Source organism: Netta rufina (genome assembly GCF_964035555.1).
Source record: "Netta rufina genome assembly, chromosome: 18".
Classification (NCBI taxonomy): Eukaryota; Metazoa; Chordata; class Aves; order Anseriformes; family Anatidae; genus Netta; species Netta rufina.
Genome location: NC_140142.1, coordinates 9,482,653 through 9,553,651, shown reverse-complemented (window position 1 = coordinate 9,553,651; position 70,999 = coordinate 9,482,653). Strand labels below are relative to the sequence as shown.

The window sequence follows — 70,999 nt, the reverse complement described above, 5'->3', positions numbered from 1 at the left end:
CATCCTTGGCATAGACAGCCTCAGAAGAAGAAACTTCAAAGACTCAAAAAGGTACCAGTGGGTTTTGGCATAGCTGCCTTAGAGACAGAACAGTAAACAGTTGTCTGCCTTGCCTGGTCTCTCACAGGACACTTCTGTTGTGGGGTTGATGAAGGTTGACAAACAACTGGTGCCCATCACTACCACAATAGTGCACCTGAGACACTGTTACACTAACTGAGATTCCCTGATTCCATCCATAAAGTAAATCATCAACCGGAGAGCCAAGGAGTGACAAGCAAGACTCGCTCACACTTTAATAGTCCCATATGGCCAGGATGAAAGTATAATGCTGAGTTGAGACTAATGGTAGACTACTGTGGCCTGAATGAAGTCTCTCCACCACTGAGTGCTGATATGCTGGACATGCCAGAACAGCAATACGAGCTGGAGTCAAAGGCAGCCAAGTGGTATGCCACAATGTATATCACTAATGCATTTTTAGCCAGCCCTTTGACAGCAGTGTGAAGAACACAGTTCACTTTCACATCAGGGGTGTCCAATACACCTGGAATCACTGTCCCAGGGGTGGATACACAGCTCTGCCATTTGCCATGGACTGATCCAGACTGCTCTGGAACAAGGGGAAGCTTATAAACACCTCCAGTACCTTGATGCCTAACACTGATACATCCAATGTCTAACAACCTATTCAGTAAAGAAGTTTGTCCTAATATCCAAGCTAAACGTCCTCTGGCACAACTTTAGCCCATTCCCCTTTGTCCTATCACCAGGCACGTGGGAGAACAGACCAATGCCCACCTCGCTGCAGCCTCCTTTAAGGTACCTCTAGAGAGAGATAAGGTTGCCCCTGAGCCTCCTTTTCTCCAGACTGAACAAGCCCAGCTCCCTCAGCCACTCCTCGTAAGACTTCTTCTCCTGACCCCTCACCAGCTTCATTGCCCTTCTCTGGATTCTCTTGAGCACCTCAATGTCCTTCTTGTAGCGAGGGGCCCAAAACTGAATACAGTACTTGAGGTGCGGCCTCACCAGAGCTGAGTACAGGGGTTCAATCATTTCCCTAGCCCTGCTGGCCACACTGCTTCTTATACAAGCCAGGATGTTGATGGCTTTCTTGGCCACCCGAGCACACTGCTGGCTCATATTCAGCCCACTCTCCACCAATACTCCCAGGTCCTTCTCTACCAGGCAGCTTTCTAACCACTCATCTCCCAGCCTGTAGCTCTGCTTGGGGTTGTTGTGCTCCAGGTGCAGGACCCAGCACTTGGCCTTGTTGAACTTCATACAGCTGGCCTCAGCCCATCGGTGCAGCCTATCCAGATCCTCCTGCAGAGCCTTCCTACCCTCGAGCAGATCAGGACATGTACCTAACATGGTGTCACCTTCAAACTTAATGAGGGTGCACTTGATCCCTTCATCCAGATCTTCAGTAAAGATACTGAAGAGAACTGGCAGTAATACTCAGCCCTGGGGAACTCCACTAGTGACCGGCCTCCAACTAGATTTAACTCCATTCACCATGACTCCTTGGGCCTGACTATCCAGACAGTTTTTAATCCAGAGAAGCATACACCAGTCCAAGCCATGAGTAGCTTGTTCCTTCATAAGAATGCTGTGGGAAACAGTGTCGAAAGCCTTATTGAAATCAAGGTAGACCACATCCACAGCCTTTCCCTAATTTACTAAGCATGTCACTTTGCCATAGAAAGTGGCCTTTCTATTAGTGACCTAAAGAACCTTGCCATTCTCAAACCTTTAACTAAGTCACTGTTTCTATTTTTGCAGAATCTCTTGGAATCTTCTGTTACATTGGTTGATGATTAAAACACAGGATTGTCACACATTCTGACAGTAGAGTCCAACACCTTCTTCCCCGAGTCAGAAGGGACCTCTGGAGATGTTCATTACCATCATTTTCTCTGAGTAGTGATAGCTCTACAGGTAGATTGTGTTAGTCAGTGCTTTCTGCAACTGGATTTTGAAAATCTGTGTGCCCATGACCCAGTGATGATCTACTGTCTTGATGGCTGTTCCCCTAGTATAGACACTGATGCCAGCAGAAGGATGGAGCTGGTCAAATTTCAAAGATCATCTCCCTTTGGGCAGTGGGGAATGGCCATTCCCGTGCCCCCCACAAGTGTTTGCCAAGCTGTTGGTGCTGCTGTGCAGAGCAAATGGGTTGTGGTGCTGTGGAATGAGTTTGCGTGGCCATGCTGGTCAGGGTGGGAAGCAGACTCAGCCAGGTCCGGATCACTGGGCTGGACCAGACAGAGGTACTTCACAAAGGGGGAAATGAATCACTGACCAGCTTCCCTCCTCTCTGCCTGCTGGGTGCCCACTCTCTTCTCTGAGATTGCAGAGTCACAGGTTCCCAGTGAATACCAGGCTTTAGTTCTTTCCCTGTGGCTAAGTCCACAGTGGGAGATCTCTCACTTTCTGAAGGGCTGCAGTCACAGGATCCATTTTCCCTGGAGGTACCCTGGTCTCTGCAGGCAGCTCCAGATTCCCCTCCTGAAGTTCATCACCTACGAGTCACATGTGGGAACAGCCCTGGCTATGTAATGCAGTGACTATTCACTGCCTCTGCTGTCAGTAGAGACCCATGGATGAGTGTTAAATCTAGCCCTTGGTCTCTGGCAGGTCACAATGTGACAATGAGCCATTATCTCCAGAACTGAAACAGCAACAGATGTTTTTGTGGAGCAATCCTTTGGGCCTATTCTTGGCAGTGGTTTGGGAAGGAAAGCCCAGCCTTCAGGAATTGCACTGGGGTAATTCTGTTTTATTACAGAGATGTCATGAGAGAGTCTTCACTGACTCACAGTGTTAGATGCACATTTATACAGCCTCCATATGAGACAGAATAGGTTCATTCATTTATAGCGGGGGGTGGAGTGGAAGGAGGGATGGGAGAAATGCAAACACATGTAGGAATGCAAGGCGCACAGGAACTCATAGTCATGATGATGATGATGACGATGATGATAACAATAAGAAGAATAAGAATAAGAGCAACCAAAACACAGTCCTGGAAAGGGATGTACTGGGGTTCATTACTGGAGAGTGAAGGGATCTTTATGAGTACTGAAAAAAATCCACATCATCATTTTCCAAACTGCATCCTTCATTTCCTGGTTCCTCATGCTGTAGATGAGGGGGTTCACTGCTGGAGGCACCACCGAGTACAGAACTGCCAACAAAAGACTTAGGGATGCGGAAAAGATGGAAGTAGGCTTCAGGTAGGCAAATGTGACAGTAGTAAGAAACAGGGAGATGACAGCCAGGTGAGGGAGGCACGTGGAAAAGGTTTTGTGCCTGCCCTGCTCCGAGGGGATCCTCAGCACTGACCTGAAGATCTGCACATAGAACAGCACAAGGAAAACAAAACACACAAAAAATAAACAGGCACATACCACAAGAAGCTGAACTTCTCTTACGTAGGTGTCTGAGCAGGAGAGCTTGAGGATCTGGGGAATTTCACAGAAGAACTGGTCCAGGGCATTGCCTTGGCAGAGGGGGAGGGAAAAGGTATTGGCAGTTTGCAGGACAGCATAGAGAAAGCCACTGCCGCAGACAGCTGCTATCATGTTGACACAAGTTCTGCTGTCCATTACTGTCCTGTAGTGCAGGGGTTTGCAGATGGCAATGTAGTGGTCATAGGCCATGATGATGAGAAGAGAAAACTCTGTTGTGACAAAGGAAACGAAGAAAAAGACCTATGTGGCACAACCTGCATAGGAAATGATCCTGATGTCCCAGAAGTAGTTGGCCATGGCTTTGGGGACAGTGGTGGAGATGGAGCCCAGGTCGAGGAGGGCGAGGTTGAGGAGGAAGAAGTACATGGGAGTGAGGAGGTGGCGGTTGCAGGCTATGGCTGTGAGGATGAGGCCGTTGCCCAGGAGGGCAGCCAGGTAGATGCCCAGGAAGAGCGCGAAGTGCAGGAGCTGCAGCTCGCGTGTGTCTGCAAATGGCAGGAGGAGGAATTTGATGGGGAAGCTGCTGTTGGACATTTGCTGTCTCTGGGACAAAAAAAAAAAAAAAAAAACAAACAAAAAACAAAACACAGAGATGAGTTACTGAAACTTTTCTGAACAAACTCCCCTGCTTCTCTCACAGAAATCATCGTTCTCTGACCTTGCATTTCAGCTATGGAAGTGACACTGCAGGGCAGGTACTCTTAGCCTCATTGTTGTGTATCACCTCTCGAGACACAGGCTTCTCTCTTATTCTGGAGGTCCAGCTGAGGAAGAGCTGGCTCATGCCCTAAAGCCCCTGAGGGCAGAGGCTGTGCTGGGTGGCAGAGGAGAGCAGGGGGTTGCTGCAGAGAAGGCGCCTGCACTGCAGGCCTGGCAGGGAGTACCTGAATCCCCCCTCCCTTGGTGTTTCAGGCAGCAGCTGCCTCTTGCTCCCTGCCCAGGTCTCTGCTGCCTGGAGCTGTCCCTGTTGTCAGCTAATTCCATGTTCCCACATCTCCTCCCTGCCATTGCTCACAGACCCTATCCCACCTGATGTGTGCTCAGCTTTGTTCTGCACACACCTCCTGTCCCAGAGAACTGTCCAGGGATGTCTCTTCATGTTCAGCAGACATACAGCAGCTCTGACCTGTCCTGCAAGTCCTTCAGGGCAGGAAATTGAAAGTAGAGACCCAGGAGAGTGTCTTCCCTACTTCTAGTGCAGGCATTTCTCTTCCGTTTCAAGAATCTCCCTGAAAGATTCCCTGGGGATGTTGTGGAGCTGTAACCAGCCTGCCCAGGCAGCCTCTGAGCACCAGAAGGATGCTGCCCTGCCCTTCCCTGCTGCGGGAGCTCCTTCCACCCACAGCTTCTCCCCGCAGTATCCTGGGCAGCTCCCCGGGCAGGCTGAGTGCTGAGCCTGGCAGGCGGCAAAGGCCCTGCCCCGGCACACAGCCCCTGGGGCACAGCAGGGACCCTGCTCTGCACCACAGCCCTGGACACCCCTGCCTGTACCCCGGCTGCACAGCCTGCATCCAGCCCTGTGAGAAGGAACCCTCAAGTCCTGTCCCTCTGACAGCTGTGGCAGGGAATCACTGCTTTGGACCTTGTTATTCTCATCTAATCCAAAGAAGCTCTGAGAGTCGCCCTGAAAGCTCCACAGGCTGTAGGATTTGTCTGCAAATCTGGAGATGGCACCAGGAACAACAGCTGTGCTGCTCTGCAGCCAGAGACTTACCCTGTTCAGGGCTCTGAAGATTTCTCCTGCAGTGAGCTCTCAGCATCCCCCCTCCACACTGCCTTTAACATCTCCCTCCCTTCTCTCAGCCGCCCTTGTCCCCTGCAGGCAGTGTCCCCAGCCCTGCTGCACTGTGCAGAGGAGCTGCTCCTGGGCAGAGCTGTCTCTCTACAGCACTGCCCACTTGGCAGGATCTCCCCTTGGCCTCAGGAGGCTGGCCCAGCTTAACAGCACAGGGAGCTCTTGACAAGTCCCTGGGCCTCCAGGGGAATCCAGCCTGAAGCAGACTGAAACGATCACTAATATTATTTCCCTCCACTGAGGAAAGAAACTCTTTTCCAGCACTATTGTACCTCATATCTGAAAAAGTATTTGTTCCATGAGTGACCTTTTTCTGCAGAGCTGCTCTCAAGGATTTCTTCTCCTAGTCTGTACTCATGGCTGAGATTGCCCTGGTCCAGGTGCAGAATCTTGCATTTGGACTTGTTGAACATCATTATGTTAACATTGGGCCCACTTCTCAAGCTTGTCCAGGTCCCTTTGAGTGGCTTCTCTTCCTTCTGTTCAATCAACTGCACTCTCAGCTTGATGTCACCTGCAAACTTGATGATGGTGCACTCAATCCCACTGTCTATTTCATTGATAAAGATTTTCAATAGTCCCAGTCCCTGGAGAGACCCCCTAGGTAAACCAATCTTCACCTGCCTCCAACTTGGAGATGGAGCCATTGACCACCACTCTCTTGGTGTGACCTTCAAGCCAATTCCTTACCCACTGATTGGTTCAACATTCAAGCAATTCAAGAGACTCCTAGAGCATGTTGAGGGGAAGTTTCTGGTCCAGACATTTGGACCAGGATGGATTCTCCAATTTGGAGACCAGGATGTCATGTGGGACCATGTCAAATGCCTTACAGAAGTCCATGTAGATGGCATCGGTCAGTCTTCTTTTGTCAACTGATGCAGTCAGTTCATTGTAGAAAACCAGCAGATTGGTCAGGCATGATTTGCCTTTAGTGAAGCCATTCTGGCTGTCTTGGATCACGTCTTTCTTTCTCTTTTTCTTGCACCTGCCTTGATATTGCTTCCAGGAGGATCTTTCCCAAGATCTTGTCAGGCACAGAGGTGGGGCTCATCAGTTTGTAGTTCCCCGTGTCCTTTTTCTACCCTTTTTAAAAATGGGAATGATGTTTCCCTTTTCCCAGTCACCTGACTGCCAGACCTTTTTCAATATGATGGAGAGAATCTTGGCCACTGCATCAGCCAGTTCCTTCAGGACCCTGGGATGCAAGTCATCAGGCCCCATAGACTTGTATGTCTTTACTTTCATCAGGTGGTCTCAAACTCGCTCTTCACTTACAGCGGGTGAGACTTGACTCCCTCAGCCTCCATTTACAGGTTCAATGAAAAGAAAGACTTGGGAAGCCTGACTGGCAGTGAAGACCAAGGCAAAGATATTGTTGAGTGCCTTAACCTTCTCCATATCTGCTATTACCAGTTCACCCTTCTCATCCGTCAGAAGGGACACACTCTCCTTCACCTTTCTTTTCTGGCCAAGGTACCTCTAGAATCCCTTCCTGTCATTCTTTGCATCCCTTGCCAAGCTCAGTTCTGTCTGTGTCTTGGCTTTCCTGATCCCATCCCTGTATATCCAGACTGCATCCCTGTACTCTTCCCTGGCCACATGTCTCCATTTCCACTGCCTGTGCATTTCCTTCTTGTGCCTCAGTTTGGCCATCAGGTCCTTGCTGAGCTGCCCCAGTTGTCTGCCCTTCCTGCCCACTTTCTTATGCAGGAGGATGGAGAGTTTCTAAGCTCTAAGGAGAACATTCTTAAAGAGTTGCCAGCTCTGTTCAGCTTCTTTGTCCCGAGGGACAGTATTCCAGGGGATCTCGTCCACAAGGTCTTTAAGTAGCTTGAGGTTGGCTCTTCAGAAGTTCAGGGTCCTGACTTTGTTCTTCGCCAGGCCCACATTCCTTGAGATCACAAACTCAACGAGGACATTGTCACTGCAGCCCAGACTGCCTCCAATCTTAACCTCTTTAATGAGTTTGTCAGCACTAGTGAGCACCAGTGCCAGTAACACTTCGCTAGTTGCTCTGTATACCTGGACTGGGAACTTATCCTCAATGCTCTCTAAGTGTCTCCTGAATTGCTTACAACATGTTTTGTAGCTTTTCCGTCAGACACCCGAGTAGTTGAATTCCCCCATCAGGATGAGAGCATGAGAGCATGGCACTTCTTGTAGTTGAAGCATGAAGGCCTCATCCACAAGCTCTTCTTGATCAGGTAACCTGGAGAAGACCCCAATCACAAGGTGTCTTTTACTGGTGCGGTCTTTAACTTTTGCCTACAAGCTCTCAACCTGTCCGTGGCTGTTTCTCAGAGGCATCTCTTTGCGATCAATCCTTTCCCTAACATACAGGGCAACACTTTCTCCCATTCTTCGCTGTCTCTCTCTTCTGAAGAGCTTGTAACCCTCAGTGCTTCCAGTTGTGTGAACCATCCCACCACGTTTCCATGAGAGCAGTTAGGTCATATTTGTCTAATTGCATCATGGTTTCCTTCAGCGACCATGAGATGGTGGAGCTGATTCAGAGGGGAGGGTAGTGTAGCTCACAAATAGCAAGCTCAAAATCTTGACCATCGGGAGAGCCGTCTTTGGCCTCCTCACCTATCTGCATGGAAGAATCCTGTGAGTTTAGGAAAGCTATAACCTACCTGTAATTGAACTTGGCCAAGGATTTCAAAGGCAGTAAGAAGGGCTTCTGAAAGTATATAGGTGGCAAAAGGAAGGCTCCAGAAAATGTGGACCCACTGCTGAATGAGGCCCAATACCAGTTGAAATGAGACATGGAAAAAGTTGAGGTACTGAATTCCTTCTTCACCTCAGTTATTACTGGCAAGACTGACCTTCAGGAATCCCAGGTCACAGAGAACGTAGGAAGGTCTGGGGCATGGGCACTTGGAGGGAGTGGATCAGGTCAGGGCATACTTGACAAAATGGGATATATACAAGTCTATGGATTGCCTGACAAATCTGTGATATCTGACAAATCGTCTGGACTTCTACAAAAGGGTTACAGAACTGGCGAATAGAGGAAGGACTAACATCATCTACCTGGAACTGTGGAAATCATTTGATGCTGTCCCCCATGATATCCTTGTCTCTAAATTGGACAATGATTTGACGAGTGGACCACTCAGTGGGTAAGGCATTCGCTGGATAGTTGCATTCAAAGAGTTGCAGTCAATGACTCAATGTCCAAGTGGAGATCAGTAACGAGTGGTGTTCCTCACAGGTCAGTATTGGACTGGCACTGTTTAACATCTTTGTTGGTGACATGGCCAGTGGGATCAAATGCACCTTCAGCAAGTTTGTTTATGACAGCAAGCTATGTGGAGAAGTCAACATGCTGGAGGGTAGGGAAGCCATCCAGAAGGACTTTGACAGACTTGAGAGGTGGACCTGTGTGAACCTCATGAAGTTCAGCCAGGCCAAGTGTAAGGTCCTGAATCTGGACTGGGGCAATCCCAAACATATTTACAGGCTGGGTAGAGAATGGATCGAAAGTAGCCCTGAGGAGAAGGACATGGGGGTGCTGGTGGATGAGAAGCTCAACATGAGCCAGCAATGTGTGCCTGCAGCACAGAAAAACAACATTATCCTGGGCTACATCAAAGAAAGCATGGCCAGCAGGTGAAGGAAGGTGATTCTCCCCCTCTGCTCTGCTTTTGTGAGAACTCACTTGGGGTCCTGCATTCATCTCTGGGGTCCCCAGCACAAGAAGGACATGGAAGTATTAGAATGAGTGCAGAGGAGGGACACAAAGATGATTAAGGGTCTCAAGCACCTCTCCTATTGGAGAGGAGAGCTGGGAGGGAGTTGGGGTTGTTCAGCCTGGAGGAGAGAGGGCTCCAGGGTGACTGTATAGCAGCCCTCCAATACCTAAAGGAAGCCTACAAAAAGCTGGGAAGGGACTCCTTGTCAGGGAGTATAGTGATAGGACAACGAGTAATGGTTTAAACCTAAAGAAGGGTAGGATTCAATTAGATTTAAGGAGGAAATGTTTTGCTCTGAGGAGGGTGAAGCACTAGAACAGATTGCCCAGAGAAGTTGTGGATGCCTCATCCCTGGAATTGGTCAAGACCAGATTGGATGGGGCTTTGAGCAACCTGATCTAGTGGAAGGTGTCCCTGCCCATGGCAGGGGAGTTGTAATTGGATGATGTATAAAATCCCTTCCAAGCCAAACCATTCTAAGATTCTGTGATTCTATTGGACCTGATGGGATTCACCCATGAGAGTGGAAGGAGCTGGCTGATGTCATTTCAAGGCCACCCTTGGTCATCTTGGATCAATCCTGGTGACTAGCAGAAGTGCCCCAAAACTGGAGGAAAGCAAATGTCCATCTTTGCTGCAAGAATGGCAAGAAGGAGGGCCCAGGGAAGTGCAGGCTGCTTAGGCTCCACTCCATCCCAGGAAAGGTGATGGAGCAGCTCATCCTGGAACCCTATTCCAGGCACAGGAGCAACAATAATATCATCAGGAGCAGTTGGGATATCTTCATGTAGGGGAAGTCACTCTTGACCAACTGGGACATGAAATGCCCCTGATGAAATAACAGGCCTGGCAGAAGAGGGCAGAGCAGTGGATATCAATACACTTTGACTTCAGTAAAGTTGCGAGGTAGATTAAACCTGGTAGGCAGCTAAGCACCACAGGGCTACGAGCTCATTCCTCCTACCTAGTGGGGTGCTTTGAAAAGAACTGAAGGTAAAAGTGAAAAAAAAAAAAAAAGTGGGCTGGAATAAAGACAGTTTAACAGCTAGATGTGCACACAAGCAACGACAACAACAAAACAACCAACCAACAAACAAACAAAAACCAGAACTTATTATTTTATTATTCACCATTTGCCATTGACAGGCAGATGTTTAGCCATTTGCAATGTTCCTCATACCACCAATAAAAGACAAAAACGGATTTTGCTAGTGTTGCTTAAATAGTTAAATAAATGCCTATCTTTTTATCCATGTCTCAGCTCACCTCAGTAGACACATGGACTTAGTAGAGCAGGACCAGAGGAGGACCACAAAAATGATCTAGAGCACGTCTGCTAAGAGAGGAGACTGGGAGAACTATGATGATGATGATGATGACGACTATCATTATCATTATCATTACCATTATCATTATTATTTACTGGAAAAGAGAAGGCTCTGGGGAGACCTTACAGCAACCTTCCTGTACATAAAGGGAGCCTACAGGAAACTTGGGGAAGGACTCATTGCCAGGGAATGTAGTGATAGGACAAGGGGCAAAGGCTTTCAAGTAAAAAAGGGTAGATTTAGATTAAATATTAGATACTCACATATCGATGAACCATGTCTGCACAGCTGACCTCCGCAGAGCATCCCCACCCATCTCTTCATTGATTCCTGTGACCTGACCAGACCTATGTCACCTCCCCTGCCTCCTCCAAGACCAAGTGATTGCTGCAGAACCTCTCAAGCCCTGCCCAGCCTCGTGGGGCCAAATCCCTTCATTTACATCATAAGAGTGCAGGAATGAGGGATTTGAGGTTTGGTTGTTCAGTTTAGAGTTTAGGGATTGTATTTTACCTTCCAAGTTTAGGAACTGGGCAAGGTCTTAAAGGGAGGCTTGTGAGTTCTGCTTTGGGTAGACAGTCAGTGTTTAGGGTATAAGCTAGATTTTTGGTTAGGGTTTTATTATGTACCTTGTTACGGGATGATATCTGGCAATATAATTCAAGGAATTAAGAACTAGGGATTAGCAAGAGCAATATGTTAAGACTAAAGGTAAAAAGTAATTTGTTTGGGGTTTGACTTCAAGTTAGGAAATGAGGTTGGGGTTTAGAGTAATGGATTCCTTTCAGGGTGAGGGAGAGCATTTAGTACTAGGTTAGCACTAGGTTTTCAGGTTGCTGGTTAGAAATTTTGCCAAGGCCCAACATGAATGCTTTCCCAGTGAGTGTTGCAGAAGCATCAGCCTTACCTGAACCCCTATCACCTCTTTGAAATCTTTCCTTTCTCTTAGCCAAGTCCCTCTTCTCTCACCAAGGTCTTGCACCTTTACTCTCCTGGATTTCCCTTGGCCTCAAATACGTGTCACCCTGTTGGGGACAGCTTTCTGATGGCCTTTGTGACCTCAGAGGCTCTGCCTCCCTGCTGCTGGCCAGCCAGGTGCTGGGACAGACGTGACCTCACAGCCAGCATCCACAGGGCTACAAGGAGCTGTTGTGGTCAGGAGGCCTCTTCTCAGCCCACCAAGGAGCACGGGTAGCAGGGAGTGCCCTGCACAATCCCTCAGGTACTCTGTCTGCCAACCAGCTCATGCTTCAGAAGACCTCGCACAAATCCAGACTCACATTTCCCCATGTAACCTTTGCAAGTCCAGAGCATCCTGAAGGAAATGGCCACCTCTCTGTAGGAAAGTGATTCAGGAACTGACTATATATTTTAGAAAAATGTTGAGAACTCTTCAGAGGAGTTGCTGTGAAAGTCACGATGACTAGCATTGGTCATATCCATATGCAGTGAACAAAGGCCCAGCCCAGACTGCTCTGTGGTTCCCCTAACTCTGCCAGGAGGCCAGCCCAGCCCAGACCCTCCCCAGCTCTCCACACCTGCCTCTCCTCTCCCCAGCCCAGCCCAGCAGAGAAGTCCAGACTGGGCTGGCCCCAAAGCTGCAAATGAAGCAGGGGAGGTCACTGGCAGTGTCTCTGCTGCTGCAATCTGCAGGAGAAAAACCCTACCGGTCCACCTTCCCAGACAGCCTGCACTCTCCCCTGGGCCAGTGCCACTTCCCAGCACAGCACAGCACCACACTGCTGGCCCTGGGATTCCTCAGGCAGCACCACTGTACACACACAGCACCCTACTCTGCTCCTGGGACACCCCATATCCCACATAGACTTGCCCCAGCCCAGCATGATTGGGCTGGCCTGAGCAGCCATTCCTGCAGCCCCTGCCCATGCTGCCCACAGCCCCTCAGCTGGCGGTGCTGCCCTGCAGAGCGAGGGGACTGTGGTGCATGGGGCTGTGAGGCACTCTGCAGGGCCGTGCTGGTCAGGCTGGGAAGGCAGAGCTAACTGGTGTGGGGGGCACTGCCACTGACTGCCTCCCACACAAGTGGTTCTTTGGCCATGGAGGGTGCGCACAGATAGCCCGCCTTCTTCAGAGTCAGAGACTCGAATAAATTCATTGAAGGGACCCACAAGCATTATCAAGTCCAACTCATTTCCAATGTGAGGAGAAGTTTTGGGGTGATTCACTCGATCCAGACTATGAAATTTCACTGGTTGAATAAGTAATAATTTTCCCAGTCCCTTTCCCATTGCCTTGTGTTGCAGAGCTCTCCTTTGTCTGTGGAACACAAATAATGATCATATTTCTCTCTGGACATCTGTATCATCTTATCATCATTAGTAGATATCTTATCATCAGTAAAACAAAGTAAGAGTAAAAATAAAAGGAAAACAAAATGAAAACTGTATCTCGGTCTGTAACGAGTCACATTATCAGTGATATGCAGAGGACAGTAACTATATTGCTTCTGAAAAACACCCAGACATCACTTTCCACACAGCATCCTTCAGCACCTGATTCCTCATGCTGTAGATGAGGGGGTTCACTGCTGGAGTCAACACTGAGTACAGAACTGCCAGTAAAATATTCAGGGATGATGAGGACATGGATGGGGGTCTCAAGTAGGCAAATGTGCCAGTGCTGATGTACAGGGACACTATGGCAAGGTGAGGAAGGCAAGTGGAAAAGGCTTTGTGCCGTCCAGGCTCAGAGGATATCCTCAGCACAGCCCTGAAGATCTGCATGTAGGAGTAAAGAATGAAGAGAAAACACATTAAAAGTGAACATGCAGTAACAACAATAAGCCCAACTTCTCTGAGGTAGGCATCTGAGCACGAGAGCTTGAGGATCTGGGGAATTTCACAGAAGAACTGGTTCACAGCGTTGCCTTGGCAGAATGGTAGCGAAAATGTATTGGCAGTGTGCAGCACAGCATTGAGAAACCCACTACCCCAGGCAGCTGCTGCCATGTTGACACAGGTTTTACCACATATGATGGTCCTGTAGTGCAGGGGTTTGCAGATGGCAACATAGCGGTCATAGGCCATGATGGTGAGAAGATAAAACTCTGTTGGAATAAAGACAGCAAACATAAAGACCTGGGCAGCACATCCCAGTAAGGAGATGGTATTGGTGTCCCAGAGGGAGTTGGCCATGGCTTTGGGGACAGTGGTGGAGATGGAGCCCAGGTCAAGGAGGGCAAGGTTGAGGAGGAGGAAGTACATGGGGGTGTGGAGGCGGTGGTCGCAGGCTACGGCTGTGAGGATGAGGCCGTTGCCCAGGAGGGCAGCCAGGTAGATGGCCAGGAAGAGTGCGAAGTGCAGGAGCTGCAGCTGGCGTGTGTCTGCAAATGGCAGGAGGAGGAATTCTGTGGGGAAGGTGCTGTTGGACATTTGTTGCATCTGGGCATGGTTGCCTGGCCATGGAGGAAAAGAAAGAGACATGTTAGAGAGACTTTTCCGAGCAAAAACTAAACCTTATTTCATAGAAATCCTCCTCACCAAGACTGCATTCTCACTGCATCTTCATCTGAAGAAGACTTGCTCCTGCCTGGAGCTCTGCATCTCTCTGCCTAAGGGTGCCACAGATACCATGCAGATCCTCTTTAGACTGAGCAAGAGTTAGTACTGCCGAACAGTATGTAGTAAAGAGCACCAGGAATGGATCTCAGACATCTGCTGGCCAGAGGCATCTCCCTCTTTACAAGTGCTGAGAAGGAGTTCCAACAATCCCACAAAAAACAAGGAAGGTTGTGTTGGTGCTCTCTGTAAGCTAAAGAGTGTGAAGTGAAATTGTGAGGCTCCTCAGACCTAGAGGTCCCTTTCAGTATAATGCTCTATTAGTTTCAGTCCCTTGTATAATCCTGACAACAGCATTATCATCCCCCTGACTGCCCTCCAAAGCAGGAAGTTGAAAGCAGAGATCTCAGAGAGTGCCTTTCCTTCAGGTATGGCAGGTATTGTTCTTCCCTTTCAAGAATCTCCCCTGAAGATGTCCTGTGGGTGCTGTGGAGCTCTGAGCAGGCTGCCCCAGGAAGCAGCCTCTTAGCACCTGCAGGAATCACCTGCCCTGTCCTGCCCTGCTAGGGGGGTTTCCTTCCACCAAAATCTTCTCCCCGCAGTGCCTCAGGCAGCTCCCCGGGCAGGCTGAGTACTGAGCCTGGCAGGTGGCAGAAGCTCTGCCCCAGCACACAGCCCCTGGGGCACAGCAGGGACCCTGCTATGCACCACAGCCCTGGACACCGCTGCCCGTACCCCAGCTGCACAGCCTGTAGCCAGCCTTGTGGGAAGGAACCCTCATGTCCTGTCCCTTTGACAGCTTTGGTAGGTAATCCCTGCTCTGGAGCTTTTCACTCTCCTCTTATACAAAGAAACTGTGAGTGTTCTTGTGAAAAATCCTATAGGCTGTGGGATGTGCCAGCAAATCTGGAGATGGCACCAGGAACAACAGCTGTGCTGCCCTGCAGCCACAGACTTACCCTGTTCAGGGCTGTGAAGACTTCAACAGTGAGCTCTCAGCATCCCTCCTCCACACTGCCTTTAACATCTCCCTCCCTTTTCTCACTGCCCTTGTCCCCTTCAGGCAGTGCCCCCAGCCCTGCTGCGCTGTGCAGAGGAGCTGCTCCTGGGCAGAGCTGTCTCTCTTCAGTGTCTTGCCACTTGCCAGGAGTTCCCGTTGGGCCCAGGAGGCTGGCCCAGCTCAGCAGCACAGGGAGCTCTTGACAAGTCCCTGGGCCTCTAGGGGAAATCAACTTTGAATCAGACTGATGCAATCCCTGATGTTTCCTCCCTTAGTTGAGGAGTGACACTTAGTGTCAGCAGTGTCATTTTTCCTATCATGAGAAGTTTCATCAAAGAATCAGCTTGTCCTCTTTCACTTTTAGGCAGGACACCCAGTCTATGACTGGCATGAATCACATTTTCCCAAGCTGAGGGAAGTGATCACAGGGAGTCAATTGATGCATCTCATACTGAGTTTGATGTCCTAGGCCTGTAATGGAGCCCAGGACCTTCCATACCAGTCACAAACCCACACAACTTCCGATTTCTCTAAACTCTGTTCAGATATGTAAAAAATGCTCTAGATTAAGCTCCCATGGTAATTACAGGAGATAGAGAAGAGTGGTGAGTAGTTCAAATCATAGAATCATAGAATATCTCAAGTTGGAAGGGACCCACAAGGATCACATCCAACTCCTGGCACCACACGGGTCTACCTAAAATTTTAGACCATGTTACTGAGTGCACAGTCCAAATGCTTTTTAAACTCTGACAGGCTTGGTGCACTGACTACTCCCCTGGGGAACTAGTGAGGTGTCCAACCACTGTTCTGTATTTGTATGCTGCTCACCTGGGATCCTCACTAAAAGTCTTTTATTCTTCTTCCTCACACCCCTTGGGATGTGAGACCCCACAATTTCAGGATAGTGACTGCCAGGGCTGACACAGAATCACAGAATCACAGAATCACAGAATTTCTAGTTTGGAAGAGACCTCAAGATCATCACACGGATCATCACATCCCTGACCAGCTCTTTCTGGCATGCAGGTATCAGATCCAGGTTTGTGTTTACTCTGGTGGTCCACCTGGCAGCTGGACCTAGAAGCTATTTCAAGACGCTCTAGAAAGTACCTGTACTGTTTCCACAGAGCTCTGTTCCCCTTCTGGAAAATGGCAGGAATGATAAAAAGCCCTCAGGGAGACCCACTCATACATCCAGAGACTTCTTTGGGGTGCTTAACAATGACTATGTCCACTTGGTCGTCCTGGCTGCAGGTTCTTTTTCTCCCACCATGCTATCCCTTCTCTGCCCCCTTCTCTGATTGGCACCTACAAGAGCTCACAGAACTTTTCACAATGTCACATAAAGGAGCTCCATATATCCAAACAGCTTCAATGAGGAAATCTAACTCTGGATCATTCCAGTCTGTCTGTCCTGAAGTCTGCATCCACCCACTGAAGGATCCCATAGCTGCATGTCCTGTCCCACCATGCCTTGGCAGTGACTCCATGGATGTCAGAAATCACAGGCTGCAGCTTGTTCTTATCTGTGCTCCTGGTTGAGGGTGTCGGTACATCTTTGGGCTGTCACATCTCAGCTGTTGGACCATGCCAAACTCTGCCTGCTGTCTGCAATGACAACGAGAAACAGAGCTGGGATGAGCAGCTCTAGCAAGAAATGGGTTTGCTTTCGGTCTATCTCTGCATCCCCTGTGGGCCATTGGTGGAGGTTATGCAGCTCTCCAAGAATCTCAAGGTACTGCTGAGAGGCACACTCTGAAAATGGTTGGTTTGTTCCTTGACAGATACATAAAGGGGTAAGTAAAGGATGGAGGAGAGAGAAAGGAGTTTGAGAGCACAGGCACATGAGTGCAGTGTCCTACGTCTACTAAATTAACAGGTTCCAACAATTCCCTTGTAGGGAGAGGGGCCTTACTGAGACATCTTGATAGATTGGAATGGAGGTCGGTCACCTACCATTTAAAATTTAACAAGAACTAATGCCAGATGCTGCACATCAGACAGTGTATTCCTGGACATACATGTAGATTGGGGGATGAGTGGATGGAACATAACCCTGCAGAAAGAGATCTGGGGGCTGCGGTTCATGGTAAGCTCAGGATGAGTTAACAATGTTCCCTGCAGTGACCATGGTTGAGTTGATCCTGCAGGAGGGCAGCATAGCTGACAAATAGCAAGCTCACAACTCTGGTCTTTGGGAGAGCAGTCTTTGGCCTCTTCAATATCTGCTCAGAAGAACACTGTGGGATAAGATCCTGGAGAAAAGAGCAGTCCAACAAAGATTGTTAATATTCCAGGATAACCTCCTACAACATCAATAACAGCACATCCCAGGAAAGATAAAATCAGGCAAAAATGGCAAGAGGCCTGCATGGATGAACCAGGAGATCCTGGCCAAACTCCAACCCAGAAAAGAAGCAGAGCAACACTGGAACAGATAACATGAGAGGAATACAGAGGCCTTGTGTGGGCATGTAGGGATGAATATCGGAAAGCTAAAACCTGACTCTAATGGGATTTGTCCACGGATGTCTAAGGCAGTAAGAAGGGCTTCTGGAAGTACATAGGTGACAAAAGAAAGTTTCTGGAATATGTGGATCCACTGCTGAATGAGGCCCAGGATCTGTTGACACAGGACAGGGAAAAGACAAGAGGTGCTGAGTTCCTTCTTCACCTCAATCAGTACAGGCAAGGCTGCCCTTTGAGAATCCCAGGTCACAAAGAAAGGGGAAAGTCATGTACACTTGGAGGGAGTGGGTCAGGTCAGGGCATACTAGACCAAATGGGATGCACAAGTCTATGGGACCTGATGGGATTCACCCATGAGAGCAGAGGGAGCTGGCTGATGTCCTTGCAAGGTCACTCTCTTGGTCATCTGGGATCAGTCCTGCTGACCAGGAGAAGCACCCCAAGACTGGAGGAAGGCATATGTACTTCCTAGCTGCAAGAAGGGCAAGGATGAGAGCCCAGGGAAGTACAGGGTGTTCAGGCTCCACTCCATCCCTGTGAAGACGATGGAGCAGTTCATCCTGGAACCCATTTCCAGGCTCAGGAAAGACAAGAAAATCATCTGGAGCAGCTGGGACATCTTCATATAGGGGAGGCCACGCTTGACCAATTTGGACATGAAATGTCCATGCTGAAATGACTGGCCTGGCAGAAGAAGGCCGAGCAGTAGTTATAGATCTCCTCTGACTTCGGTAAGGTTTTGTAGTGGACTAACCTGAAAGTAGCTAAGCACCACACAGCAGCTAGTTTGGTCCCCCCACCCAGTGGGTCTAAAAGTGAGAAAGCTTGTGGGCTGAGATAAAGAGAGTTTAATAAGTAAAGCAAGAGCTCTGAACACATTCAAAGTAAAATGAAAATAAAATAAAATAATGAAATGAAATGAAATGAATTGAAATAAAATAATAAAAATAATAAAATAAAATAAAATAAAATAAAATAAAATAAAATAAAATAAATAAAATAAAATAAAATAAATGTAATAAAAAGAACTCGTTATTCTCCACTTGTCATTGACGAGCAGAAGTTCAGCCATTTGCAGGAAAACCATGTTTCATCAAGTGTAACCATTAGTTGCAAAGGAGGATGTAATATCTTTCAATATTCCTCACACCATGAATAAAAGAAAAATACAGACTTTTTTAGTGTTTCTTCAATAGCTCAATAAATGCCTATCTTTTTATTTCTGTCTCAGCTCAGCATAATAGACACATCAACTTAGTAGAGCAGGTCCAGAGCAAGGCTACAAAATCTTTCAGAGGGCTGGATCAGGTCTGTTATGTAGAGAGGCTGGGAGAATTGGGGTTTGTCAAGATGGAAAAGAGAAGGCTCCAGGGAGACCTTACAGCAACCTTCCATTACCTAATACGGGCCTACAGAAAAGCTGGGGAGGGACATTTTATCAGGGAATGTAGTGACAGGACAAGAGGTAATGGCTATAAAACTAAAAGAGAAAAGTTTTAGATTAGATATTAGACATTCACTTACTGATGAACCACGTAAGCACAGCATCAAGGGTTTCTGTTTCTCATACTGCCCCCCATGACATGTGGGTTGAGAGCATGCAAGATATTGTGATGGGACACAGTCAGAAAAGCTAATGCAAAGAGATCAAATTGCTGTTCCCCACCATTCAGCCCCCCCCTGCAGCCCACTACCCCACTACCAAAAGCATGCCATGGACAGCAAACACACCTTCTGTAAAGAGAGGCTGAGAGAGTTAGGATTGTTTAGTATCGAGAAGACAAGACTCCATGAGAAATTATTGTAGGTTTCTAGTACATAAAGAGGACCTGCCCATGTGTGTAGTGATGAAGTGAAGGGAAGCAGAATGAGGAGAGGAGAGGAGAGGAGAGGAGAGGAGAGGAGAGGAGAGGAGAGGAGAGGAGAGGAGAGGAGAGGAGAGGAGAGGAGAGGAGAGGAGAGGAGAGGAGAGGAGAGGAGAGGAGAGGAGAGGAGAGGAGAGGAGAGGAGAGGAGAGGAGAGGAGAGGAGAGGAGAGGAGAGGAGAGGAGAGGAGAGGAGAGGAGAGGAGAGGAGAGGAGAGGAGAGGAGAGGAGAGGAGAGGAGAGGAGAGGAGAGGAGAGGAGAGGAGAGGAGAGGAGAGGAGAGGAGAGGAGAGGAGAGGAGAGGAGAGGAGAGGAGAGAAGAGAAGAGAAGAGAAGAGAAGAGAAGAGAAGAGAAGAGAAGAGAAGAGAAGAGAAGAGAAGAGAAGAGAAGAGAAGAGAAGAGAAGAGAAGAGAAGAGAAGAGAAGAGAAGAGAAGAGAAGAGAAGAGAAGAGAAGAGAAGAGAAGAGAAGAGAAGAGAAGAGAAGAGAAGAGAAGAGAAGAGAAGAGAAGAGAAGAGAAGAGAAGAGAAGAGAAGAGAAGAGAAGAGAAGAGAAGAGAAGAGAAGAGAAGAGAAGAGAAGAGAAGAGAAGAGAAGAGAAGAGAAGAGAAGAGAAGAGAAGAGCTAGGGATCAGGTAGGTATAAACTTCTATTCTGAACTGGACTGCTGGTGAACAAGGTGCCCAAACTCCGTTTTACACTGTCAGGCACACTGTCATTCAGGTGAGAGGGCTGTTAAATGAGGTGCCTCATTCTTCATTCAGCACATGGAATAGTAATTTCTGTGCAGGAGAAGTGGGTTTTCCTCAGAGATGTCTACCTTACTTGTCACTTTTATCTTCTCCTAGTGTAGACCTGCATGCCCTGAGGCAGCAAATGTCCAACAGCACCTTCCCCAATGAGTTCCTCCTGCTGGCATTCGCAGACACACGTGAGCTGCAGCTCCTGCATTTTAGGCTCTTCCTGGGCATCTACCTGGCTGCCCTCCTGGGCAACGGCCTCATCCTCACCGCTGTAGCCTGCAACCACCACCTCCACACCCCCATGTACTTCTTGCTCCTCAACCTCGCCCTCCTCGACCTGGGCTCGATCTCTACCACTGTCCCCTAAGCCATGGCCAATTCCCTCTTGTGGTGGTTTTACCGTGCTGGGCAGCTAAACCCCACAACCGCTCTCTCACTCCCCCTCCTTTAGAGAAGGAGGGGGAGAAGTAAAGCAAAGAACAACTCACGGGTTGAGATAAGGATAATTTAATTAAAGGGAAATAATTATAATAATTAAATAAAGACTACCATGAACTAAACAATTTAACTAAGGGGAAATAAAAGGGAAAGGGGAAAAAGGGAGGAAAACAAACAAACAAAATAAATGAAAGCGATATGGAAGTGCAGAGGAAAGAAATTACTCTCTACTTCCCACAAATGAGCGATGATTGACCACGTCCTTGAAGCAAGGCCTCAACGCACGCAGACGGTGTTCGAGAGGAGGACCGACGTCTTCTCAACGAGAGCCCACCCCTCCCCTCTTCTTCCTGTTTCCACCTTTTATTGCTGAGTGTGACACCACATGGTATGGAATATCCCTTTGATTGGTTTAGGTCAGCTGCCCTAGTGATGTTTCTCTCCTCACTTTTTTGCCCACCCCCTAGGAGGGTTAGAGAAAGGCCCAATGCTGTGCCACTGCTGCTCAGCAGTAGACACAACACTGGTGTGATAACACTGCTGTTCCAGCTACAAGTACAGAGTACGGCACTGAATGGGCTGCTGCCGGGAAAGTTAACATTCCAGCCAGACCCAGTACACCTCTGGGACACCACAGCCATTTCCTGCACAGGTTGTGCTACCCAAACCTTTCTGTTAGTCTTTTTCATCTCAGCAGAATGTTATCTTCTCACCATCATGTCCTATGACCGCTATGTTGCCATCTGCAAACCCCTGCACTACCGGACAATAATGGATACCAGAACTTGTGTCAACACGGCAGCAGCTGCCTGGGGCAGTGGTGTTCTCAACACTGTCCTGCACACTGCCAATACCTTTTCCCTCACACTCTGCCAAGGCAATGCTGTGGACCAGTTCTTCTGTGAAATTTCCATAGATCATCAAGCTCTCCTGCTCAGATGCATACCTCACAGAAGTTGGGCTTGTTGTGGTTAGTGTTGTTTAAGCATCTGGATGTTTTGTTTTCCTTGTGCTGTCCTATGTGCAGATCTTCAGGGCTGTCCTGAGGATTGCCCCAGAGCATGGCCAGCACAAAGCCTTTTCCACTTGCCTCCCTCACCTGGCCGTGGTCTCACTGTTTCTCAGCACTGTCTTTTTTGCCTACCTGAAGCCCCTCTCCATGTCCTCCTCATCCCTGAATCTTTTGCTGGCAGTTCTGTACTCAGTGGTGCCTCCAGCAGTGAACCCTCTCATCTGTAGCATGAGGAACCAGGAGCTGAAGGATGCGGTGTGGAACCTCATGACTGTTTTTCAGAAGTGATAAATTATCTGTCTTCCTTCTCATATCACTCATAATATAACTCATTACAGGTGAGATGTATTTTTAATTTTTTTCTCATTTTGCTTTTCATTTCTTGAGGTAATATTGTCCAAAAAGAAATTATTTTTTCATCTTCTTCCATGTAAACACCCACCTGTCTTGAATGACTCTGAGATGTGGTGGAAACAAGGTTTATTTAAAGTGTGTTTGAGATATATTTAAATAAAAGGAAGGACCTGCAGTGACTTGCTTGTCTGAGATCCTTCCTCAGACACCTGTGGTGGAGCTGCAGGGGCACTTGGCTGTGTGTAGAGAGTCCTGGCACAGGAGCACTGCCAGGGAGCCCCAGGGCTTGGTCTTTCCTGTCCACAGGCAGGGTCAGGCCAGGGGCATGTCTCTAACACAGCTGGCTCCGTACCAGCATTTCCAGCATAAAAGGGCATCTGCTTGGGGCAGTGCCTGAAGGCTCAGCTCTTCTCCCAAAGCTGCTGTCATGGATATTGCAAAGGAACGGAATTGAAGAAGGCTCCTTGCTTTGTTTGATTCCTTGTGGGCTTATGAGGATGAGATCAGCTGATCACCCAGGGTCAGCCTTTAGGCAGGGAGGACTGATTCTGGTGTTGCCTGCATGGATATGGTGACTCTACCAGCCTGTGTCCACAGCATGCAGTAGGTGTGAAGGCAGGCAGGCATCTTTCTAGAGGGAAGTGGAAGCTGCCAGAAGAGCCCAGGGAATCATCAGGGACAGTGTGTGTCAAGGAATCAGCAGGTCATGGAGCCCACAGACCATGAGCGTTTCCAAGGTAGAGCCACCCAGAGATATTATGCAAGATCTGGGATGGAACAGGCAAAGGAGAGCTCTGTAACTCCAGGGAACACAGAAGGCATAGGGAAAGAAGTCTGCTGAGTTATTTGTTACACCTCTGGTAAAATTTCATAGACTGGATCTACTAAACCACACGAAAACATCCCTTGACATTGGAAATGATTTGGACTTGGTGATCCTTGTGGGTTCCTTCCACAAGAGGAAGGTGAAGTGGTGAGGTAATTTGCAGATGGCAGCAGCAGAGGCACTGCCACAGACCTCCACTTCTCCATTTGATGCTTTGGGGTCTGATGTGTCTGAAGCTGATGAGTTTGGTTGTGTGGGAGACCTTCTGATGCCTAAGCTAGTTGGCAGGCAGAGTACCTGAGGTGCACTGGAGTACCCGCTGGTGCTCCTGGGTGGGCTGGGGAGAGGCCTCCTGAGCACAACAGCTCCTTGTAGCCCTTGTGGATGCTGGCTGTGAGGTCATTTGTGTCCCAGTCCCTGCCTGGCCAACAGCAGGGAGGCAGAGCCTCTGAGGTCATAAAGGCCCTCAGAAAGCTGACCCCAACAGGGTGACACCACTGGGGAGGCCAGGGGAAAGCTGGGTGAATAAAGGTGGGAGATCTGGGGGGAGAGAAGAAGGGTTTGGCTAAGAGAAAGAAAAGATTTTGAAGAGGTAAAAGGGGTTCAGGTAAGGCTGATGCTTATGCGACACTCACTGGGAAAATATTCATGTTATGTCCTGGTAATTTTTCTAACTAGTAACCCGGAAATCTAGTGCTACCCTAAATGCTTTCTCTCACCCTGAAAGGCATCCACTGCTCTAATCCTGAAACTCAAATCCTACCTTGAAGTCAAACCCCAGACACATTACCCATGCAACAGCACAGATTTTCCCTATTTGTGAAGCATTTCTGAAGAACAATTTGAGTTCTCTGCTGTCATATCTTACATAATACCACCTCCGTAGGTATGTGAGCTCCACAAGTACATGTCTCCAGAGGTTTATGCTCTTGCTGGATTGTGTTAGGCTGTGTGATAAGAAGCACATCTGCACACAAAGTGAAGGCCCTGGCTAGTAATGACAGGAAGAGTAATTCAGCTCATGCCCTGTCCTGGCTGGTTGCAGACCCATCACAGGAGAGTCCACAGCTCAACAAGAGCCCATCTGCATGAGCCCAGAAGAGCACAGAGCACACTGCCAAGTGGGAACCCAAGTCACAGGCTTGTGAGGAAACAAGATCTTGTCCCAGCTCCTTCCAGGGTTACCATGGAAGGGCTGTCAGCCCAGTGTCCAGGCAGGAAACACTTCAAGATGAATCAATGGCAGCAGCTCTCCACATCACCATTTGGACTAAGGGGATTACTGCCAAGGGCTGTAGGCCACCTAATGGTTGTACACAGAGGTAAGTGCAGCAGCTGGACTAGAATCAGGGCATCAGAGTGGCCATGCAGTCAGCAGGAGAGATGGCAGTGTGTGGACTCAGTGGACTTATGTATGTGAGTGTGTGTGAGATTGGGGTGGTGTGTGCCAGCAGCTACAGTGGGGCTGCAGCCATAGGGGCTCATACGTCCAAGTGCCTTCAACTGCACAGACTGGGAGCCAGGAACTTGTCCTGGGCAGGCTGAGTATTTGATCCCGGCTGCTGGCAGATCTACCTTGCGCACACAAACATGCACGTGTGCACACTACCACTTTGTATTTCCCGCTGTCAGGCCTCCTTCCTGCTCTGCCAGAGAGGAAATCAGGATAAGACTTCTCCTGCTGTTTGTGGTTGTGTGAATGCTGAGTGTGCCTGCCTGCATTCACCTGTGTCCTGCCATGTATTGATGCCTATGTGTTGTGTATGTGGACTTGCGTGTGAGCCTCCCAGGAGTGCATGCTCTGCCCATCTCAGCTTGGACTGAGGGGCAGAGAGCTGCAGCTGCCTCAGCTCCCTCGGGCTGCTGAAGAGGGCTCTCTGTTGAATAGAGTTGTGCGCCTGCTGGGCAAAAAACCATCTCTGTATATGACATAGATGTGGCAAGGCTGAAAGGAATGGAAAGGCAAAGGGGGTTGTGGTTGATAGCAAGCAGAATATGAGCCAGCAGTGTGCCCTGACAGCCAGGAGGGCCAACTATATCCTGGGGTGCATCAAGCATGGCATTGCTAGTCAGTAAAGGGAAGTGATTGTCCCACTCTACTCTGCACTGGTGTGGCCTCACCTCGAGTACTATGTGCAGTTCTAAGCACCACAGTACAAAAAGGACGTGAAACTGTTGGTGGATGGATCCTTGTGTGTCCCTTCCAACTTGGGATATTCTATGATTTTCTGATTCCAGGCCATCAAATCCACACAGGCCAATAAACATGATTGTCCCTTCCCTCCATCTGGCTGGAAGCAGGGTCCCTCGAGCCCTATTCATAGTAGTTGTCAGTGTGTCTCAGGGACTGTAGTGGAAACAGGAGCAGCTGTTTTCTTACAAGACCCCCCTTTGGCCATTGTTTTTCCTTACAACTCACATACCCATGCCCCTAGGGTCAAGGCAGATTTCCCATCCCATTTTCTCATGTTCTCTCCATGGTCATGCAGGTAAAACCATGGGGTGGCACATGGTGTGTACCCACCATATCCCCTTTCCTGAGAAGAGCAGAGGCCAATGACAAGCTTGACACGAGCCGACAGTGTGTGCTTCCATGCCAGAAGGCCATCCGCATCCTGGACTGCATCAAAAGAGGACTGGCTATCAGGTCGAGGGAGGTGATTGTCCCCCTCTACTCCGCTCTTGTGAGGCTCCACTTGGAATACTGTGTCCAGGTCTGGGGCCCCCAGCAGAAGAAGAATGTTGAGGTGTTAGCAGGTCCAGAGGAGGGTCATGAAGTTGATCAGAGGGCTGCAGCACCTCTTTTACAAAGAAAGGCTGAGAGAGCTTGGGCTGTTCTGTCTACAGGAGAGAAGGCTCTGGGGGGACCTCACTGTGGCCTTTCAGTACTTAAAGGGGGCTCATACAAAAATGGAGAGAGACTCTTTGCTCAATCAGATAATGACAGGATGAGAGGGGAAAGTTTTGAAACTAAAAGAGGGGAGATTTAGATTACAGGTTAGGATGAAATTCTTCACTCAGAGGATGGTGAGGCACTAGAATAAGTTGCCCAGAAAGGTTGTGGATGCCCTGTTCCTGGAGGTGTTCAAGACCAGGCTGGCTGAGGCACTGTGTAACCTGATCTAGTGGGTGGCATCCTTGCCCATGGCAGGGGGCTTGGAACTGGATGATCTTTAAGGTCTCTTCCTCACCAAGACATTCTTTGACTCTATCTTTCTATGATCCAAATACCTCTTGAACACTGACAGTCATGGGACATCAACCAGGTAACTAGAAAGCCCATTCCAGTGTTTGACCACCCTCACAGTACAGAATATTTTCCTAATGTCCAGTCTGAACAGCCCCTGGTGCAGCTTTGTGCCTTTCCCACATGTCCTGCCATTGGTTACCAGGGAGAAGAGACCGGCACCCCACTTCTCCACTCTCCACTTCTCCTCCTAAGGAATTAATTGACAGCAATGAGGTCACCCTTCAGCCTTCTTTTCTCCAGACTACCCAACAGTCCACAGGCTGTCTTCATAGAACATGCCCTTTTACCAGCATTTCCCCTTTTCCCTTGGTTTCCCATCTAAAAAGTTCCTAATCACATAACCTCCCTGGAGCAAACATTTTCTCTGTCCCATGCTCTCACCAGTCAGTGTGACTGACCAGGTCTGGTTCCCTTTACTGCCTCCTTTATCACTTGTCAGTCAGGTTTGTGTCCCTGGACGCATTGTGCTTTCTCCCCAGGAAGTAGCCAAGCACCACACACACACAGCCAGTCTCTCCTTCCCCCTGCTTAAGAGAACAGGGGGAGATAAACAGGCTATGAGGAGAGACTCTTTATCAGGGAGTGTAGCAGTAAGACAAGGGGCAACAATTAAAAATAATAAAAAGAAGTGAGTCACTGGAACAGGTTGCTCAGAGAAGTGGTGGATGCCTCATCCTCCCCTAGCAGTGTTCAACATCAGGGTGGATGGGACCTTGAGCAAAGAGGTCTAGTGGCAAGAACACTTGCCCGTGGCAGGGGGATTAGAACTAGACGGTCTTGAAGGTCCCCCCAGACCCAAAGAGTTCTATGATATGGTGATCCTGCAGGCCAGAAATTGGTTGTGTAGCTTATGTACACAGAGGGAGTTCAGTTTCTATGAAAAAAATCATCTCCCTGAGTATCAACAAGTCCTTGGATGAGATGGGACGCAGCCTGCCTCTCACTTTGTGGTTGTCCGGTCTCACAATGGAAGAAGAAAATATAATTCTCATGCCAAACGCTTATTTTCAATTAGGAGAAAAGATAACACTGGGAGTAAATGTCTATCCCCAGCTCAAAGAAGAAAATCAGTGATTGCTTCAGCCTGTTTCAAGGGGGAGCTCATCAAGGGGGAAGAGCTCCCTCTGCAGCTAAGTTGGGCTGGGCTCCTGGGCCCAAGGGGAGCTCCTGGCAAGAGGGCAGCACTGCAGAGACAGAGAGACAGCTCTGCCCAGGAGCAGCTCCTCTGCACAGTGCAGCAGGGCTGGGGGCACTGCCTGCAGGGGACAAGGGTGGCTGAGAGAAGGGAGGGAGATGTTAAAGGCAGTGTGGAGGGGGGATGCTGAGAGCTCACTGCGGAAGAAATCTTCACAGCTCTAATGTGGTAAGTGTGTGAGGACAGGCAGGTGCAGTATCCTAGAGGGTTTTTCTATAGCTGCCACTTCCCATGGCTGATAGAACATGTCACAGGGGCTGTGCTGGCTTCTCTATTAAAGAGGACAGGGATGTTCCCTGGATTACTGATTACCCGCCTAAGCTGTCAGAAGGAGAGGACGTGAGGGTTCCTTCTCACAGGGCTGGCCACAGGCTTTGTAGCCAGGGGTGCAGGCAGGGGTGTCCAGGGCTGTGGTGCAGAGCAGGGTCCCTGGTGTGCCCCAGGGGCTGTATGTCATGGCAGGGACTCTGCCACCTGCCAGGCTCAGCACTCAGCCTGCCTGGGGAGCTGCCCAGGGTGCTGCGGGGAGAAGCTGCATGTAGAAGGAGCCCCACAGAAGGGCAGGGCATGGCAGGGTCCTGCTGGTGCCCAGGGACTGGTGCCTGGTGCAGCCTGCTCACAGCTCTACAGCACACCCAGGGCATCCTTGGGGGAGATTCTTGACAGGAAAGACCAAAGCCTGCACTACCTCAATGACTCTGTCTTGAGAGTCTCTGTTTTCATTTTCCTGCTGTGAAAGACCATAATGTCAATGATAATGGATAAGTTTCTGGTGGTCGTTAATAGTGTAGGGAAGTACTGACCCTTCCAGAGTCCAAAGACAATTAACCAGGTCTCTGTGGCACACATGCAATGAAACCCAGATCTCCAAATAGGAGAATGCATTCTTCACAGAGAAGGGGCAGTATATTATGTTGCATGGGTTCTGTAAAATAAGGTTTAGGTTTTGCTCTCTAACTTCCCACTCTATTTTCCTCCATGAACAGGAAAACATGACAAGAGGAAGCAAATGTCAAACTGCAGTTTCCCCACTGAATTCCTCCTCCTGCCATTCACAGACACACGCGAGCTGCAGCTCCTGCACTTCGGGCTCTTCCTGGGCATCTACCTGGCTGCCCTCCTGGGCAACGGCCTCATCCTCACAGCCATAGCCTGCAACCACCACCTCTACACCCCCATGTACTTCTTCCTCCTCAACCTCGCCCTCCTCGACCTGGGCTCGATCTCTACCACTGTCCCCAAATCCATGGTCAATTCCCTGTGGGACACCAGGGCCATTTCCTATGTCGGTTGTGCTACCCAAGCCTTTCTGTTAGTCTTCTTCATTTCAGCAGAGTTTTCTCTTCTTACTGTCATGTCCTATGACCGCTACATTGCCATCTGCAAACCCCTGCACTATGTGACAATAATGACCAGCAGAGCTTGTGTCCAGATGGCAGCAGCTGCCTGGGGCATTACTTTTCTCTATGCTGTGCTGCACACTGCCAATACCTTTACACTGCCCCTCTGCCAAGGCAATGCCCTGGACCAGTTCTTCTGTGAAATTCCCCAGATCCTCAAGCTCTCCTGCTCAGATGTCTACCTCAGAGAAGTTGAGCTTCTTGTGGTTAGTGTCAATGTAGCTTTTGGTTGTTTTGTTTTCCTTGTGGTGTCCTATGTGCAGATCTTCAGGGTTGTTCTGAGGATCCCCTCACAGCAGGGCCGGCACAAAGCCTTTTCCACATGCCTCCCTCACCTGGCTGTGGTCTCACTGTTCACTTGCACTGCCTTTTTTGCCTACCTGAAGCCCCCCTCCATATCCTCCTCCTCCCTGAATCTTGTGCTGGCAGTTTTGTACTCAGTGGTGCCTCCAGCAGTGAACCCCCTCATCTATAGCATGAGGAACCAGGAGCTGAAGGATGCAGTGTGGAAAATGATGACTGGAGGTTTTTCAGAAGCAATAAATGAACTGCTTTCTTCTGCATATCACTCATAGTGTAACTCATTACAGGTCAAGCTGTTGGTTTTCTGAGTGTGTGTATTGATTTTTTTTTTCTTCTGCTTTATTTATGATAATGTTGTCCACAAAGAGATAACATTATTCATTCCCTTCCATTTCAGTGTCTACTGGTGTTGGGTGACTCCAAGAGTTGGTGGAAACAAGGAGCCAGTCTCTCTGTGTATACTAATAAAGAAAGAAACCTGCAGTGACTTGCTTGCCTGAGAGACTTCCTCTACTTCCTTGGAGACCTGTGGTGTAGTTTCAGGGGCATTTGGCTATGTTCAGTGGTGGAGAAAAAAGGAGTCGTGGCACAGGAGCACTTCCAGGGAGCCCCAGAGCTTGGTCTGTCCCAGGCTGCTCTGACTTTCACCTCCCATGCACTCCTTCAGAGTCCTTGTGTTGCTGTGAGGACTGAATGCTCTTGTTAATTGCTCACTGTGCTGCTCTGTGGCAGTCCTGTGTCCACAGGCAGGGACAGGCCAGGGGCACTTCTCTAACACAGCTGGCTCCGTACCAGCATCTGCAGCACAAAAGAGGATCTACTGAGGGCAGTGCCTGAAAGCACAGCTCTTCACCCAAAGCTGGATATTGCAAAGGAATAGACTCAGAGGAGGCTCCTTGCTGTGCTTGTTTCTCTGTGGACTCAGGGAGAAAAGATCTTCTGATTACCCAGGATCAGCTTCTAGGCAGGGAGGGCTGATTCTGGAATTGCCTGCTGGTGCCCAGCCCCCACAGGGACGGTGACTTCACTGGCCTGTATCCAGAGCATGCAATAAGTGTGAAGGTAGGCAGGCATCTTTCTGGAGAGAAGTGGGAGCTGCCAGGAGAGCCTAGGAGTTGAGCAGGGACAGTGTGTTCCAGGGAGTCAGCAGGGCACGGAGCCCACAGAGCATAAGTGTGTCCAAGGTGATTAAGTGACTCAGAGATAAAATGCTAGATCTGGGATGGAACAGGCAAAGAAGAGCTCTGCAAATCCAGGGAATACAGCAGGCATAGGGAAAGCAGTCTGCTGAGTTCTTTGTTATACCTCTGGTGAAATTTCATAGACTGAATAAAGTGAACCACCCCAAAACATATCCTGACATTGGAAATGACTTGGACTAAGTGTTCCTTGTGGGTTCCTTTCAGCTCGGGCTATTCATGCTGTGCTGTTCTGGGAAGGGGGCTCGCTGGGAGAGGGGTGGGGGGGCTGAAGGCTGCCTGGGGGAGGGGAACCTCCTGTAGATGGCAACCGCACTGACCTCTACTCCTCCATTTGCTGCTTTGGGGCCATCCCAGCCTGGGCTACTCTGCTGGGCTGGGCAGGGCTGGTGTTGTGGTTTCAGCCAACCAGCAGCTAAGCACCACACAGACGTTTGCTCACCTTCTCCCCTCCCTCACTGGGACGGAGGAGAGAATCAGGAAAATGAAGCCTGTGGGTTGAGATAGAGACAGTTTATTAAGACAGGAAAATAATAATAATAATAACAACAATAATAGTAATATGTTTGAAAATAGTGATGCACAATGCAGTTTGTCACTACCCGCTGACCGATGCCCAGCCTATCCCCGAGCAGTCCGACCCCCCCACCCTGGCTAGCTACCCCTATATATTGCTTAGTATGACGTCAGATGGTATGGAATACCCCTTTGGCCACTTTGGGTCAGCTGTCCTGGGTCTGTCCCCTCCCAGCTCCTGCTGCACCCCCAGCCTGCCCGCTGGCAGGACAGAGCCAGAAGATTAAAAGTCCTTGGATTAGTGTAAGCACTGCTCTGCAACAATTCAAACATCAGCATGTTATCAGCACTCTTCTCATCCTAAGCTAAAATGTAGCACCCTACCAGCTACTAGGAGGAAAATTAGGAGGCACCCTAAAAGATATCCCTCACTCTGAAATGAATCTGCTGCTCTGATCCCCAATCTCAAATCCTGCTTCAAAGCCCAACCACAGCAACATTATTTGTTACCATTATTTTTTACATATTGCTCTCACTAATCCCTAGTCTTTAATCACTAGCATTAGAATATCATCCCATAACAAAACATATAATAAAATCCTTACCAAAAATCTGGCTGATACCCTTAACACTGGGTGGGTGGTTTGGTGCTCAAAGCAGAACACCAAAGCCTCCCTCTAAGGCTCTGCCCAATCCCTAAACCTGAAAGGCAGGATCTAATCCCTAAACATTAATCCGAACATCTAATCCTCAAATTCCTCATTCCTGCACTCTTATCACAAAACTGAAGTGGTTTGGCCATATGAGGGTTATCAGGGCTTGAGATGACCTGGAGCAGTCACATAGTCTTGGAGGAGGCAGGCGATGTGACATGGATCTGGTCAGGTCATAAATCTAAAGAAGAGATGGATGGGGATGCTCTGCTGAGGTCAGCTGTGCCTCAGGATGTCAGGAGGCAGCAGGAGGCCCATGGCTGTGCAGTTGGGTGTCGGGGCACTTCTGACTGAGGACCTGATAGGCCACCTTCAGACATGTGGCTGGTGTGTGTGTGTGTCATTTTAACTGTGAGCCACTGACATGCAGCTAGAGCAAGTATTGATTTCAATGTCATTCCTGTTCTAATACCTAACAGAGCTTGAACATAGGTATCTCTTGCCTATCAGAGAAGCTGAAAGGCTATGAGAAAGTGCATGCTTTGGAGAATGAAAACAACCGTGCTTTTATCTTGTTAGATGCTAGGCCTCAAGGAGGGTGCCAGGTTTGTACGTTCTTATAGGGCTGTCTATTTTGCCTTAGAAACTCCAAATCCAGTAGGAAGCAATGAGCTTTGGTGGAGACTCTGGTCACTTCTGCCTCTGGAGCTGATAGACCAGAAGCAGGAACATGGCTGGGCAAGGCACTGGGAAGTCCCATCTTTCTGGAGTAGCTGCCAGGTCAACCCTTGCCTCCTGGCTGGCAGATGGGCTTTTAGGCTCACATCTCCTCCCAGTGTCTGTCACAGGCCAGCAGAAGGCACCTGTCTGGCATGGTGCTTGTGTGATGCCCTCTGCCCATGTATCTGATAGGTCCATTGGACTTGGTTGTGTGTTGTCAAGTCTCTTGTGCCTGAGTACATGACTGGGGAACAGCAGGCATGTGGCTTGGTTGTGTCTATCTGAGGAGCTGAAATCCTAGTAGGAAGTCCACATGGCCTGGAAGATCATGGTGAGGTTCCATCTCCCTGATCAGCTGATAGGCCAGAGAAAGTCTAATGGGTTAGGGTGACTGTGTGAAGGTTAGTTTCTGAGATGTTGCTAAAAGGTAGGGGAATGTGCTATAGTGTGTGAGGTCACCTGGAGGGAATCTGTTATCAGTCCATGGGTTTATGTTTCAGGGCACAACTGGAGAGGGAACAGGCATCAATGAAGGTATGGAAAGGTCCAGGTGACAGCAAGGTAAGAACGCAAGATGGGTATTTGTAGCCTGCAGGAAAACAGAGACAGGTTTGGTACATCATAGAAAAGCTAGTGGTGGAGATTGCCAGAGCACTGGCAAGGCAAGACTTAGCCAAGAAAACCAAGGTCTTTGTCCCCAAGACAGGTCTCTCTGCCACCAAGGCCTAGGAGGAGACATGTTGTCCTCTTTGCACTGGGGGGCTTATCTCTTCTTTGCACCTTCTGAGTGAGGCCAGGAGGTGTCACACCACTCTCTTTCACTTGGCACTGCATACCCCACATCCCACTGCCCGAGGAAGAGCCCAGAGACCCAGGTGAGGACAGGACGTCTCTGCCCAGGGCAGGCAGCAGGCCTTGGCCTTTCTGCTTGATGAAACAAAGACAGCATTTTCTCAGCCTCAGAGCCACCTGCGCAGGGCCTTGGCCTACCTCTAATCATGGCCTCCAATTACCTGCTCTAAGGAGTCCATGGGGTTTTGTTGGTAATAGACTTCAGAGGGACCATTCAGTGCGTTGAAGGACTTTGGGATGTGTCTTCTAACTTTGGTTTTCTGAGAGATCTCATCAGTCTCCTCTCAGGAGCTTCTTGGACTTGGATAGGCGTATTGTGGGGGAGAATCTATGAGAAATGGCTTTGGTTTTGTGCAGAGAAGACTGTTCTAACTCTTCAACTGTCTTTTTCTCTTGGGACAGTCATCAGGGCCCACAGGGAGAAAATGTCCAACAGCAGCTTCCCCACAGAGTTCCTCCTCCTGCCATTCGCAGATATGCGCGAGCTGCAGCTCCTGCACTTCGGGCTCTTCCTGGGCATCTACCTGGCTGCCCTTCTGGGCAACGGCCTCATCCTCACAGCCGTAGCCTGCGACTGTCACCTTCACACCCCCATGTACTTCTTCCTCTTCAACCTCTCCATCTTTGACTTGGGATCCATCTCCACCACTCTCCCCAAAGCCATGGCCAACTCCCTGTGGGACACTAGGGCCATTTCCTACTCTGGATGTGCTGCACAGGTCTTCCTGCTTGTGTTTTTGATTGGAGGAGAATATTTACTTCTCACTGTCATGGCCTATGACCGTTATGTTGCCATCTGTAATCCCCTGCACTATGAGACACTCATAGGTGGCAGAACTTATGTCAACATGGCAGCAGCTGCCTGGGGCAGTGGCTTTCTCAATGCTGTGCTGCACACTGCCAATACCTTTTCCCTCCCACTCTGCCAAGGTAATGCCCTGGACCAGTTCTTCTGTGAAATTCCCCAGATCCTCAAGCTCTCCTGCACAGATGCCTACCTCAGAGAAGGTGGGCTTATTGTGGTTACAGCGTGTTTACTCTTTTCATGTTTTGTTTTCATTGTGCTGTCCTATGTGCAGATCTTCAGGGCTGTGCTGAGGATCCCCTCACAGCAGGGACGGTACAAAGCCTTTTCCACATGCCTCCCTCACCTGGCCGTGGTTTCCCTCTTTATCAGCACAATAATGTTTGCCTACCTGAAGCCCCCCTCCATCTCTTTCCCATCCTTGGATATGGTGGTGACAGTTCTGTACTCGGTGGTGTCTTCAGCAGTGAACCCCATCATCTACAGCATGAGGAACCAGGAGTTAAAAGGGGCACTGAAGAAACTGATCCTGTTGGTGGTAACTAAGAAAGAATAATCTATCTGTCTCTCTTCACAAGTAATCTCGAATTGAGCTCAGACTAGTGTTGAGCTTCGGGGCATTCTGTAACCATGTTTGTACACAAGTACTTGCATTCATTCTGCTTCAGAAGGGACAAGAATACAGTCAGACTGAATTAGAGGCCTTCTGCAAATGTGTCTATTGTCACATGACAGGTGGCCTCCTGTGTTTATTCTATTCATTAAAAGAGGATTATTTTTTTCAGTGCAGAGCCCTGGCATCAACGCAAAGCATTTTCCATATGCCTCCAGCACCTCATTTTTCCTCCCTGAAGGTCCTCTCCATCTGCTTCCCATCATCAGACTGAGTGCTGGCAGTTCTGTACTCGGTGACATCTCTAACATTGAACTCCCTCACCTGCAGTATGAGAAACTATGAGTTCCAGAAGTCACTGAGAAATTGACCACAAGAAACCTTGTACCATCAAGAACTTGTTTCCTCTTCTCTGCACAGTTCTCAGAGTTTGTCTTTTCCTGTAGAGAATCGTACTAACAGGTTATCCCTTGGGTTTACAATACTTGAGGCTTCATCCAATCATCACTGAATCTGTCACAAATGCTTTGAATGCTGTAGAAGACCTGGCCTCCCTACTAGCATCTCTGGAACCAAAGAGGTATCCTGAGTGCACTGCCAAGGTTTCCTGCGGTAGTGAAGAAATAAGACAAGGGAGGCAGGAGACCAACGTGGCTGAGTCGGGATGTCATAATCAAACTAAAGCATGGAAAGGAAGAGCAAACGCAATGTAGGTAGGGACAAACAAACTGGGAAAATTATAGAGAAATGGCCCAGGAGTTCAGGGATGGGATCAGGAAAGCCAATGCACAGCTAGAGAGAAACTTGGCTAGGGATGCAAAGAATAACAAGAAGGGTTTCTGTAGATACATAAGGCAGCAAAGAAATTGTACACTCTGTAAAAAGCATCACAAGGAACCTGGTTACAAATGACATGGAAAAGGCTAAGGTACTCAGCACCTTTTTGGACTTTCTCACCAGCCCATTCCACACCTCCCCAGTCACAGAATGTCAAGGCAGAGATGGGGGAAATGAAGTCCATTTCCTTGTAGAGAGAGAAAAGGTTTGAAACTACATGAGGAACCTGAAGGTGCACGACTCCACGAAACCCAATCAGGTGCATGCCAGGGTTCTGAGGAAGTGGGCAGATGAAGTTCCTAAGCCACTATCCGTCATATTGGAAGAGTTGTCAGGGTCAGATAATGTCCGCAAAAGCCTGAAAATATAACACCTATTTTTAAAATGGCTAAAAATATCAACCCAGGGATCTACAGACTGGTCAGCCTCACCTCTGTGACTGGGATGATCGTGGAGCAGAACCTCCTGGAAAGCATGCTAAGGTTCATGGAAGACAGGGGGGAGATCTGAGACAGACAACAGTGCAGTTGATATGGTAAAGGGAAGGGACACCATGCAGAGGAACCTGGGCAGCCTTGAGGAATGGGCTCAGGAGAACATCCTGCAGTTCAACAAGGCCAAGCACAAGGTCCTGCTCCTGGGTCAGGACATTCCCCAGCATCAATGCAGACGGGGTGATGACTGGTTTGAGAGCAGACCCGTAGAGAAGGACTTGGGGATACTGGTAGACGGAAACTTGGATATGAGATGGCAATATTCACCTGAAGCCCAAAAAGCCCATCATATCCTGGACTACATCATAATACCACAGGTGGCAGGTCTGGGGAAGTGATTATCCTCCTCTTCTCCACCTGTGTGAGACTCCACCTGCATCCTGCTTTAGGGGCCTAGTGTAAGAAAGAGGTAGACCTATGAGAGAAAGTCACAAAAATAATCACAGACTGGAAAACCTGTCCTACCAAGAAAGCTAGGGAGAGCTGGGGTTCTTCAGAGGAGAGAAGAAAGGCCTCTGAGGAGACCTTACTGCGGCCTTGCAACACATAAAGGGGGTGTACTGAAAAGTTGTGGAGAGATGCTTTAACAGAATGTATAGTGACAGGACAAGAGGTAACATTTTTAAACTAAAAGAGGGTAGATTTTGATCTCCTATAAGGTAGAAATTCTTTACTATGATGGTAGCTAGATACAGGACCAGGTTGCCTGTAGAAGTTGGGGATGCCCCCCTCCCTTAAAGCGTTGAAGCTCAGCTTGGACAGGGCTCTGAGAAACTTCCACTAGTGGAAGAGGTGTCCCTGCCCATGTCAGGGGCGGATGGAACTAGATGATCATAGAATGATTGAATCATAGAATGGTTTGGCTCAGAAGGAACTTTAAATTTCATCCATTTCCAGCTTCCCTGCTATTAAAAGGGACATCTCTTACCAGACCAGATTGCTCAACACCCCATACAATCTGGCCTTGAACACCTCCAGGAATTGAACACCTCCACAACTTCTCTGTTCCACTGTCCCACCATCCTCAGAGCAAAGAATTTATTCCTTATACCTAATCTAATGCTACCATCTTTTAGGTTAAAGCTATTCCTCCTTGTCCTATAACTACACTCCCTGACAAAGAGTCTCTCCATAGATATTCTGTAGGCCCCTTTTGTGGTTTAACCCAGTCAGCAGCTAAATACCACACAGCCGTTCACTCACCCTCCCCCCTCCCTCTCCAGGATGGGGGAGAGAAACAGGAAAATGAAGTTTGTGAGTTGAGATAAAGACAGTTTATTAAGACAGAGAATATAATAATAATAATAATAACAACAATAACAATAATGATGATAATAGTACTAGTACTAATAATGTGTACAAAACAAGTGATGCACAATGCACTTGCTCACCACCCGCTGACCGATGCCCAGCCTAACCCCGAGCAGTCCGGCCCTTCTCCCCCTGGCTAGCCACCCCTAAATACTGTTTAGCATGACGTCAAATAGTATGGAATACCCCTTTGGCCAGTTTGGGTCAGATGCTCTGGCCTCTCCCAGCTCTTGCTGCACCCCCAGCCTGCCCATTGGCAGGATAGAGTGAGAAGCTGAAACGTCCTTGGCTTGGTGTTAGCACTACTCTGCAACAATTAAAACGTCAGCATGTTATCAGTACTCCTCTCATCCCAAGCCAAAAGACAGCATTCCACCAGCTACTAGGAAGAAAAGCAACTCTATCCTAACTGAAACCAGGACAGCCCCCTTTAGGTATTGGAAGGCTGCTAGAAGGTCTCCTCAGGGCCTTCCCTTCTGCAAGCTGGACAACTACAACTCTCTCAGCCTGCCTTCATAGGAGAGGACCTTGAGCCCTGTGATCATCTTTGTGGCCCTCCTCTGGACTCATTCTAATACTCCTGTTATATATGTTCGTCTGATTCGTGTCAGTATGGAACAGTGCTAGGGCCTCATGGTATGATGAATGTGACCTTCTGTCTTACATACCTTTGTATAACCACAAGTCTAAGAAAAACAGAATGGTTAATGTATATAGTTCTTGTACCTTGCAAAGGAATTTGTGTCAGAAAATATTCCTCAAATCTATGAACCTGTTTGCTTTTGCTATTCCGAACTTCTATTTCTAACAGTTACAGCCTTTTTTTTTTTTTTTGTCTTCTTCTAGATTGACTTAACACTGCTATAGGTGTGACTGTCCCTGTGAATGGCTGGTGAGGAATGTTTTAATTACTCGTGAAGTGTCAATAAGAAAGCTATTTGTGTTTGTACGAAGTCTTTGATGTCTGGGGGTTTCAGAACAACTGATAACAACTAGTGACTGTTATGGGATACTATGTAAGCCTCTGATATCTGGCCAGGTGGCCAAGAGATTAAGAAGAAGAAAAAAAAGAAGCTGAAAGACGGCTGGGAGACAAGACCTGCAGGGGATGCCGTAAACTTGACACGCTGCCAAGAAGTACAAAGGGGAAGGACAAGAAAAAAACTTGGAGAGGAAGACTATGAGCCTTCAGCATGAAAGACCCCTAGAGACCCCCAGAGGGGCCACCGGAGACTGATGCGCATGCTCCAGTAGGAGGAACTGGACCCCGGAAGGTAATTATAATAACCTATTTTTTAAAAAGTAGTAATGAATATGTATTAGTCTAGGAGCATAAAAATCAGCTACTTGATGTAACTGGTGTGCATCCTGGTGGAGCGGAGACTCCCGGTGCACCCAGCGCTGTTTGGTTACCTCTATTCTTTTAATAAATCCTATTTTTTATTTAATCTTACTTTGGGACTGAGTGAATTTGTAACACTCCCACTTCCTTCTTGTGCTGGGGCCCCCAGACCTAACAAAGTATTCTGGGTGGGGTCTCATGAGAGGAGAGTGGAGGGGGAGAACCCCTCCCCTGCCCTGCTGGCTATGCTTCTGTAGATGTAGCCCAGGATACGATTGGCTTCCTGGGCTGCAAGCACGCACTGCCAGCTCATGGTGAGCTCCACCAACACCCCCACATTCTTCTCCTCAGGGCTTCTTTCAATCTATTCTCTGCCCAGCCTGTATTTGTCCTTGGGATTACCCCAAGGACATGTGGGACCTTGAACTTTGCCTCGTTTAACTTCATGAGTTTTGCACAGGCCCACCTCTGAAGCCTGTCAAGGTCCCTCTGGAAGGTTTCTTTTATCCCCATCATGTGAACTGCACCGCACAGCTTGGTGTCATCAGCAAACCTGAGGAGGGTGCACTCAATCCCGATGTCCATGTAACCAACAAATGTGTTAAACAGTGCTGGTCCCAATACTTAACCCTAAAGACTAACACTCTTTACTGATCACCAGTTCGATGTTGATACAATGACTGCAACTGTTTCAGTATGATCATCAAGCCAAATCCTTACCCAGCGAGTGGTCACAGAACCACAGAATCACAGAATCATCTAGGTTGGAAGAGACCTCCAAGATCACCTAGTCCACCTCTGACACTAACAAGTCCTTCACTAAATCATATCACTAAGTTCAACATCTAAACCTCTTTTGAAGACCTCCAGGGATGGTGACTCCACCACTTCTCTGGGCAGCCCGTTCCAATGCCTAACAACCCTTCTGGTAAAGATGTTCTTCTTAATATCCAAACTAAAACTCCCCTGGTGCAACTTTAGCCCATTCCCCCTCGTCCTGTCACCAGGCACGTGGGAGAACAGGCCAACCCCCACCTCACTACAGCCTCCTTTAAGGTACCTCTAGAGAGCGATAAGGTTGCCCCTGAGCCTCCTTTTCTCCAGGCTGAACAAGCCCAGCTCCCTCAGCTGCTCCTCGTAAGACTTGTTCTCCAGATCCCTCACCAGCTTTGTTGACCTTCTCTGGACTCTCTCAAGAACCTCGATGTCGTTCTTGTAGCGAGGAGCCCAAAACTGAACACACTACTCAAGGTGCGGCCTCACCAGAGCCAAGTACAGGGGGACAATCACTTCCCTAGACCTGCTGGCCACACTGCTTCTTATACAAGCCAGGATGCCATTGGCCTTCTTGGCCACCTGAGCACACTGCTGGCTCATATTCAGCCGACTATCCACCAATACTCCCAGGTCCTTCTCTGCCAGGCAGCTTTCCAACCACTCATCTCCCAGCCTGTAGCTCTGCTTGGGGTTGTTGTGCCCTAGGTGCAGGACACAGCACTTGGCCTTGTGGAACTTCATACATTTGGCCTCAGCCCATTGGTGCAGCCTATCCAGATCCTCCTGCAGAGCCTTCCTACCCTCAAGCACATAGACATATGCACCTAACTTGGTGTCATCTGCAGACTTACTGAGGGTGCACTCAATCCCCTCATCCAGATCATCCATAAAGATCTTAAAGAGGACTTGGCCCAGTACTGAGCCCTGGGGGACGCCACTAGTGACCGGCCTCCAGCTGGGTTTGACTCCATTTACCATGACTCTTTGGGTCTGGCTATCCAGCCAGTTTTTAACCCAATGAAGCGTACACTAGTCCAAGCCATAAGAAGCCAGTTTCTTGAGGAGAATGTTGTGGGAAATGGTGTCAAAAGCCTTGCTGAAGTCAAGGTAGACCACATCCACAGACTTTCCCTCATCAGGTTCGTCAGTCAGGACCTGCCTTTCATAAACCCATGCTGGCTGGGCCTGATCACCTGGTTGCCCTGTAATTGTTGCATGATGACACTCAAGCTAATCTACCCCATGAGCTTCCCTAGCACTGAGGTCGAACTAACGGGTCTATAGTTCCACCCATCAAATCTGTGGTCCACCCATCAAATCCATGTCTCTCCAGTTTAGAGATGAGAATATCATGGGGGGCATTGTCAAATGCATTGTACAAGTTCCGGTAGATTATGTCAGTTGCTCTTCCCCTATCCACCAATGCTGTAACTTTATCATAGAAGGCCATCATTTGTCAGGCATGATAAGCCCTTAGTCAAGACATGCTGGCTGTCACCAATCACCTCCTCATTTTCTATGTGTATTATATTTCTTGGGGTGCTGCTAAGAATGACCATAAGTTCTTCAGAAGGGACAGGCAGAATGACCATAAGTTCTTCAGAAGGGACAGGCAATGAAGGAGTGTCAGTGGTGTGGTGCCTGATATTAGAGAGTGTTTTGATATTGTAGAGCTCAGGGCTGGGCTCAGAGACTTTCTTCTCTGAGACTGCAGAGTAGCAGTTTCCCTGTGAATACCTGGGTTTACTTCTTTCCTTGTGACTGAGCACACAGTGGGAGATCTCTTACTTTCAGAGGGGCTGCAGTCAGTGCTCATGCCATGCTCCACTGTCCCTGGAGGTATCCTGGGCTCTGCAGGTAGCTCCAGATTCCCCTCTTGAAGGACACCACCTACGGGCCACTTATGGGAACAGCCCTAGCTACATAATGCAGTGACCATTCGCTGCCTCTGCTGTGAGCAGACACCCACCCACAGGTGAGTCTCAACAATGAGCCATTCCATCCTGAACCAAAGCAGGAACAGACTCTTGTAGGGAGCAATTCTTTGGGCCTATTCTTGACACTGGCTTGGCTAGGAAATTCCAGCCTTCAGGCAGTGTACATGAGTTATCCTGTTTATTACCAAAAGTGTTATGAGAGCCTTCACTGACTCACAGTTACTTGTATATGTATAAAGCATTTATATGATACAGAGCAGTTTCAGTCATTCATTGTAGTGAGAGGAGTCCAAATACTTATGTAAGAATGCAAGGAGCAAAAGCAGTCATGATGACAATAAGGAAAAAGCAATTATATTAATAATGATAAAAACAAACAAAGAAGCAAAAAAAAAAAAAAAAAAAAAAAAGTGTTGGAATGAGATGCACAATTTTCACTTCTGGAGAGTGAAAAAAACTTTATGACTACTGAAAAACATCCCCCAAATCAGTTTCCTAACAGCATCCTTGAGCTCCTTGTTCCTCATGCTGTAGATGAGGGGGTTCACTGCTGGAGGCACCACTGAGTACAGAACTGCCAGCAAAAGATCAAGGGATGAGGAGGAAATAGAGGGGGGTTTCAGATAAGCAAACATGATATTGCTGATGAACAGGGAGACAATGGCCAGGTGAGGGAGGCACGTGGAAAAGGCTTTGTTCTGTCCCTGCTGTGAGGGGATCCTCAGCACAGCTTTGAAGATCTACACATAGGACAGCAACAGAAAAGCAAAAAATGCAGTACCTGAGCAAAAGCAAAAGATGAGGAATGCAACTTCTCTGAGGTAGGCATCAGAGCAGGAGAGCTTGAGGATCTGGGGGATTTCACAGAAGAACTGGTCCACAGCATTGCCTTGGCAGAGGGGAAGGGAAAAGGTATTGGCAGTGTGCAGTACAGCATAGAGAAAAGTACTACCCCAGGCAGCTGCTGCCATGTTGACACAAGTTCTGCTGGTCATTATTGTCCTGTAGTGCAGGGGTTTGCAGATGGCAACGTAGCAGTCATAGGCCATGATGATGAGAAGATAAAACTCTGCTGAGACAAATACAACAAACATAAAGACCTGGGTAACACAGCCAAAGAAGGAAATGGCCCTGGTGTCCCACAGGGAATTGGCCATGGCTTTGGGGAGAGTGGTGGAGATGGAGCCTAGGTCAAGGAGGGCAAGGTTGAAGAGAAAGAAGTACATGGGGGTGTGGAGGTGGTGGTTGCAGGCTACGGCTGTGAGGATGAGGCCGTTGCCCAGGAGGGCAGCCAGGTAGATGCCCAGGAAGAGCGCGAAGTGCAGGAGCTGCAGCTCGTGCGTGTCTGCAAATGGCAGAAGGAGGAACTCTGTGGGGAAGCTGCTGTTGGACATTTGCTGACATTGGACATGGCTGTCTGTTGAAGAGAAGAAGGCAGGACAAAGTTAGAACAGACATCTCCAAGAAACACCTATTGCAAGTCTTAGAATAGTCCCCCAGACCAGCCTTTCTCTTTGCAGGAGAACCTGTCTTCAGCTCTCTTGCTTGAGCTGTGGCTGGTGCTGGATGAGAGTGGCACTGGGAGCAGGGGCTACTGTGGGCTCCAGAGGAGGTGTTCCTGTTATGAAGCAGGAGGGAAGCAGGAACATGGAACAACCTCAAGTTCAGTCCACTTGTCAGATGAATGAGCCTTGCGAACAACTTATCTGACCACTGAGTTGTCCCAGATTCCCAGCTGCAACTCTGTAGTGTCTGGAGGAGGCTTGGACACTCAGCTCCTGCTTTTCTTGGCCAAAGTCTTCTTTCACCCTGCCTGTGCTCACAGACCCCATCCCACGTGGCTGTGCTCAGCGCTGCCCTGCAGCACTCTGCCACCAACAGGGCCCTGCCAAGGGGCACCTCCATGGCTGCAGGAGCTATGGGGCAGCTGACAGAGAGCTCGGCATGGCCAGCCAGGGCTGGGTGTTCTGGGATGACTGGGGGCACCTGCCTTAGGGCACTCCAAGGGGCTTCAGCCAGACTTCCTCACCTCACAGTGCAACCCAGCAGGACTCTCAAAGCCTACTGCATTGCCCACTGCCCTCCCAGGAACAAGACCCAGCAGGAGACCTTTCCAGAACCTGCAGCTGCATGGCCCTGCAGCCAGAGACTTACCTTGTCAAGGGCTGTGCAGATTTCTCCTGCAGTCATCTCTCAGCATCCTCCCAATCCACTCCCAACTGCCTCCAAGCCCTCTCTCCTTCTATCCTCTCCCTGTGCCACCTGTGGTCAGAGCCTCCAGCCCTGCTGTGTTGTGCAGAGGAACTGCTTCTGGGCAGAGCTGTCTCTCTGAACCAGTAACCTCTTGCCAAGAGCCCTCTCTGTCCCAGGAGCCCAGCCCAGATCAACAGCACAGGCCCAGCCCAAGTCATTGTAATCACCCCTCTGGGGGCTTTGGTGATGAGCCTATGAACCTCAGGCACTCAGAGACAATCGAAGAAATCTCTCAAGAAGTCCAAGTCAGATGCAAGTTTCCTGCAGTGTCCCCCGAAGGCCAGCACTGACACAGGCTTCCTTGGAGCTCGTTAGAGCAGAATATTGAAGGCAGCGAGGACAAGTAGACAGAGGGAAAGTGAAGGTGACACTCATGTGTAGGAAAACTGGATGTGGTTCACCAAGCAGAAGGGCTCGTATTAATGAATGAATTTTGACGGAATCAAGTAAGGGGCAGTGTTGACAACACTGGACAAGCTCAGCAGTGATGAAACAACAGCTGGCTTCAGCATAAAGCAATCCAACATCATACACCACGTGTGCTGCCCTGAAGTAATGTGATGACAGTTGGAGACCAAAGTCATGGACTGACTGAACCCAATAGATGTTTTATAGGGATGTCTTTCCCATAATATAACCAGACCCATCAGTGACCAGTGCATGCTGCTTCCCATTTTCTGGGAGTTTATTAGACAATGACATCTCTTCAATATGTGTCACCTCCTCCTGTAGCAATATTTCCAAGTCACTGTTCTTTGGTCAGTCCTTGATCACTTCCAAAATTCCAAGACTGGGGTTTCCTATTGGAGCCTGCTGTGAAATCAGTGCGACCCACTTGCTCCATGGAGCATCAGGCACATGATGCGTAGAGGAGACATTCCCTTGAAACATCCAGCCCAAAAGAGGCAAGTCGGTGCCCAGAGGAGCTGTGTGTCAACACAAACCACTTCCAAAGCAGCTCAAACCCCTTTGTATGCTACCAATATCACTTTCCCAGTTGAAGTAGGTCTTAGGTACTTACTATCCCTGACTCCTCAATCCTAGGGGTCAACCTCCCCTCTCCCTTGGTACTTTCTGCCAGAGGTTCCAGATGGGGTGATTCTGGACCCCAGCCAGCCCTGCATTGGGCTCTGCCACCTGCCTCACCCCAGCCCTCTCCAGCGCCTTCCTTGCTGCTCTCTGATGCACACCAGGACCTCCCAGTGTGTGCCAGCCAGCACCTCTGCTGAGGGCCAGTGTGGCTGCTGCAGGGGCAGGGAGCTCAGCATGGCCCTTGCAGCCCCCTGCCCTGGGCCTGCCTCTCCTCTTGGCCTCGGCCACGGCCTATTCTCTGCTGGCAGGAGGGCTCTTGGAATGCACTTTCTGGCCTCTCCTTGCCTGCACACAGCTGCTGCCCACTCAGGATGCTGGCAAAAATGTGTCCTCACAAGCAGCGCTACCCCATGGACTGCTTCTCCTGGCCTCCCCCACTGCACTGCCTTGACTCCTTGTCTCTGCTGGGCCCCATCTCCTGCACCAAATTGGGCACCATCTCCTGCATCCCTTGGCTGTCAGCTCCCTCTCCCCTGCCCCGTAGTCTGACAGTGCCATGGTGGGACGTGTTTCCAGTGGGCTGTCTACCAGACACAGTAATGAACACTATGAGCAGGACTAGAGGGGTCCTGCTTCCAGCCAGGAGGAGACAGGGAGGAAAGGGACAATCGGGTTTACTGGACTGTGTATATTTAATGGCCTGGCACATCAGACCCACACATGTATCAGGCTCTACTGGACACCGGTGCACAGTGTACCTTAATGCCATCAAGCTATAAAGAGGTAGAACCCACCTTTATTTCTGAAGTGACAGGTGGGTCCCAAGAGTTAACTGTCTTGGAGGCTGAAGTGAGTCAAACTGGGAAGGAATGGCAAAAGCTCCCCATTGGGACTGGCCCGGAGGCTATGTGCATCCAAGACATAGTCTTCTTCAGGAATGGGTACTTCAAAGTTCCAAAAGAGCACGGGTGGGGCTTTGGCATAGCAGCCTTGGAGACGGAGGACATTAAAGAGTTGTCTACCTTGCTTGACCTTCCACAGAATCTTTCTGTTGTGGGTTTGCTGAGGGTTGAAGAACAGCAGGTGCCACTGGCTACCATGGTGGTGCACCTGAGGCAGCGTCACACCATCAGAGACTCCCTGATTGCCATCCATGAGTTGGTTCATCGGCTGGAGAGCCAATGTGTAGATGTAGAACTTAGTAGCGTGGTTTAGTGATGGACTTGTCAGTACTAAGGTAAAGTTGCATGACCTGGGTTACACGTCCATTGAGGCACAATGCAGTTCTTTTGCCTTCTGCATCTATAGCACAGGAAGCATGACTTTGCTCTACTCTATTGACTGGGCAGGTCTTTTCACCTTACTCAATTTAGTTTTCTGTGGCTGGAAGGGGACAATTTCCCAAAAGCAGCCAAGCTCATGGGTACAGCAACAGCCACTTGAAGATATATTTTCTGTGGAAAACTCATCCTGAGTTTTCCACAGAAGACCCAAGAGAGACCATGGATGTCCAGGTATCTACAAAGATTCAGGCTGAATTTCTCAGATTCCAATGGTCATTTCAATTTTATTTATTTCATTTCATTTCATTTCATTTCATTTCATTTCATTTCATTTCATTTCATTTCATTTATTTATTTATTTTCCCAAGGAATCCCTGACTTGTCTTAGAAAGGTATTCATGTGCTGGGCTGGGCTGCAGCTACAGGGACAAAGACCACTGCTGGCAGTGGAGGTATCGGACCTTCAGACTCTGCTTTTCCTCCCAATGCAGGTCTCTAGAGAAATCACCCTGGATGAATACCAATAGGAGAATGATGCTCAAAACTGAAATGCAGCAAAATTCAGCCTTTAAAGCAATAAAAGATTTGTATTAGGTGCTTTTTGAAATCTTCTTCCTTAATTACATCATGCAAGCTCTGCAATTAGCTGCACAAGGTGTGAAGGCTTGAAGAAAACTATGGAAGAGATGTTAGAAGTTTCTTCATTTTAATGAGTTCCATGGTGTATTATGGTGCTGAGTCTATAAAGCTCAGGTACTGAGAGAAGAGTGATGTAACCGCTTGAACAAGTAAAGTCAGAAGGAAAAGTTGAAGTGACTTGGAGTATTAATGGGCCCCACTGAGGGCTGTTACCAAGAGATTCTCCTCAGGGACTTGTTAGGGCAGATAATTGGAGACCATGATTGCAGACAGGCAAAGCAGTGTGCTGAGAAAAGTCTTGGTTGGTTTTGGTGAAGCAGAAGAGCCAAGGCCTGATTCCAGCCACTGGGAGGGGAGATCCTGCACTCCCACATCCGTCTCAAGGCTCTTCCTGGGGTCTGTGGGATGTTCTAAGCAGTGTGATGCCATGAGAAGAACAGTGGTATGACACCTCCCTGCCTCTGCAAGGGTTGCAAAGAAGCAAGGAGGCCTCACTGCAATGACTACATCTCATCACCTCATAAGCTCTAGATAAGGGACAAAAACGTCAGGGCTTTTGGGGCCTTCCATTCTTGCCAGCAACCTCCACCTTCTCCTCTGCAAGCTTTCCTATGCTGTCCCACACTTTGTCCTATTTCCTGGAAGCCTACAGACACCCATCTCTGTTCTTCACCTTGCTCTCACCCTGGCATTTCCATCATTTCACCAATGTCTCATCAACCTTCACCAGCTGTTCCTTGAAAAACAAAGCCAGGGTTTGATTACGGACACTCTTTGGGTGACCTCTGGCACCACAGCAGTATACTTTGAGAGACATTTTTTCCTCTTTGTGGCCCGTGCCAACCTTCCAAGGTGCAATTTCTGGCAGTTTTCCTCTCCTGCTCTTTCCTACCACCAAAGTAGTTTCCACCTGGGTGGAAAGCAGTCCTAAAGTAGGCATCCCAATCCACTGGCCTTCTTGTGGCCTGTCAGCCAACCAGATAGAAGTCACCTCACCAGCATCTTCCAAACCACAGTCCTTCTGCTGGCCTTGCATCTTCTTGTTTAGACACACCCAAGCCTTGAGTCTCCTGCTGTCCAGTCCTGGACTCAAACAGAAGGGACAGGACAACCCATATGTGGGCCTTCTTTCTGTCTGGGTCCTCCTGGGTATGTAGGCAGAGGGGATCCCGAAGTCAGCATGCCAACCAAGCCTTGTGCCTGCTGCTGTCCAGTCATAGACTCAAGTAGAAGGGACAGGACAACCCATATCTGGGCCTTTTTCTGTCTGGTTCCTTCTCGTTATGTAGGCAGAGTGGATCCCACAGTCAGCGTGCCAACCAGGTGCCTTCTGCTGGCCTACCAGGACCACTGGCAGATGTCAGCTGAAAAGTACAGAACCTAGGTAGAAGTGTGGCCTGTCAACTACTTCAGACAGAAGTGACCACACAGTCCCTTTCTGTGACATGTTTCTGCTGCTGCCCTATCAACTGCAGAGACAGAAGTGACCTCACAGTCACTTCCACAGTCACATTCCTCCTGCTGGGGCAGGAGATCCTGAGGCAGAGCTGAGCTCATCAGAGCATTCCCACCCATCTCCTCCTTGTGGCCCACAAGCTGATAAGGTCCATGGTCCCTCGCATTCTTCTTTGAATGCCATGTGACTGCATGTGGTGGATTTATGTGGCAAGGTTTTGGTAGTGGGGGGCCATTGGGGTGGCTTCTGTGAGAAGAATCCAGAAGCTGTCCCATGTTAGAAAAGGGCCTTGCTGCTGGCCAGGTCTGGGCCAATAAGTGACATTGTTTGTGCCTCTGTGAGAGCATATTTAAGACAGGGAAAAAAAAATTAAAAAAAAAATACAGAACAGCAGCTGGGAGAGAGAGAGGAGTGCGAAACTGCCTTACAGGCACCAAGATCAGTGAAGAAGGAGGGGGAGAGGTGCTCCATGTCCTGGAGCAAAAGTCCCCTGTGGCCTGTGGTGAGGACCATGGTGAAGCAGGCTGTCCCCCTACAATCCATGGAGTACCACGGTGGAGCAGGTGGACCTGCAGTGATGGAGGCTGTGGCCTGTGGAGGACCCTCTCCAGAGCAGATTCCGGGCCAGACCTGTAGGCCTTGGAGAGGAGCCCACGCAGGAGCAGGTGACCTGGCAGGAGCTGCTCCCCATGGGGGACCCAAGCTGCCCCTGCACAGCCCCTGAGAGGCCCAGCCCCAGTTCCTGCCCCCCAGTTTTTGCTCCAGAAGGACTCCCCTAGGTCCTGTGTCACTTGTCCCACCTGGGTGCCTTGGCTACCCCAGGACATCCTGGAGGTAGTGACCACCTCTGACTGGAAAACTGAAACCAGCCATGAAAGTAGATTGAGGAAACAGTTGAAACCTGTACAGAAAAGGACTCGATGTAACAGCTGAGAGAGCTTGCCAGCACCACCAGCTTTTTTTCTATGAATGTTCATTATTTATTTTCCCAGTTTTCTATTGACAGCACCATGGACAAATGCAATAAAAAAAACATGCTTTTTTGATGAATAGTTTTATGCACACACTTACCAAAATACATTTCCCAACATTGCTAATGCTTCTTTTTCTTTTTTTTTTTTTTTTTTTCCCTCCCCTTATTCTGTCTTTGAAGAGCACTCCAAGGGAAAGAGTCACTGAATTAAAGAATTTAATTCAATTAAATTGAATTCATTTTCAAGTCCCCAGAAATCTTGCTGATCCAAATGTTTGACAGCCCAGTCCAGAAAGGCAGGGTAGTGTGACATAGCAGAGAGTGGCATCTGCAATGAACCTGTAAAGGGGTGAGAAAAAAAACTCACAGGGACACTGGGGGTTGTTTCTGGAGGCACAAAGACCAATGCCAGGGCTGTGTGAGGTGCTTATGTCTGAACCGGTTCTTCATACACATGGGGCTGTTGAGAGACATGAGTCACAGAATCACAGAATCATCTAGGTTGGGAGAGACCTCCAAGACCACCTAGTCCAACCTCTGACCTAGCACTGACAAGTCCTGCACTAAACCATATCACTAAGCTCTACATCTAACCATCTTTCAAAGACCTCAAGGGATAGTGACTCAACCACTTCCTTGGCAGCCCATTCCAATGCCTAACAAACCTTTCAGTAAAGTCGTTCTTCCTAATAGCCAAACTAAACCTCCCCTGGCACAACTTTAGCCCATTCCACCTCGTCCTGTCACCAGGCACATGGGAGAATACACTAACCCCCACCTCACTACAGTCTCCTTTAAGGTATCTGTAGAGAGTGAAAAGGTCACCCCTAAGCCTCCTTTTCTCCAGGCTAAACAACCCAAGCTCCCTCAGCCGCTCCTCATAAGACTTGTTCTCCAGACCCCTCACCAGCTTCATCGCCCTTCTCTAGACTCACTTGAGCACATCAATGTCCTTCTTGTCGTGAGGGACCCAAAACTGAACACAATACTCGAGGTGCGGCCTCACCAGAGCCGAATACAGGGGGACAATCACTTCCCTAGCCCTGCTGGCCACACTGCTTCTGATACAAGCCAGGATGCTGTTGGCCTTCCTGGCCACTTGAGCACACTGCTGGCTCATATTCAGCCAACTATCCATCAATACTCCCAGGTCCTTCTCAGCCTGGCATCTTTCCAACCACTCATCTCCCAGCCTGTAGCGTTGCTTGGGGTTGTTGTGCCTCAGGTGCAGGACACAGCACTTGGCCTTGTTGAACCTCATGCAGTTGACCTCAGCCCATCGGTGCAGCCTATCCAGATCCTCCTGCAGAGCTTTCCTACCCTCGAGCACATAGACATATGCATCTAACTTGGTGTGGTCTGCAAACTTACTCAGGGTTCACTCAATCCCCTCATTCAGATCATTGATAAAGATATTAAAGAGAATTGGCCCCAGTCCCTGGGGGACTCCTCTAGTGACTGGCCTCCAACTGGATTTAACTCAATTCACCATGACTCTTTGGGCCCGGCTATCCAGCCAGTTTCTAACCCAACAAAGCGTACATGAGACTAAGCCACGAGCAGTGAGTTTCTCGAGGAAAATGCTGTGGGAAACAGTGTCGAAAGCCTTACTGAAGTCAAGATAGACCACAGCCACAGTCCACAGCCTCATCCACTAAGTGTGTCACTGTCATAGAATGCGAACAGGTGTGTTAAGCAGGACCTGCCTTTCATAAACCCATGCTGGCAGGGCATGATTGCCTGGATGCCTTGCAAGTGCTGTGTGATGGCACGAGCTTCCTTGAGCTTCCCCAGTACCGAGTTCAGACTGACAGGCTTGTCGTTCCAAGATCCTCCTTCCAGCCATTTTGTAGGTGGGCATCTCATTTGCTAGTCGCCAGTTGACTGGGACCTCCCCTCATAGCCAGGACTGCTGATAAATGATGGAAAGTGGCTTGGCCAGCTCTTCTGCCAGTTCTTTCAGCACCCTTGGGTGGATCCCTTTCGGCCCCATCAATTTGCGTACATGTAAGTGCTGTAGCAGTTCGCCAACCATTTCCTTGTGGATTATGAGGGCCACATTCTGCTCCCTATCCCCTCCCACCAGCTCAGGGTACTGGGTATCCAGAGAACAACTGGTCTTGCCACTAAATATTGAGGCAAAGAAGGCATTAAGCACCTCCGCCTTTTCCTCATCTCTTGTCACTAGGTTTCCCCCCACATCCAGCAAAGGATGGAGATTCTCCTTAGTCCTTCTTTTCATGTTTATGTATTTATAAAAATATTTTCTGTTATTCTTAACAGCAGCAGCCAGATTAAGCTGCAGGTGAGCTTTGGCCTTTCTAATTTTGTCCCTGCACAGCCTTACCACATCCTTATAGTCTTCCTGAGTGGCCCACCCTCTTTTCCAAATGTCATAGAGTCCCTGACTTGCACACCACGTGCAGTGCACTGCAGCGCTTGCAATGTCCCTCTTGGTCCTGTAGCCACTGCCAGAGGCTGGAAGGCACCTCAGCCCTGCGGTGCTTTCTCCTGCTCTACCCTCCTTTGAGATGCCCCAAGGCATGAGGAATGGGCACAGGGACCTCGGTTCAAGGAATCACATCCCAGGACTGCACTCAGGTGGTTTCCCAGGAGATGTTACTTGGCCTTGTGACACTATCTTGCCCCACTGGCCTTCATGAAATATATGGGAATAACTGATGGCCTTTGTGCTCCTTTGTGTTCATTTCTCCTGTGTGCATACAATGTGGCTACTGGCACCAGTATCAAAGGGTTTCTCTCCCCATATCTCCACTGCACACAAACAGGGAGTTGCTCTTCTCCTGAGACACACAATCTCCCAGGGGACAATTTGCAGCTGAGTGCATCTGTGCTGGTCTGGACAGACAGAACTGCACCCCTTCACCATGCAACTCCCATTCCATACAGCCCCAAGACGGTGCTGCTCTGCAGACTATTAAAAATGTCCAAAAAAAACCACCAGAACTCATCTTGTGCCTGAAATGCTTTACATTATCAGTCATATGCAGAAGATGAAGGGAAATTTCTTGTTTCTGAAACACAACAATGCATCAGTTTCCTCAAGGCATCTTGAGCCCCTGGTTCCTCATGCTGTAGATGAGGGGGTTCACTACTGGAGGCACCACCGAGTACAGAAATGACACCAACAAGTCCAGGTATGCAGAAGAGATCGAGGAGGGCTTCAGGTGGGCAAACATGACAGTGATGAGAAACAGGGAGACCACGGCCAGGTGAGGGAGGCACGTGGAAAAGGCTTTGTGCCGGCCCTGCTCAGAGGGCATCCTCAGCACGGCCCTGAAGATCTGCACATAGGACAGCACAATGAAGACAAAACATACAATGGTTAAACAGGCACTAAAGATGAGAAGCTGACCTTCCCTGAGATAGGCATGAGAGCGGGAGAGCTTGAGGATCTGGGGAATTTCACAGAAGAACTGGTCCACAGCATTGCCATGGCAGAGGGGCAGGGAAAATGTAGTGGCTGTGTGCAGGATAGCATAGAGAAAGCCACTGCCCCAGGCAGCTGCTGCCATCTGGGCACAAGCTCTGCTGCCCAGGAGGCTCCCGTAGTGCAGGGGTTTGCAGATAGCAACATAGCGGTCATAGGCCATGACAGTGAGAAGGAAATACTCTGAACCAAAGAAGAAGACTAAAAAGAAGACCTGAGCAGCACACCCTTGATAGGAGATTGCCCTGGTGTCCCAGAGAGAATTGGCCATGGCTTTAGGTGCAGAGGTGGAGATGGAGCCCAGGTCGAGGAGGGCGAGGTTGAGGAGGAAGAAGTACATGGGGGTGTGGAGGCGGTGGTCACAGGCTATGGCTGTGAGGATGAGGCCGTTGCCCAGGAGGGCAGCCAGGTAAATGCCCAGGAAGAGCCCGAAGTGCAGGAGCTGCAGCTCACGTGTGTCTGCAAAAGCCAACAGGAGGAACTCACTCACAGAGCTGCTGTTGGGCATTTGCTCTTTCTGGGCTTGGGGTCCTGCCCAAGGAACAGAAAGATGGTGATTATTAATAATAGAATTAGCTGAGAAAAAGGATTTCCATTTTTCATTTGAGTCTCCCAACATGTTAGCTCACTTCCAGGAAGATATTTGGCAGATCCCTTTCTTGCACTTGGATTGATGCTGCCTGAGGCTGTCCTTTGGAGCACAGGACTCTGCTGTGAGCAATGCAGGAGTCAATCCTGTCCTACACCAATAGGTAAAGAACATAGGTGGACTTGGAGCTTTACTTCTAGCTTACCCACCACTTCCGTGGAGAGTCTCTAAGGCAGAAATCCTGCACATTTCTCCTTCACTGCAAGTGACATATTGTGGATTCTGTGGATCCTGTGGATCCTCTCTGTGGTTTCAGTTGATCTGTGCTGCAGGACAACTGCACTCAGAGGTTCACCTGAGAAGAACCTGAACACTGCTGAGAGCAAAGGAATCCATGCTCAAAGGGCACATCTCCAGACCCCTCACCCTGTCCCCATACTCCCCTTCTCCCAAGCACCCTGAGGGCTCACTCCATGTGCGTCTGAAGCCCACACCCCAGCCAGCCTGGAAACAAGAACAGCAGTATCACGGCCAGGTAGAGAAGCCAGGAGGAATGCCAGCGTGCTGCTGCCAGGGGAGGTAAGGGCAGGGAGGGACAGACAGACACTCAGCAGACCCTCCTGTGCTGCAGCTCTGCCTGCAGAGGAGGCAGCTCCTGCTGGGGACGCTGGGGGCTTGAGAGCAGAGGTAGTGCTGGTGGGAGAGGAGAACAGGGAATGTCCCAGGGAAGGCGCCTGCCCTGCAGGGGATGGCAGGGAGGTGCCTGAGCCCTTCCTAGCACAGCATTTCTGGCAGCAGCTCCCTCTCACCACTTGTCTGTGTCCCTGCTGCCTGCCCATGTGCCTGCTTGGACCTGGCTCTCTATCCCTACGTCTCTTCCCTGTTCATGGCCAGCAGACCCCATCCCACAAGCTGTGTGCTCAGACTCACACAGATTTCCCTCCACTGCAAGAATCTAAAAGCACAGAAACAAAAAAAATCCTTCCTCTTCAGATTAACCAAGTTTCAGTCTTCCTCTGGAAATGCCTTTTTATAAATGCCATTGTCTACAGCATCTTCTACTCCACATTAAATGTAGAGTAAGAGTCATCCTGAGAGATTCTATCAGCCATCAGATGTGCCAGCTGTAGAAGACCCCTTTGGCAACTGCACCTACACTGCCTGCTGCCAGAGACTCACAGTGTGAAGAGCCTGCAGATCTGTCCTGTCACACGCTGTCCAGTTGTTGCACTCCTCACTGCCTCCAAGCCCTCTCTCCTTCTCTCCTCTCCCCATGCCAGCCGCGGTCACAGCCCCCAGCCCTGCTGTGCTGTGCAGAGGAGCTGCTCCTGGGCAGAGCTGTCTCTCTGCAGCACTGCCCGCTTGCCAGGAGCTCCCCTTGGGCCCGGGAGCTTGGCCCAGCTCAGCAGCACAGCACCCGACCATGGCACCACTTGCACTGTGCCATTGGGCTCCCTCGAGGTGTCCCCAAGGCCTCAGGACTGACAGCTCCTGAGGGCTACAGGGTCTCTGCTGGGGTGTGGTGTTTGAAGCAGACTGAATTCGTCAATTCATCACCAACTGCCCTTCTCTGTACACAGGAGAGACGGATTTTACAAGTGTGATTTGTGCTATTAGAGTGTGGTTGTCAAACTTGTTGTGCTTTAAACTGTTGGGAACCTAAGCAACACACAGCTGTTAGCTCACACCCACCACTCAGTAGCTTATTTGTTGAAATATAGGCAGTTTCAAAAAGACAGAAAATAAAGATCTAAGAATAACAGTAACAATAATAAGAAATAATAACACATTTTATTATTATTATTATTACATGTATAAAGCAAGTGACACAGAATGCAATTGCTCATCAGCCACTGTCTGATGACCAACCTTTCCCCAAGCAGGGATCCCCCTGAACCTGGCCAGCCTGGACTAGGATCTTCTGTGCAGGTCCCTTGAGCTTACTTTGGTTTAGGGCAGTACAAGCTTTCAGAAGGATTAGGACTATTTGCTTCCCTTTCCCAAATACTGCTTCTGCTGTGTTGCCCCATGCGATGATGAAAACCATGTATTGGAGGTGTTCAGCAGATTCCCCATTCCAGTGCAGCCTGGATCAATCCAGGGTAATTGGTAGGGCTCTGTTTCCAGCACTGGGGCAGATCATTCCAAGTGGACAGGACACCCCTCCAACTACAAGCAAAGTGTGGCCTTCACACTGCTGCCAAAGGGTTGAAGAAAAATGCATTAGCAGTATTAATTGTGGCATAGCGCTTGGTTGCCTTTGACTTCAGTTCATACTGAATGAAGTTTTAGCATGCCTGTCATAGAAACACTTAGTGGTGCTGGGACTTCATTCAGGCCACAAAAATCCACAGTTAGCTTCCTCTCACCATCAGAACTGGTCATATGCAATGGACATATGGCCATATTAAAGTCTGAACGAGTCTTGCTGATCACTCCTTGGCTCTCCAGTCAATGAAGCAGCTCATGCATGGGGATCAGTGAGTCTCTGTTAGTGCAGTATTGCCTCAGGTGCACTGTTGTGGTAGTGATTGGCACCTGCTGCTCATTGGCAATCAGCACCTCCACAGCAGAAGGGCCCTGTGAGAGAGTGGGCAAGGTAGACATAACTGGTTGATGTCCTCCATCTCCACGGCAGCTATGCCAAAGTCCACCAATACTCTTGTGGATCTTTGACGTACCCTCTCCTGAAGTAGTCTATGTCAAGGTTGCACAGAGCCTCCAGGTCAGTCCCAATGGGTTGCATTTGCCACTCCTTCCTAGTTAGATTCACTTCAGCCTCCAATACAGTTAATTCTTGGGATTTATGTGCCAGGACATAATCCTCAAAGTCCAATACACCCAATTGCCCCCTTCCTCCCCTCTGGCTGGAGGCAGGGCCCCTCTAGTCCTGCTCATAGTATTCATAGTATTCATAGTATTCATAGTATTCACTCTGTTTGGAGGACTGCCCACTAGAAACAGGAGCAGCAATTTTCTCAGAAGAACCACTTTTTGTGAATGTTTTTCCTTGCGCTTCATGTATCCGTGCCTCTAGGCTGGAGGTAGATTTTCCACCCCATTTACTCATGGCTTCTCCATGGTCACACAGTTAAAACCACAGGGTTGCACATGGTATGTACCCACTATATCACCTTTCTTGAGTAGAGGGACACTTCTGCCTGACAGCTGAGGTATTGGTTCGTACAGGTGGGGAGGAAGATGTAGTCTCTTGCAGCTCTTGGACCTATTCAGACAGTTTCTCCATATATGAGATGCAGGTCCATCGGGAAGAAGAGAGACTTTCTTCATACTGCCAGAGTTGGATAGCCAATTCATCCACTGTGGGTTTCTCATGGTCTTTCTACCTCATTATTGCCAATGAGCTGGCATATGATGATGGTGCACTCCATACAAACTTCTGCCACATGGGTCATGTGCACTTGACTTCATCTGGATCTGTGGACAGCTGTTTGTTGTCCACCTTCAGCATGGGTAATTTCCTCAGGTACTGGATACCTCTCTTCATGGTGGTCCACTTTCCTGGTTGACATACAGATCTGTCTTGAAGGGATATCTTTTCCTTGATGCCTGACAAGATGAAGTTTCTTGTGCCCTTTTGCAATGGCTTTGTCAATCACCCCTCACCTATAGGAGGATCCCATCTGCTTGGTTTCCCTGCCATCTAATTCCAAGCTATTGGCTCCCTTCTCCCAGCACTGCAGCAGCCAGGTGACAACGTGCTCACTGAGATGATGGCTGAAATCTTTTCCCATACCTCATAGCTTACACTGGGATAAGGACCACTTGGTTTCTGATGCTTATATGATTTCTTCTGCTTTGTCCTCCTGCTTCCAAGATGGCCCATCTTTGGAGAAACCTGCCTCATCTTCTTCTTGCTCCTTTCTTGTCTGGGTAGGAGTTTCTGTCCATTCTAAAGAAAAAACGAGCTTCACATCCATTGCTTACTCTTGCATGTAGGGGCAACGGATACTGGCACAGGTTGGTTCTCTGGCCCAGCTATGGGGCACATTGCAGGGGCTGGAGTGGCTTCAGGACCCATGACAGGAGCTGTTCTGGCTACAGGGTCTTTCAGAGGAGTTGGAGTGGCTGCAGAGCCTATCTCAGGTTTTGGAGTAGCTATATGGCCTCTCACAGTGGTCAGTTTAACTTTAGGCCCATCTCAGGAGCTGGAGTGCCTGCAGGACCTGTTGTAAGGTGTGGAGTGGCTGCTGGGCCCTTCACAAGGGTTGAAGGGGCTGATGGACCTTCCACAGGGTCTGGTGTGTGTCTGCAGGAAAAGTCACAGGGACTGGAGAGGTGTTAACTGTGACTTGTTAAGCATAGGGCAAGACCCAGCACACTGCAGTGATTTGTGTCCCTTTGCAACTGCCAGGGCGATGACACACATTTTTCAAGCATTTCACCGATATTTTAGGACTCTGCATTTTTCTCAGGGATGAAGTTTCATAGCTTTGGAGGTGCCCGCTGCTGTAGGTGACTGCCCATATCCTTGCACACTCCATGCCACTCCTAACTGTCCTGCCTTGGGGCAGATCTCAACTACTTAAGTAGTTGTTTAAGCTTAAACAAAACCTAAATCATATTCAGGAAACATCACAATGGGAACATGCTGGTTTGATCAACCCAAGGATATTCAAAGCTTTGAAGAGCTAGTGTAATTAGCCTGGAGGAGAAGCAGGAGGTGAAGGAGAAAGGGAGAGTGAAGAAGTGGGGAAAAGCATCCCCCACTGCCCTGCATAGATTTACTCCCTGAGGAGAAAAGGCAAAGAGTGTAAAAGGGTGCCATTATTAACAGTTTCTAAGAGATTAAGAGATGGTTCCTGAGGTATAGAGGTGGCAATAATTTTATCCTATCATAAGTCAGTGTTATCCAATACAGCAAAAGAGTAACCTTAAACCAGCCCCCAGAACAGTGGGATAAACAGCATGTCATGGAAGACAGACAGTTAGTAATGTGCTATACAACACAATTCTGAAAACAAGCACAAGAGACCCCAGATTAAAATAAATAAATAAATAAATAAATAAAAAATGCAAAAACACAGCATTGTTATCAGCAACTCTTAAACTGATCTAATGCTTATAACAATTTACTTTTAAAACACTGTGGTCAGTTCTGTCATCTTAACCTTTGTGCTCCACACTAAGCACCAAAAAGACTTGGTGTGGTTTGACCCAGCAGGCAGCTCAACACTACTACAAAGCCATACATCCAATGGGATTGAGGAAAGAACTGGGAGAGAGAAAAAAAAAAAAAGAAAAAGTTCCTGATCTGAGATAAAGGCAGTTTAAGAGGACACAAAATGAATTATTATTATCATTATCATTATCATTATCATTATCACTATCATTGTCATTATCATTATCATTATCATTATTATCATTATTATTGACACCAATAGACTAATGTCATGATATTTTTGTGTGCATATCAAAAGACAGAAAAGGTGGTGATGATTAATTGGGATGTGTTGGACCTCAGCATTATGTATATGATATAGAATAAGCAGTGGATATTGTCTTAGGTTTGGCTGCGATAGAGTAATTTTTTCTTCCTAGTAGCTGGTATGGTGCTGTGTTTCATATTTACACAATTACAGAAGAGTTTGGGTATGAAAGGACCTTACAGATCACATAATTCCAACCCACCTGCCATGGGCAGGGACACCTTCCACTAGACTGGGTTGCTCAAAGCCCCATCCAACCTGGCCTTGAACACCTCCAGGGATGGAGCATCCACAGCTTCTCTGGGCAGCCTGTTCCTCACCACCCTCTGAGTAAAGAACTTATTTCTAATATCTAACCTTAATCTACCCTCTTTCTATTTAAAACCATTACCCCTAGTCCTATCACTACACTCTTTAATGAAGAGTCCCCCCCCAGCTTTCCTGTAGGCCTCTTTAGGTACTGGAAGGCCACTGTGAGGTCTCCCCAGAGCCTTCTCTTCTCCAGGCTGAACAACCCCAACTCCCTCAGCCTGTCTTCATAGAATAGGTGCTCCAGTCCATTAATCATCCTCATGGACCTCCTTTGGACTCGTTCTAATAGCTCCATGTCCTTCTTACACGGGGGGCCCCAGAGCTGAACTTGAGGTTTGGCCTCACCAACAATGAGTTACAGAGGGACAATCATATCCCTTATCCTGCTGACCACGGTATTCCTGGTACAAGCCAGGATGCTGTTGGTCTTCTTGGCAACCTGAGCACACTGCTGGCTCGTATTTGACTATCTACCACTATCCCCAGGGCCCTTATCCTCAGGCAGCTGTCCAGCTTCTCTTCTCCCTGCATGAGTGGGATTGTCGTGCCCCAAGTGCAGGACCCAGCACATAGCCCTGTTGAACTTCATAGAGTTGGCCTCAGCCCATGGGTTCAGCCTATCCAGATCCCTCTGCAGAGCCCTCCTACCCTCGAGTAGATCAGCTCTCACTCCTAACTTGGTCTTGTTTATAAACTTACTGAGGGAGCACTCGATCCCCTCATCCAGATCATTGTTGAAGAAATTGAAAAGAACTGGTCCCAGTACTGAGCCCTGGAGGATACCACTAGTGACTGGCCTCCAGCAGCATTTACTTCCATTCACCATGACTCTTTGGACCTGGCCACACAGTCAGTTTTTAACCCAATGAAGAGTACATCCATCCAGGCCTTGAGCAGCCAGTTCCTCCAGGAGAATGCTGCGGGAAATGGCTTCAAAAACCTTAGTGAACTCTAGGTAGACCACATCCACAGCTTTTCCTTTGTCCACTGAGCACATCACCTTGTCAATCTGATTTGTCACCTTGAGATCTGATTTGTCAAGCAGGGCCTGCTTTGATAAACCCATGTTGACTGGGCCTAATCACCTGGTTGTCCTGTTGCGTGATGGTACTCAAGATAATCTGCTCCATGAGTCTCCCCAGCTCTGAGGTCACACTGACAGGCCTGTAGTTCCCTGAATCCTTCTTCTGCCCTTTCTTGTAGATGGCTGTCATATTTGCTAGTCACCAGTTGACTGGGACCTCCCCTGATAGCCAGGACTGATGATAAATGATGGAAAGCAGTTTGGTGAGCACTTCAGCCAGCTCCCTCAGTATCTATGGGTGGATCCCATCTAGCCCCCTAGGCGGCCATATATTTCGGTGGAGTAGCAGTTCTCTAAGCATTTCCTCATGGGTTATGAGAGCTTCATTCTGCTCAAGGCTCTTATCAACCAGCTCAGGGGCTGAGTACTAGGCGAACAACTGGTCTTGCTGTAAAACACTGAGGTAAAGAATGCACTAAGTACCTCAGCCTTTTCATCATCTCTTTTAATTCTGTTTTCCCACATCCAGTAAAAAAGAAGATTCTCCTTAATTCTCTCTTTTTTTTCTTTGTGTTTAGAAAGAAAGAAAGAAAGAAAGAAAGAAAGAAAGAAAGAAAGAAAGAAAGAAAGAAAGAAAGAAAGAAAGAAAGAAAGAAAGAAGAAAGAAGGAAGGAAGGAAGGAAGGAAGGAAGGAAGGAAGGAAGGAAGGAAGGAAGGAAGGAAGGAAGGAAGGAAGGAAGGAAGGAAGGAAGGGCTTTGGCCCTTCTAATTTTTCCTTTGCACAGCCTAACAACATTTAGGACTCAGCTTCAGAGAAAATGACAGTATACATGAGAAGCACAGAAAAAGTGGAATTGAACAGCCTTCCAGCCTCTACCCTTCTGTAAGCCTGTTCTGCAGCTCCATTCAAATAGTTACTGTTCAAACATGGTGTGACACCACCTGCAGATGGGTGTCGCAGTGTGTAGCTCCTCGTTTTTGAGGGCACGGGATATTGCCCAGAGAGCTTGTGCCGAGGAGGGGTTCAAGGCCTAAAGTACCTGCCCTGTGTAAAGGGGCTTGAAACCCAAGTCTGGGTTTCTCTCGTTCAGTGGCATGGAGCATCCAAGCAGAGCTAAAGTAGCCTGAGACTGCCTGAAGGGTGGTTTTGGAGATGCTTTAGCTTTCCTCTGTAGGGAAAAATGGCATGAAAGAGAAATAATACCACAAAGTTGACTTCAGGATGTTGAGACTGGACATGAAGAGAAAGAAATCCCCTTCTCCTACTGCTCCAGGAAGAGCCCTGAGCAATATGTGAAGGGAAAGGATCTCCCTTCTCAGAGGCCAGGGGTCAAGGCCTGGCCCTTGTGCTTGGTGAAACGCATCCAGTTTTCCTACACATCAGCGTCACCTTTACATTGCCTTTGTCTTCTTGTCCTGATTGTCTCCAATGTTCTGCTCTAACGAGCTCCAAGGGAGCCTGTGTCAGTGCTGGCCCTTGGGGGACACTCCAGGAAACTTGGACTGACTTGGACTGATTTGGACTTCTTGAGAGATTTCTTCAATTTGCTCTTTGTGCCTGAGATGTGTGGTCTCATCACCAAAGCCCCCAGAGGGGTGATTACAATGACTTGGGCTGGGCCTCTGCTGCTGAGCTTGGCCGGGCTACTCGGCCCAATGGGAGCTCCCGGCAAGAGGGCCCTGGTGCAGAGAGACAGCTCTACCCAGAAGCAGCTCCTCTGCACAACACAGCAGGGCTGGAGGCTCTGACCGCAGGTGGCACAAGGAGAGGAGAGAATGAGAGAGGGCTTAGAGGCAGTTGGGAGTGGATTGGGAGGATGCTGAGAGCTGATGGCAGGAGAAATGTGCACAGCCCTTGACAAGGTAAGTCTCTGGCTGCAGGGCCATGCAGCTGCAGGTCCTGGAAGGATCTCCTGCTGGGTCTTGTTTCTGGGAGGGCAGTGGGCAATGCAGCAGGCTTTGAGATTCCTGCTGGGTTGCACTGTGAGGTGAGGAAGTCTGGCTGAAGCCCCTTGGAGTGCCCTAAGGCAGGTGCCCCCAGTCATCCCAGAACACCCTGCCCTGGCTGGCCATGCCGGGCTCTCTGTCAGCTGCCCCGTAGCTCCTGCAGCCATGGAGGTGCCCCTTGGCAGGGCCCTGTTGGTGGCAGGGTGCTGCAGGGCAGTGCTGAGCATATCCATGTGGGATGGGGTCTGTGGTCACAGGAAGGGAGAAAGAAGGCACGCCGGTGAAGACCTAAGGGATGGTACGCTAGAATCAGAGGGGCTGTGTGCCAGTGAGGTCCTTCGGTCAGATCCACAAGGTGCTGAGTGTAAGGAGACGCACCTGAAGTGCTTTTACACAAACGCACGCAGTATGAGGAATAAAATGGATGAGCTAGAAGTCCTGGCCCAGTCCCGCAACTATGACATCATCGGCATAAGCGAAACCTGGTGGGATGAGTCCTGTGACTGGGGTGTTGCGATAGATGGTTACAGGCTCTTCAGGAGGGACAGGCAGGGTAGGCGAGGTGGTGGGGTGGCGATGTATGTGAAGCAGGGGCTGGACTGTGTGGAACTTCAGGTCAGCGATGGCAAAGTTGAGAGCCTCTGGGTAAGGATCAAGGGACAAACGAATAAAGGGGATGTCGTTGAGGGAGTCTATTACAGACCGCCTGGCCAGGACGATAGCGCCGATAAATTATTCTTTACAGAACTAAGAGAGGCCTCGAGATTAACTCCCCTTGTCCTTATGGGGGACTTCAACTTGCCAGACGTTAACTGGGGGTGCCACACGGCTGACACGAGCAAGTCCAGGAGGTTCATGAAGCACCTAGATGATAACTTCTTGGTGCAGGTGCTAACGGAGCCAACTAGGAAAGGTGCCCTCCTAGACCTGTTGCTAGAAAACAGAGAGGGTCTGGTGGGAGATGTGGTGATTGGTGACCGCCTCGGTCATAGCGACCATGAAGTGGTTGAGTTCAAAATTTATGGTGACAGAAGGAAAAGTGCCACCAAAACCTCATCCCTAGATATGGGGAAAGCGGACTTCAGGCTGCTTAGGGAACTAGTCAGCAAGGTCCCCTGGGAAACTGATCTTGAAGGCCTCGATGTCCATCAGTGCTGGTCACTCTTTAAGCGATGCCTCCTAGAAGCACAAGATCAGGCAATTCCTAAATATCGCAAGTCAAGCAGGCAGGGCAGGAGGCCGGCGTGGCTGACCAGGAATGTTCTAATGGAGATTAGGCGGAAACAGAGCGTGTTTCGCTACTGGAAGGAGGGCCAGGTGTCATGGAAAGAATACAGGGATGCTGTTTGTGTTTGTAGGGAGAAAGTTCGTGTGGCCAAAGCACAGCTAGAGTTGAAGCTGGCTGTGTCTGTGAGAGAAAATAAAAAGGGTTTTTTTAGATATGTGAATGGAAAAAGGAGAACTAAAGAATACATAGGGCCGCTCCTTGACAGGGAAGGTCTCCTCACAGACAATGACATAGGCAAAGCAGAGACGCTTAACGCCTTCTTTGCCTCTGTCTTCAATGCCGATGATGGGCTTCGGGACCCAGGGTGCCCTGAGCTGGAGGACCGGGACAGTGGGGATGACAAACTCCCAACCGACCCTGAACGTGTGCGGGATTTGCTACTCCACCTGGATCCCTACAAGTCCATGGGTCCGGATGGGATTCATCCCCGGGTGCTGAAAGAGCTGGCGGACGTCATCGCGGAACCTCTTTCAATTATTTTTCAACGATCCTGGGAATTTGGAGAGGTCCCGGTAGACTGGAAGCTGGCAAATGTTGTGCCGATTTTCAAGAAGGGTCAGAAAGAAGACCCTAGCAATTACAGGCCTGTCAGTCTCACGTCAGTGCCTGGTAAAATCATGGAGAAGATGGTTCTCGAACTTATTGAGGTGCACCTGGGGGACAAAGCAGTCATTGGTCCCAGCCAGCATGGGTTTGTGAAGGGTAGGTCCTGCCTAACTAACCTGATTTCCTTTTATGATAAGATCACCCGTATGGTGGACCAAGGGAAACCAGCTGATGTGATTTTTTTGGACTTCAGCAAGGCTTTTGACACGGTTTCCCATAGGATCCTACTGGACAAAATGTCCACCATACAGCTAAATAAAAACATTATACGATGGGTGAGCAATTGGCTAACGGGCAGGGCCCAAAGGGTTATGGTAAATGGGGCTGTGTCAGGCTGGCGGGCGGTCACCAGTGGGGTCCCTCAAGGCTCCATTTTAGGGCCGGTACTTTTCAATATTTTTATAAACGATCTGGATGTAGGAATAGAGGGTATTTTGAGCAAGTTTGCTGATGACACCAAACTTGGAGGAGTTGTGGACTCAAATGAGGGCGTAAAGGCCTTGCAGAGGGATCTGGACAGGTTGGAGAGCTGGGCGATCACCAACCGCATGAAGTTCAATAAGAGCAAGTGCCGGGTCCTGCACCTGGGACGGGGAAACCCTGGCTGCATGTACAGACTGGGCGATGAGACGCTGGAGAGCAGCCCCACAGAGAGGGATCTGGGGGTCGTGGTAGACAGCAAGTTGAATATGAGCCAGCAGTGTGCCCTGGCAGCCAGGAGGGCCAACCGTGTCCTGGGGTGCATCAAGCACAGCATCGCTAGTAGGTCAAGGGAGGTGATTGTCCCGCTCTACTCTGCGCTGATGCGGCCTCACCTCGAGTACTGTGTGCAGTTCTGGGCACCACGGTATAAAAAGGACATGAAACTGTTGGAGAGTGTCCAGAGGAGGGCTACGAAGATGGTGAAAGGCCTGGAGGGGAAGACGTACGAAGAACGGCTGAGGTCACTGGGCCTGTTCAGCCTGGAGAAGAGGAGGCTGAGGGGAGACCTCATCACAGTCTACAACTTCCTCGTAAGGGGGAGTCGAGAGGCAGGAGACCTTTTCTCCATTAACACTAGTGACAGGACCCGCGGGAACGGGGTTAAGCTGAGGCAGGGGTAATTTAGGCTTGACATCAGGAGGGGGTTCTTCACAGAGAGGGTGGTTGCACACTGGAACAGGCTCCCCAGGGAAGTGGTCACTGCACCGAGCCTGTCTGAATTTAAGAAGAGATTGGACTGTGCACTTAGTCACATGGTCTGAACTTTTGGGTAGACCTGTGCGGTGTCAAGAGTTGGACTTGATGATCCTTAAGGGTCCCTTCCAACTCAGGATATTCTATGATTCTATGATTCTATGAAGCTATCTGCAAGAAGAGACTGACCCCCAGCTCCCCACACCTGACTTTCAGGTAGTGGTTGAGAGCAGTAAGGTCTCCCCTGAGCCTCCTCTTCTCCAGACTAAACAACGCCACTTCGCTCAGCTGCTCCTCATAGCATTTGTGTTCCAGGCCCTTCACCAGCTTTGTAGTCCAAAGTTCTGCAGGAAACCATAGTCCGGTTTTTGAATAAGAGGGCTTACAATAAACATGGAGAGAGACTGTTTCCAGCTCCAACTAATTTGTGATTCAGTCATTCTGGAACGTCTTACAGAGTTTCTGAGAACTTTTCTGTAGTATCCTTGCACCAACTGTGTTTCAGGTTCCCATTGGGAAGAATCTCATTTTGAGAATTACCTCACTCACCAAGCACCCTTGATGAGCAGAAATTACAAACACCAACCTTCAGAGGCCTCAAAACACAGGACTGTCACACACTCTAACTCCATAGTCCATCCCCTTTTTCCTTGAGTCAGAATGAAGCTCTGGAGGTGTCCACTACCATCATCTTCTCTGACCAGTGATAGCTCTATAGGTAGATCAGGTTAGTCAGTGCTTTCTGCAGCTGGGTACTGAAAATCTCTGGGCCCATGACCCAGTGCTGATCCACTGTCTTGGTGTCTGTTCCCCCAGTATAGATACTGGTGGCAGCAGAAAGATGGAGCTGGTCAGATTTCAAAGATTAGCTCCCCTTGGACACTGGGGAATGGCTGTCCCCTATGGTAGTGTGGCCATGGGGGTCGACAAGCCCCATGGTTGGTGATAACATTGGACTCTTAATGATGAGACCATGAGGAATGTAAAGTGTTTAGAAGGAACAAAGAAGTGTGATTCAGGAGACACCTTGCTGTCTCAGACTGCTTTTTCTCCAGCTGTTAAGACATGGAAGTTGCTGGGTGTTTGCTGTTGCCAGGCAAAGTTGTTGACCGATGAATAGCGGAAAAGTACTGCTGTAGAGCAAATGGTATAAGAAGGGAGTCTGTCCTCAATAAGAGAGCTGAAGTCATGTTATCAATATGTCTCAATAAAGGAGTAGCAGTTACTGGTCCTTAAAGAACCCTGGTGTCCATGCGGTCATTATGCCAAAGTCCCCGTGCTCCCCATAAGTACATACCCAAGCTGACAGTGCTGCTGTGCAGGGCAAATGGGCTGTGGTGCTGTGTGGTGAATCTGCATGGCTGTCCTAGTCAGGGTGGGAAGCAGACTCAGCCAGGATCACTGCGCTGGACCAGGCAGAGGTACTTCATGAAGGGGAAAATGAATCAGTCCCCAGCTCCCCTTCCCTCTGCCTGCTGGGTGCCATTCTTTTCTCTGAGACTGCAGAGTTGCAGGTTCCCTGTGAATACCTGGCTTTAGTTCTTTCCCTGTGGCTGAGCACACAGTGGGAAATCTCTCACATTCACAGAGGCTGCAGTCACTGCCCACGCCAGGCTCTGCTGTCCCTGGAGGTAACCTGGTCTCTTAAGGCAGCTCCAGATTCCCCTCCTGAAGGACATCACCTACAGGTCAGATGTGGGAACAGCCCTGGCTATGTAATGCAGTGACCATTTGCTGTCTCTGCTGTGAGCAGACACCCATGGGTGAGTTTTAAATCTAGCCCTGGGTCTTTGACAGGTCACAATGTGACAATGATAATTCCCTCCTGAACAGAAGCAGGAACAGACCCTTCTGGGGAGCAATGCTTTGGGCCTTTTCTTGGCACTTGTTTGGGATGGAAAGCCCAGCCTTCAGAATGTAAACTCGGGTAATTCCGTTTTCTTAGAGATGCTATGAGAGAGTTTTCACTGACTCACTCACAGTGTTAAATGCACATTTATGCAGCCTCCATATGGAACAGAACTGGTTCATTCATTTATAGAAGTGGGGGGAATAAAAGCATTTATGTAGGAATGCAAAGGGCAAAAACAGCTGAGCTCCACCACAACTGTTCCCTCACTCCCCCTCCTCAAAGAGGAATGTGGAGAAAATACGACGAATAGGGTTCAAAGGTTCAGATAAGGACAAGGAGATCATGCATTAATGATTGTGATGGGCAAAACAGACTTGACATAGGGAGACAGTAAGATTTATTGTTTATTACTAACAAGCTAGAGAAGTGAGAAACAAAGGAAAGAAACCAAAAGCACCTTCCCCTCCCTCATCCACCCTTTTCCACCTCCTCCCCCCGAGTGGGGCAGGGGAACGGGCAAATGGGGGTTATGGTCAGTCTACAGCGCTTCTTCTCTGCTGCTCCTTCTCGGTCACTCTTGTCCCCTGTGCTGTGGGGTCTCTCCCATGGGATGCAGGCCTTGGTGAACTGACCTGGCGTGGGCTTCCTACAGGCAGCAGCTCTTCCAGAACTGCTCCAGATATGGGTCCGTACCACAGGGTCCATCCCTCAGGAGAAAACTGCTCCAACCTGGGTCCCCCACCGGCAGCAGCTCCTGCCAGATGACCTGCTCCTGCATGGGCTTCTCTCCATGGGCTACAGGTCTGGCCTGGAATCTGCTCCAGCAGGGGTCTTCTAAAGGCCACAGCCTCCATTGGTGCAGGTCCACCTGCTCCACCGTGGTCTCCTCCATGGGCTGCAGTGTGGAACCCTGCTCCACCGTGGTACTCCATGGGCTGCAGGGGGACATCCTGCTTCACCATGGTCCTCACCACAGGCCGCAGGGGACTTCTGCTCTGGCACCTGGAGCACCTCTCCCTCTCCTTCTTCACTGACCTTGGTGCCTGCAAGGCTGTTCCTAACTCCTCTCACTCTCCCAGCAGCTGTGTATTGCAGTGGTTTTTTTCCATGTCTTAAATCTGCTCTAACAGAGGTGCAAAGCAACATCACTTATTGGCTCAGCTCTGGTCAGCAGTGGGACCCATACCAAACATTGGGCAACTTGTAGATCCTTCTCACAGAAGCCACCCCTGTGGCCTACTGCTACCAAAACCTTGCCACATAAACCCATTACACAGACATAATGAGAAAAAGAAAAAAAGTATATAATAATAAGAAGAATGACCAAAACACAAGCCTGGAAGGGGATGTACTGAGATTCATCACTGAAGAGTGAAGGGATCTTTATGAGTACTGTACAACCTCCCCAAAATCAGTTTACTAACTGCATCCTTGAGCTCCTTGTTCCTCATGCTGTAGATGAGGGGGTTCACTGCTGGAGGAACCACCGAGTACAGAACTGCCAGCAAAAGATCAAGGAAAGGGGAAGAGATAGAGGAAGGCTTCAGGTAGGCAAATGTGGCAGTGCTTATGAACAGTGAGACCACGGCCAGGTGTGGTGGTTTTACTCAGGTGGGCAGCCGAGCTCCACCACAACCGCTCTCTCACTCCCCCTCTCCTCAAAGAGGAAGGGGGAGAAAATACAACACAGAGAACTCGAGGTTTGAGATAAGAAAGGTTTAATTAAAGGGAAAGGGAATGGGAGAAAAAAAACAGAGACAAAACAAGCAATCAGTCCGCGCGGAAGCACAGAGAGAGGAAAAATTATTCTCTACTTCCCATCAGCGAGCGGTGTTCGGCCACGTCCTGGGAAGCAGGGCCCCAAACGCGTAGTGGTTGTTCAGGAGGAACAGCCCCCTCCCCCACGAGAGCCCCCCCTTTTATTGCTGAGTGTGACATCAGGTGTTATGGAATATCCCTTTGGTTGGTTTAGGTCAGCTGCCCCAGCAATGTCCCCTCCCCATCACTTGCCCACCCCCAGTCTGCTGGCTTTTGGGGGCTTGGAAGGAGTCCTGATGCTGTGCCAGCACTATGCAGCAATAGACACAACACTGGAGTGATATCAGTGCTGTTCCAGCTACGAGTGCAGAGTACAGCACTGTGTGGGCTGCTGCAGGGAAAAGGTGACTCCAGCTCAGACAGACCCAACACACCAGGTGAGGGAGGCATGTGGAAAAGGCTTTGTGCTGGTAATGCTCTGAGGGCATCCTCAGCACTGCCCTGAAGATCTGCACATAGGACAGCACAATGAAAACAAAACAACCAAATAAAATACAGGCACTAACCACAAGAAGCCCAGTTTCCTGGAGGTAGGCATCAGTGCAGGAGAGCTTGAGGATCTGGGGAATTTCACAGAAGAACTGGTCCAGGACATTGCCTTGGCAGAGGGGGAGGGAAAATGTATTGGCAGTGTGCAGTACAGCATAGACAAAAGTAATACCCCAGGCAGCTGCTGCAATGATGACACAAGTTCTGCTGTCCATTATTGTCCCATAGTGCAGGGGTTTGCAGATGGCAACATAGCGGTCATAAGCCATGATGGTGAGGAGAGAAAACTCTGCTGTGAGAAAGAGAGCAAACATAAAAACCTGGATAGCACAGCCTGCATAGGAAATGCCCCTTTTGTCCCACAGGGAATTGGCCATGGCTTTGGGAACAGTGGTGGAGATGGAGCCCAGGTCAAGGAGGGCGAGGTTGAAGAGGAAGAAGTACATGGGGGTGTGGAGGCGGTGGTCGCAGGCTATGGCAGTGAGGATGAGGCCGTTACCCAGGAGGGCAGCCAGGTAGATGCCCAGGAAGAGCGCGAAGTGCAGGAGCTGCAGCTCGTGTGTATCTGCAAATGGCAGGAGGAGGAATTCTGTGGGGAAGCTGCTGTTGGACATTTTCTGCCTCTGGGCATTGTTGCCTGTCCATGGAGGAAAAAACAGAAAAGTTAGGCTAACTTCCCTGAGGAAACCGCCTGCTTCTCTAAAAGAAATCACTGTCCCCAGCGCTGAACGAGGAATATGTGAGCTCATTCTCCTACCTTTCCAACTCAATGACACCATGCCTATCATTTTAAAATGAAGCTTGGGCAGCTTGTTCCCAAGAAGACACCCTCAGGGCAAGGCCTTGCCAGTCCATGTCAGAACAGAAGCTTACACCCACCTGCACCCCAGACAAAGAGAGTGGGAGAACCACACACAGATTTAGAAATAAGAAGGAACGTTGCAGTGGTCCAACCTGCTGACAGACAGGCAGATGGGCATGCAGGGAAGCCTTTAGCTTACCAAGCTTGCATGCCACCTAGAGAAGTGACACTGCAGGGCAAGTACTCATATAATTCTGATAACTGCGTATCACCTTGCAGGAAACAGGTTCCTCTCCTCTTCTGGAGGTCCAGCTGAGGAGGAGGTGGCTCATGCTCTGAAGCCCCTGAGGGCAGAGGCTGTGCTGGGTGTCAGAGGAGAGCAGGGGGTTGCTGCAGAGAAAGTGCCCGCACTGCAGGTCTGACAGGGAGTGCCTGAATCCCCTCTCCCTTGGAGTTTCAGGCAGTTCCCTCTCTCCTCCCTGCCCCTGCCTCAATCTGTCCCTGCTGGGAACTTCTTCCCTGTCCCCACATCTCCTCTGTGCTATTGCTTAGAGACCCATCCCATTCGCAGTGTACTCACATCTGCCTTGTAGATACCTCCTGTCCCAGGGTAATTTTCAGGGATAACTCCATGTTTTCAAAGGCTATGGAGCAGCTCAGACCTAAAAGACCTTATAATAACTGGGGTCTCAGTGTCTTCATCAAAATGGAGAAATAAATTCCATCTCTAACCGCCACCCACAAAGCAAGAGGAGAAATCTCAAAGCACAGAATACATGTCTTCAGGAAACTCTTCTTCTGAACTTTCCCTTGAGGAGTCCACTCTGAGGTGTTCTGGGGGTTTTGTGTGTCTGTGAGAAGCCTTCCCCAGGCAGCAGCCTCTGGGAAACAGTAGCCTCAGTGCACCAGCAGGACCCTGCCCTTTTCTGCCCTGCCGGGGGGGCTCCTTCCACCCACAGCTTCTCCCCGCAGCGCCCTGGGCAGCTCCCCAGGCAGGCTGAGTGCTGAGCCTGGCAGGCAGCAGAGACCCTGTCCCAGCACACAGCCCCTGGGGCACAGCAGGGACCCTGCTCTGCACCACAGCCCTGGACACCCCTGCCTGCACCCTGCCTGCACAGCCTGCAGCTGGCCCTTCAAGAAGGAACTCTCATGTCCTGTCCCTCTTCTGTTTATGGAAGAGAATCCATGCTCTGGAGCTTGTTGCTCTCCTCTTATCCAAAGAATCATTGAGTGTTCTCCTGAAAGCCCCTGTCGACTGTGGGATATTCCATCAAATCTGGAGATGGCACCAGGAACAACAGCTGCATTGCCCTGCAGCCACAGACTTACCCTGTTCAGGACTGTGAAGATTTCTCCTGCAGTGAGCTCTCAGCATCCCCCCACCACACTGCCTTTAACATCTCCCTCCCTTCTCTCAGCTGCCCTTGTTCCCTGCAGGCAGTGCCCCAGCCCTGCTGCACTGTGCAGAGGAGCTGCTCCTGGGCAGAGCTGTCTCTCTGCAGTGCTGCCCACTTGCCAGGAGCTACCCTTGTGCCCAGGAGCCCAGCCCAGCTCAGCAGCACAGGGAGCTCTTGCCATGTCACTGGGCCTCCAGGGGAATCAACTTTGAAAATGACTGAAGCAATTACTGGTGTCTCTTCTTGCAGCTGGGGATGGACACTTATTTCCAGTGCTCTCTTTTTCTGTAATTCAAAAGAAGAGTTTGTCTTGAGAATTATCTTTTCTTGTTCCATTATGAGACTGCATACCCACAAGGTGACACTTGCAATACATGGGAAGGAAACGTTTTCACAGGAATTGAAATCCATCTGTCTACACAAGCTACACAA

General features: G+C 49.2%; 3 protein-coding genes and 1 pseudogene across 4 annotated transcripts in view; 1 reads left to right on the top strand and 3 right to left on the bottom strand.

Moving 5' to 3' along the window:
- LOC311216422 (olfactory receptor 14C36-like) overlaps positions 1–5,918 on the bottom strand; it is a gene marked incomplete at both ends in the record, with an annotated part of 10,930 nt that extends 5,012 nt beyond the window's left edge. Inside the window, 2 exons of the mRNA XM_084297958.1 lie at positions 3,731–4,019; positions 5,769–5,918. Of these exons, the coding sequence (XP_084154084.1) occupies positions 3,731–4,019; positions 5,769–5,918 (439 nt within the window). The remainder of the gene's footprint in view (positions 1–3,730; positions 4,020–5,768) is intronic.
- Positions 5,919–12,756: 6,838 nt separating this feature from the next.
- Positions 12,757–13,692, bottom strand: LOC311216420 (olfactory receptor 14A16-like; the record flags this gene model as incomplete). Its single annotated transcript, XM_084297957.1, has 1 exon — positions 12,757–13,692. The coding sequence occupies one exon, from the start codon at positions 13,690–13,692 to the stop codon at positions 12,757–12,759; it is 936 nt and encodes a 311-aa protein (XP_084154083.1).
- Positions 13,693–27,980: 14,288 nt separating this feature from the next.
- On the top strand, positions 27,981–33,975 carry LOC311216419 (uncharacterized protein; the record flags this gene model as incomplete). Its single annotated transcript, XM_084297956.1, has 2 exons — positions 27,981–28,896; positions 33,017–33,975. 2 exons carry the CDS (start codon positions 27,981–27,983, stop codon positions 33,973–33,975), a joined length of 1,875 nt encoding a protein of 624 aa, XP_084154082.1.
- Positions 33,976–41,164: 7,189 nt separating this feature from the next.
- LOC311216418 lies at positions 41,165–52,325 on the bottom strand (annotated as a pseudogene). The gene is made up of 2 exons: positions 51,414–52,325; positions 41,165–42,147 (listed from the first exon to the last, which is right to left on the bottom strand). The product of its transcript is annotated as an uncharacterized misc_RNA (transcript).
- Between the last annotated feature and the right edge of the window lie 18,674 nt (positions 52,326–70,999).